The following is a 58,000-nucleotide window of genomic DNA, read 5'->3' as shown; positions in this document are numbered from 1 at the left end:
CGCACATGTGCGACAAGTAAATTTGACCTTTTTTTCTGTTGTGACACTGAATTTGAAACAGCACATTATACTTTCTGCATCTACCATATGTATTAGTAATACAGAGGAAATTTGTAGAAAGTGATTATTTGGTTAGCATGTTGATTTACATTGTGCTCCTAAATTTTGGTTGCGCCCCTAAAATTTTCAGTTGGGGGACACTGTGCTCCTTGTAAAAAAAGTTAGTCTGGAGCCCTGTAAAAGCAATAAAACAACACACATTACATGTTAGAATTGCTGTTTAACAGATTTGTTCGTACATAATCTTTTTAGACATGCACTTTAAGGTCTTAAAAGTGATTGAACCCAGATGATTGCTGCTTGCAGCTATATTTATTTCTGCAATTCCATTTGGTGCCGATAGAGGTGCAGAGATAACACACTTTCCCCTAACCAATTGGTGTCAAGAGGATTTTTACTAGATACAGTGGTGTGAAAAAGAGTTGTCCCCCTCCAAATTTCTTACTAAAGTTTGACAAATATTAAAAAAACATATTTCAGATAATCAAACAAATGATTATTATTCAAAGCTAAAACTCAACTGAACACAACATTCAGTTTTTAAATGGTTTTATGATTAAGGAAAAACAAAGTTCAAAACAATATGGCCCTGTGTGAAAAAGTGTTTACCTCAAGAGCACAGCGATTCATCCAAGAGGTCACAAAAGGCCCCACAACAACATCCAAATAACTGCAGGCCTCACTTGCCTCAGTTATGGTCAGAGTGCATGACTCCACCATAAGAAAGAGACTGGGCAAAAATGGCCTGCCTGGCAGAGTTCCAAGATGAAAACTGCTAAAAAAACATCTTGATGATCTCCCTGACTTTTGGGAAAATACTCTATGGACTGACGAGACGTGTGTGTCCCATTACTTCTGGCGTAAAAGTAACACCAGATTTCAGAAAAAGTGGAGTCATGAACACTGACCTGGGGCCTCATTAATTAAATGATGCGTAGAAGCCATCCTACATTAGCCTGGCTCCGCCCTCCTACGTGCTTCCGCTTAATTTTCATTTCACTTCAGTACTACGTCTGGGACTGCTGTGTATAGTTTCATTTTCTCCTGCAAAAATCTGCATGTCCAATCAGCGAACAGAGGGGTGTGGCTAAGAATGATGACATTGAGGTTGTGCATCAGTTTGAGTTGTAGTTCAGTAATGGCAGCAGAGAAAGATGTGAGAAAAGCTATTCGGTCCGTTGTTGCAAAACTGCAGAATATACAGAAGTTAAAGCTGGAGCAAGAACCAGGTTTGCTAAGTTTTGTTGGTCTGATTAGTGTTTCCGGACGGTTTCGGCGCATGATATACGTCACGACCACACGTAAGCGATCGCCTATGGCAGATCCTAAGTGACTCTGGGCAGATCCAATAGTTTTAAACTTCAAAAGAGGACCCTCCTTAACGGAAGTAACGCTTTGCAATGGAGCTTGGCCAGACTCTAAATAAATACACTTTATAAATGAGGCCCCAGATGTAGAAAATCCTTTCTGATATAACTCTCATTTAAGCATGAGCTCTGTCGCATTCCTTCTCCGCAGTTTGAGCTTTTACTGATTTAACAAGAGATGATTCCCCAGGTGTAAGGACATAATACATTTACATGATGTTCCCAGATGATTATTGTTTAAAACTTTACAATCAACCCCACCATCTAGATGACACTTTTAAACTCTAAGCAACTGATAAACAAGCTACAAACAGTTCCCCATCCGGAGCACAGATATGCAATGAAATGGCCGGGTTCTCTTCTTTCTTTTAACAGGCATAATCATGCAAAGACTGAATAATTTAAAAAAAAAAGTTTTTTTTTTAAATCAGCATAAGCTTACCATTATGGATCGGGTAAAATGGAATACGTTTTTTTTTCTTTATTAATGATTTTTGTTTATTTTTAATTGAAAAATAGTATGGACTGCAGCTTATTAAAAGTCTGTTGTTTTTTTTGTTAAAGAGGGCAACACTCACCAAGAGCACACACTAAGATTCATTTTTGTGTTTATTTGAAAATGATTACATTCTACAGTATGTTATGATCACTCATTTTACATTCTTCTTTGTTATGCTTGGTTTTTATGTTAACAATTAATAAAAATTGACATTATTAATTGCATTCAACTGTAATTTTCACTTTGAAAACAGATCAACAACACATTTGTAATTCATAAACATAACAGTATTAATATGCAGTAAAATTGTAACATTTTCTAAATAATGTATTTTTGATTAATAAAATCAAGGTAAAAAAGAGTTAAATAAATATAAACATTTCATATAATTTGCATGAAAACGTGCAGAACAGCAAGTAAATTCTACCCTGAAATCAGAATCCCGAAATTAAGGAGTATTCCTCCACCAGAGTTTGCAATATATTTTATATTATGTACCTTCCAATAATCACATGGTCTGTGGGGGACTATATACCCTGTTCGAATGGTGTTTGAACAACTAAGCCAGATCTGCTATTTACCTTAACTGGTAAATGAACATAACTTTATCAAGCTATATATATATATATATATATATATATATATATATATGTGTGTGTGTGTATATATATATATATATGTTTGTGAAATGTTTCTCTTGAACTTACAAACCTTTTGTATATGCTTAAATTGTTTGTGTATTTCATTGCAAAATAAAACTTTTATTTAATAAAACTGAAATAGATTACTTTAAGAGCCCAGCCAATAAGATCCTAGAATAGATGGGAACACCTCCAGTACTGAAAGCATTTCATGGTGAGACACAAGATACTGGCTGATAAAGTGTCATACATTTTTTTTAATTCAAATTTTAAACAAAGGATTATTACTTTGACAAAACAAAAATATAACAAGTTTTGATTTAGATTTTTTACAACATAATTCCTGTAGTTCCGTTTGTGTCATTCTATAGTTTTAATAAGTTTACTTGACCAGCCACTGTGGCTAGTGGTTTTCCAATATTACAAGCCATTCAGCATTTTTAATGACCACAATTTTGTTGCTAGGTAATTATGTTTAATATGATTAAAGCTGACGATGGTTAGCTAAAATTTACTTGAGCTAGAACGTTTTAAATGTAAATGAACATGGTTCACACCCGAATCAAGGCTACATTAAATTGCAAAACACTATAAGTCATCAACTATTTAGCTTTGCTGAGGTTGTGTGTTGAGCCTTATTTTCATGAAAACATATGGCTTATAAAAAAAATGGAGCAGCATGTAATACATGTAATAATTAAAAAATAACAGTCTGAAACATTTTCATTGTATTCATAAAATACAATATTGTAGAGAGCAAAACCAAAGTGCAAAAGAAATTAATATGTGGATCAGTGATATTAAAACAGACATGAAAAAACGCAATGGTTTGAGACCTCATACTTAACAGTTTTTAATGGATATCAAATTATTAAAATCTCTAAAACACATTTAATACATTTGGATCCTGACCTCCAGAAGAACAAAGGACTGTTTAAATGAATGTTGTTTCATGCTCATTTTGTTCACTTCTCCACAGAGGTATATTGGATACAGTGTTATGTGACGTTGGACACTAGCACGCAAGGGAATGGACTGATAATGCCACCGTTAGATTAGTTGTTTTTAGGTACAGTGACAATATATAATTATTTGCCAGCATCTTTATTACAATACGAAAAATACAGCAAACTTTGTATGTACTATTAAAAATAAAATAAGTGACAAGATACTGACTTTTGCCTCAAGAAGCCATTTTGTTCTGAATATTGTGGGGGTTTTGTACATATATATGTACTTTGTTGTTATATGTGTTTTTTTATTAGAGAAGATACAAACAGACTATACAGGAAATATGTAAATATACAGTATATGGTCATTTTAACTTCATTAAAACTGTGTTTACACATCACTGATAAAATCCACCAGGTTGGCTGGTGTTAATGTCAAGACCCTACTATTTTAAACTGTTAAAAAATATTGAGTGAATAGGTGACCTTGAACTTTTGAAAGATAATGTAGATTACATCTATTTAGACTACTAATATACTACAAACAATATGAATTTAGTCATACTGTTGTTGAACTTGTGAATTGGTAATCCTTTTGTTCATACTTGTGGATAGTAATCATACATTGTGTGGTCTACACTGTTATTTAAAACTGAGAGCAATTTTTTAATGCAGTGTATTTGTGTGTATGTTTTACTGGCAGTAGAAGGTCATGACGTTTTCTTGATTTCCTCGAATGAGCAGGACAGGACAGTGGATGCCATAGCTTAACGCTTCCATCCACGCCATATAGAGGGAACTAGGGCAATTAACTTCAGGGACCGGAAGAGAACTGTAACAAAAATGTATTATGAATACAAAATTAATATAAAAAATAAGATCAGTGTTTCCTAAATCCAAAGAGCCACATCAAAAGAAAAAAATAACATCACAGTTGTGACCAAACACATCAACTTTTTTCCTATTTAAGACGAGTAGTTATACGAGCAAATATGGTGGCACAAAATAAAACGTAGCACTTTTCTGAGCGGATTTAAAAGGGTAACTATATTGTATGGCGGAATAGCACTTTTGGGAGTACTTCGACTCGGTGCAGTAACACTCTCCCTCTCCCATTATGAGAGGGAGAAGGGGAGCGGATTTTTCAGGCGAGTCGAAGTACTCCCAAAAGTGCTATTCCGCCATACAATATAGTTACCCTTTTAAATCCGCTCAGAAAAGCGCTACATTTTATTTTGTACCACCATACTTGCTTGTATAACTACTCGTCTTAAATAGGAAAAACGTTGATGTGTTTGGTCACTTCTAACTTTATCTCTGTTTGGTACCATTAAATGAATGGGGCTAAGCTAAATGCTATCGAAGTGTCGCAGCGCGCCCCAGCGCTTACGTGCATGCACTAAGATGATAGAGGTATGTATCAACTCTTCTTAGTTAAGGTAATAACATAGTTTAATATTGAAAATGAGTAGACTATTCATTTAAGCATAGGCCTCATCAGTGTAAGACTGCATGTAAAGGCACTTAATGTCTCAAACTATGCTCAGCTTTTCTCAAATATCAAAGTTATCTCCCATCAACTAATTTCAATATGAACTTTTCCTTTCAAATCAAATTCTTCCACGACTACATTAGATGATCTGTTCTATCTGCATTTGTTTAAAAAACTTAACTGAGAACATTGTGATACAATGACCAGCTATGCTGTTTTTTTCAACAGGGTCTGTACTATTTGTATGCATCTATACTCACATTACAACCAGAGCGGCATGTATTGAGTTCCTCTTAATGATTTCATTTAGTCGCACAGATCTCTCCACCTAAAGATGTTAAATAGAAAAATATGTTTTTATACTGTAGCTCAGGTTGTACTTTACAACCTTGGAACAACAAAGTAATAGGTTCAAAACACATGCTGGTAAAGTGTGACCCTGTCTGTAAAATCCAGGCTGAAATCTTAAATTTAATTATTGGATCAGGAGCATCAAAGTTTGATTTCAATCAATGATTTCACTTAAATTCAATCTTTGACATGACATTACTCAATATTAGTCAATATTAGCTTTACCATGTGTCTGCCAAATGCCTACATTTAAATTTGAGCATAGTTACATTTATGCCTTTAAGAGAGCCAGAAACACACACACACCTTGGGTTTCATGAACTCAAGGTCTTTGTTTGAAACTTTCCATGGACTAAGTCTCTTGAGTTCCTGGATGTCCCCTGCTGCCTGTTCTTCATTCAGCCTGAACTGGGACATGTTCTCCTCATACCGCTGCACACTACATTAAAAGAGGAAAAAACATCTGTAGCCTCTATGTTCTTGCATGCATGTTTCCATGTCCAAGTATTAGCATGTTTGTGTCTTACTTTTTAGCAAGTGGCTCTTTGTCCACATCTGTTATCACAATGACGTCCTGAATTTCCAGACGGAATTTTTTCAAAAGCGTTTTCATGCTGTAACAAGAAAAAAGTACAGCAAAGATCAGTTCATTTCTGCATATCAAAACTATAACTAAAACTAGATATAACTTACTCTTTACGGTATTCCCCCATTGTCTCCTGATCTCCTATAAGGAACACTCTGATTTTGGTCTTTTTCCAGCGGTTTCTTCTGGTTATCAAATACGGTATTAAAAGAGTCAGACCTGAAGGAAAGAATTCGCAATCAGACTGATATGTACTGTATCCCATGAAATGTATTAGAAGGCCTAATTTAAAAGTTATTGCAACATGTGTGTGTGTAGTTTATGCATATCATATAGCCCACTATTTATCCAGCAACATACTGTTCTGATGTTTCCCTGATAATTGTTTGCATATGCTCAAGGTGTGTCTTTGTTGTGTCTATTTTGTTTTTCTCTCTCTCCCCGCTGTCTCTCCCCAGATCCAATCATTTCACTATATAAATGACGTCACCCCCCATTCCACCAACTGCCATTCACCGACAGTTTTAAAAGGACGCCAGTTCAAAACGCGCATCAGTCATATCGGCTCATGATACAGTTCTTCTGTTTAATATTAAGAGCCCTTTGTTATTATGGACTGTTTGTTTGCTTGTTATATTTTGTCCCGCCTGTGTATTTCAGTTTATTCTTATTCCAATTCCCGTTTTTGTCCCGAATGTTCTGCTGTTTTTTATTTTTTACTGAAGAACTTGATCATGAGCCGATATGACTGATGCGCATTTTGAACTGGCGTCCTTTTAAAACTGTGGGAGAATGGCGATTGGTGGAGTGGAGTGTGACGTCATTTATATAGTGGAATGATTGGATCTGGGGAGAGACAGCGGGGAGAGAGAGAAAAACAAAATAGACACAACAAAGACACACCTACACGGACGTAACACTCAATGAACAGTATGTGGTTGGTACTAGTACTATGCTGAAAAGAAAGCAGCAGACTACCATCTGGAATACTTTACTAGGATCACAAAATATTACTCCAACACATTATATGGCATAATCTGGCTTCTGCTCTGTACTATGTTTGTTATACACACATTGCCTGACGTTTTTGACAAAAAATACAAGATATAAAGTAAGGCTGTAGTTGATATAGCCTAAGCTTGTGCTTACATACTAATAAAAGTCTTGATGATTAAAAAAATAATACCTTTCTTATTACATTTCATTTAAAGCTCACGTAACACACGCTGTTTCTGCATTTCTGATATTAATCTGGAGTACCTATGGAGTAGTATGACATCCTTTATATCTCTGAAGAGTCTTTAGTTTAATCAGATTTATAAAAGAAAGATTAGCTTTACCGAATCTTTCCGATAACGTACGAAAAAATGAAGAAGGAGGAGTTATAACACGGGAGGAGCGAGTACGAGTCATGCAACACTATACAACACTGTTTTAACTTATGATTCACTACATGTTCGTGTCATTTATATAATATACACGCGCCTATTTCCAACATAATACAGAAGTCTTACTTACCGCGTGTAACTCGTCATGAAAATCCACCGCATCAAACACACACACGCAAAACTCCGCTGCTAATCCGGATAATAAACTATATCCATTGTTTCCAGAAGGCTGGATGTCTTCTCCTTACATCCAAAAACACACTTCTTGTTGTGCCATTGTTGACTTTTGAAATTAAACAAAGCTGAGTGGCGTGATAAGCTGTTAGCAAGCTCTAGCGTCTCCCGCTGACTGACGGCTGGGCGGGGTTTTCCAGGGGAAGTTTTCCGGCGGAAGCCCATATAAAGAAGTGATACGTATCGAAAACCCCTGAAACGTCAGTTAGAACCGTAATCGAAAAAAATTAGCCGAAACTTGTACGAACCCTGGCGAAGTGCATTCGGCACAGAAATACTCTGAAACACGCCCAACTGCATTTTTGACACTTTGCCTACATTTAGCATGAGGAAACAACTCTATAACTGTGTTAATAAGTCAGAATGCTTGAAATACCATTAAACCCCCCCTTTTAAATTAGTGGTTTTTAAACTGGGTGTGCGAGATTGCCCCAGTTGCTGCACAACTCCTGATCCTGGCCTTGGAAATATCTAGGTTGGACTACTGCAATGCTCTCCTTGTTGGTCTTCCTGCACGACCTATCATACCACTACAATTGGTTCAGAGTTCAACAGCTCCACTCATCTTCCAGGAGCCCAAAGGGCTCATGTAATGCCGCTCTTTCTCCACTGGCTACCGACTGAACCCTGTGTCAGGTATAAGTCACTACTGCTCACCTACAGAACTGACACTGGCATACTTTAAATTTCCTGCATTCCTACACCCCATCCAGAACTTTACGTTCAGCAAACGAGTGCCGCCTTGCCGTACCTTCACTAAATTACATTTTCGATCATTTTCCTTCACTTCTCTTCCGTTGTGGAATGATCTTCCTATAGAAGTCCAGTCTGCCACATCTCTTGCAACATTCAAAAAACAACTAAAAACTCATCTCTTCCAAAAATATGTGACAAATTGATATTTACTGCATTTCCACATCTTCTATCTTAAATAAAAAAAATATTACTAACTCTCTTAACAGTTATTGTTCTGGAATAATGAAAACTTGTATTATTGCCCCCTTATGACAAATCGCTTTATTGTTTCTTTTAAGTTGCTTTGGATAAAAGTGTCTGTTAAATGGCTAAATGAAAATTCTGTGTAATCAAACCTCAGAAAAATATACCCACCAAGCAACAGCACTACATTGTATTTAATAATTTAATATATTTTATTTAATATATTTAAATTCTAAGTTTGAGACTGTTTTATGTCATAGCTTTCTTTGGGAGCACTGCAAAGTTTGAGAACCACTGATTTAAATAAACTAAAAATGGAATATTCGCTTTTATAAGATCAACTATATATATATATTTTTAACCTGGGTTGTCAAAAGTCCTTGTTGCCAAAATGTTGGTGAGGACTAGAAGGATGTAACACTGTTCAGTCACAGTGTGGCACTAAAAAGTCATTATTGCACAATTGTACATCTAAGCTGCTTTGTGGTTGACTATGGAAATCGATTGATATTGGATTTCAGAAATAATATATTTGCATTTAATACACATACCTGAAATGTAAAACAAGGTAGGTATATAGCATAATATGTAAAAGGAATGTGATTCTACAGTTCAGGAGTTTTTCATCATCTTTGACAGAATTTCTTACATTTCCCTCAAATGGACTGTTTACACTGCATAAAGAGTTGCTGTAACTTTTTACACAGATTGTGATATGAGGTACTGTATGTCCATTCAGTTTCTGACCCCGCAAAAGTGATGCTAAAAAAAGTGGTGGTTTAGGTTAATTTCAGGGATCTTCTACATTACAAGTGTAAAACCCTCATCAACCAAGGGTTAAAAGCGGGTTTAGAACAAAATTACCCTGGGGGTTAAGCAGTGTATAAAAAGCCCTCAAGTGGAAAGGAAAGACAATTAAACCCTTATGAATGCAAATTGTTTTAAAGTCCAGTTGTGTAAATATTAACTGTAATATAGTAAAAGCTGCAATAACTGTACATCTGCGCTTATGCGCTTCCATGTGAGGACAGTGTAATTGTGTGTATACACTGCATTCAAAAAGTATTCACTAAGAACCGTCAGAGGGCCCTAAGAGAGGACCTGAACTTTGTTAAAATTAACATTTCAAAACTTATAACATTGTGTTTAATAAATGTCATCCAGTTTTCCCTATTACTATCGCATTGCAGACCAATCGGCGCATAACATCAAAGTACCACGAGAGCATTTTGACAGCATACAGATCAGTCTAAACTCACGTTTTTTGTGTTCAGATGCCAACACACTCTGTAATTTAATAGCTGATCTGCCAATCACAGAGGACAAGGCAATCGTAAATCAACAGAAGACTCATTTCCAGTGACAGAAAAACTGACATGTTAGAAAACATGTTGTTTTTCTAAATGGGTGAGCTCTGTTATCACTAACACTATGACCAGTTCTGCCTGCTCTGGGGATCCTTGGATCTCTGATTGGATTATAAAATTGCAGTTATTTGCGGAGTAATGTTCTGTGTGTGCATTGTACTTCGCCCTGCTATTCTACACAGATGAATCTGATGTCTGTGTTCACAGAATCAGAGCAGATCTGTCATTATACATTGACGTGACAAAAGTATATCCTAGTACATCTGCATCCGATCTAAATCCATATTAGTAATCTATTTTTACCCATCCACCTAGCGTATGTTCCACCAAGCCCGCAAGTTTTAAACACTGTTTTTTGCCTACGTATTAAATAACAAACTGATTTTTGTTAACTGAGAAAATGTTACGGATTGCCACTATTTAATTTGGCAGCTCCTCAGCTTGAATGAACTTATGCAACAGAATTGTGTAAATTTGATGGACACTGAGAAATAATGTTTTCATTCACGTTTTAAAGACATACACATATACTTTTTGGCTACTTTATAGTAAAGATATTTGATGTGATGCAGGGCTTTAAGTAGTTTAATTATTCAAGCATCCGTTTCTCACCTCCATCATCAGCAATCCAATAGACATCTATGGTCTTCCTTCCCTGTTTTGTCTGAAAAATTGTCCTAACTTGCACATCAGTAAGATCATCAGAACAATCTGCAGAATGAGACAAAAAATATGACATGAAATTCATTAAACCTGCAAAAATAACCATAAGCATGTGAACCAGGCACATGGTACCAAACTACTGTTATTTCCATGGGCTATTTCCATGTAAGATGTAAAAGCATGTCTAGTTTAATATGACATCTGTATTTTACCATATTAGTTTACTAAATGTCTCATTATCAAAAATATATATAAATGTCTCATATATACAATTTCAATAAATAATAGTTCATCATTGATGTCAATATTACAGTATGTTACTGTTAATAAACATGCTCATATATTATTGTACATTTAAATGTAAGGGCTTTTTTAGATATCTCAGAGCTAGGCCCGCAATGACCTTTAATCTGGGCCGTCATGCCATGTGAGATAAGGAAAAAAAGATAAACGTCATTGACGCAGATGTTCGTATTTCTAATTAAACATTTTCTAAAATGTAAAAAAATATATGTACATTCGAAAATGTAAATTGAAATAAAATGCAAGGCATTAAGATGAATAAATATTTTTATGAACATGTATATTTGAAGGTGTATAGGCGATTTCAGCAGTAACAACATAAACAAGCCGCTTTCGTGGTCAACACGTAGCTTCAGGTAAACTCTACTAAGAATTAGGGCTGGGCGATTAATCGAAATCGAACCCCAATCGCGATGTGCATTTGAGAAATATGCAGAGAGGCTTTGTGACAGTCTAACCAATTGAGCGAGCACAAGTATGGCTGTGCTTCCTCCGTGAGAGGCACGTCAACCAAAACAGCGCTTCTCCTAAACTGATGAGGGGTTTCAATTTAAAGCATGCGTCCTCTGTGCAGATAAAGTTGTGTTTTGTTTATAATTTAAAGCAGTATTATTTCCTTGATGCAGAGGGAATCCCAAAATCCAGTCATGAAAAGCGGCCATAAATCGGAAAAGGATGTGTGTTTAATTTTCGGCCGATTTGTTTTCAGACACAAAGCTGTTATATAAATGCACCTCTGAAGTGAACTGTCTTCAGAAAAGTCTTGATGGCATTTTCTTGTCGTTTAACTCTTTCACCGCCAGCGTTTTTAAAAAAAGTTGCCAGCCAGCGCCAGCGTTTTTCATGATTTTCACCAAAGTTTAATGCCTTCCAGAAAATGTTCTTCTTTAAATATATAAACATACAATATACCAAATGAAAGAACAGACCCTCTGCTTTCAAACAAAAAACGTTTCATCCTACCTTTAGTGGTTCTTTTGCAATCAGCTTTTGAATATGGGTAGGTTTTTGCAAAAACACCATATTTTGAGCAAAAAGCAGAGATAATTCCATTTTTGTGACGGAATTTTCATAGAGATCCCATTCAGAGCGATCTTTAAAACAGACACGGACATGCAGCAGCTTGCCATAGGGCAATACTTCCGGGTTTAAAAAGTTGCGGAAGGGCGCCACCTGGTGGATAATAGCGGTATTGCGGAAACACGGAAAATCTCGTCATTGGCGGGGAAGCGTTTTCTCTTAATTGACGAGATATCTCGTCAATGGCGGGGAAAGAGTTAATCTCAGTATAATGCCTGATAAAGCGTTGTTTATAAGCGCACATGTCTGTTTTGTTTACATGTGAACACTGGTAACCTCTCGCTCTCCGTCTCGTTCTCTTAAAACACTAACGCACATTTAAGTGATTTATATTACAAGTCAATTTTAAGTTGATTATACATAGGCGATATCTAAAGAGAAATAACTTATTTCTTATTTTGTTCAAATGAGTGATGCAGCTTTATTGTCGTCTTTTTTTTCAAAAGTTTTTTTTTTATATATCTATTTTCATTCATTTAAGGGTCATTATAGCGGATGATTATAGTACTAATAATAATTTTATAACATATACCGTGAAACTACGAACACCGTGATAGTTTCTGAGATGATTATCATACCGTGAAAATTTCATACCGTTACAACCCTACTAAGAATAAATAACAACAAAGTCCTTTTAAAGTATTTTATGTATATAAAAAGCAAAATAAACAACACGTAGATTACCTATGAAACCAAAACATTCGTTAATTTCGACAAGGTATTTGTTTAAAAGTTCAGTTTCAGCAACTAGTCAGACCATGAAAAAACAGAAACCTGAAGTTCGGACCCGAAGGTTCAGACAGGTAATTGTGTCACGATGAAACGGTCTATAGCAGGGGTCTTCAATTAAAATAGCTTGAGGTCCAGAAATGAACCCTCCTCCAAGCCAAGGTCCGGACAATTATGTAATGCATGTAAAAACATAAATTGACGGCTTTCTCCAGACTAAAGAAATTAGTGTAAATATTTGCTTTTATTGAACAAAATGTAATGTTATCATGTATTCTGAATAATCTCTCTTAATTCATATGGATTTTCTCTCTTAATTTGTACTGTTCCTTTAAGTCTATAAAAATGTAAATAAGCTCAAATGAAATAAATGAGGTTAAACTGAGTTTAACTTAAAGATGGAAGCATAATCTTCCTAGTTAAAAAAAATCACATTATATTTATGTTAACTTGCATACATTAATCTGACTGAGAACTTTAGTGGGAGAAATTGCTTTGTCATTTCCAGCTAACATTTTAAATATTATTTTCCTCACTTCATGTCTTTGTTTTCCATCTAAAAATGTTTCACGCAGCATCCATGCACTATTTCCCCATCTGTAACGGGCTTGTTATGCTTAAATCCACTGTATTTCCAGTGAACATTCATAGGCTCGTTTTTGTGTGGAAGTGAGTGAGGATCCGTGTGGGTCGCTCATATTGGGCTTTTAGTTCATTTATTTTTCGCACACTTCCCTCGTACTGCTGAGGGTAAGTTTCTTCAAAGTGTCTATGTCTAGTTTCGTAATAGCGTTTAATGTTACCACTTTCGACAACCGCAACAGACTCCGAGCAAATGAGAAAGAATAAATGCGTATTTTTCCACCCACCTCAAAAAAGAAGTTTTCAGCACCAACTTTCCTAATTTATGAGAATGCCATTGTTTTTCACTCTCTGCTCTCTTCACTGCACATCTGTCTGTGATTGTTTGTTTTTTTTCTGTCTGTGATTGTTCGTGTCGGCGCGCAGCACTCAAACCTGGGTCGGTGTAGGACCCAAATAGCGCTACTGAGCTGCCTTTAAGTGCCTGATATAAAAAGGATTTTATAATAACGTTAAAAAGTATTTGTTATTTCATTGCGTCAAAAGGATTTGCGGTCCGGATCGACGCATCTTGCGGTCCGGATTCGGACCGGGGTCCGCCATTTGGTGAACCCTGGTCTATACGTAGCATGCATCACGAAACTCAGCAAACTCGGGTACTATAGGCTAATAATGTAGAGGTTGAGACAGTGGCACACAGACAAATGGAAATAACAAAATGATTGGCCTTTTTCTTTTTCTTTTTTTAAACAGTTACAATTTGAAAATAAATGTTGTTGTTGTATTCCAATTTTTACTAGTTTTGTTTTAAATTTTAATCTCAATTTGCTATTGAGAACCCACTGATACATATAAAAAAAATTTATACAACTTGGATCTATGAAATGTAGTGAAATATGTTTATAAAGAGTAACAGAAGTAAAGTAAATTTACTTAATACCTAAATAAATGTTTTAAGTATCTGTACTTCTTCTGTCATCCTCTGCAAATAAATAATGTGCAAACAAAATGACCGTAGCAAAGCATGTGTCACCTGAATTTTGGTCATTGTCATCCTTTTCTGATTGCATAACTTCTTCTGGGTCAAATGCTGGATTTACATTCGAGCGAGGTCCACCTGCTACTCCACAATAGACACATATAAAACTTTAGCTTCATTTATCTTCAAATTTTATCAAAATTGCAGCATCAAAGGATTTTCTGGACACTGAATGAAACACATGTACAAACCTGCACTCTTCAAATCATCAGTCACATCTATTCCATCCATCATTCTTAGAATAGCAATGCCATAGCTGCTGTCAAATGCAGTGCTAAAAGAAAAAAAATAAATTTAAAAAACGTTCTTAAAAAATTAAGGGGGAAATTTGGGGGGAGAAAAACGACTATTGTACTTACTACACTGTGCTGACGTAGTCTTGTAATTTCTGAGGTTTACATTCCAGCCAGTTTGACTTAAATCCCAAAACAAGGGTATTTGGCTTCATTTTACCAAGACCTGATGCCTAGAAAGACAATTGACAAGATGAATAGGGAACACAATAGCCATGTTTCCTTTCCAGGACAAGTACAAATGTTGATGAATAACATTGCATAATTCATTCAAATACTCTTTTCCCATTAATTTTGCCTCTAAAAGGCAAATTCGTACAAATGCATATCCAAAAAGGCCAGCCTCACAAACAACTGTGTCCCTACTTTTCAGTGGTAATTATTCACATAAGCGGCAAATCGATATTATTGTCTTTTTGAGACCATTTTATGTCACTGATTATATATGACAATAGCATAATTAATCCAAGTACATCCCTTCTAAATACACAACTTAGGTTTTTAAGAATATTAAGATGAAAAATATGACCAATAATTATGAAACTGGAATGTAACAAAAATAAATTTCTAAATAATAATAATAAAAATAAATATTATAAAATATGCATTTCAATTTTAAACAGCTAATAGTTATTGTTTAGTGTAAATCCCAGCTTCACAGGGTTTTTTGCTTTCGACGGGTGTTGTGAGTGTGCGTCACTACACGCCAACTCGTTTACATTTTTCCTCTCCTCACGTCTCATTCACTTCAGAGATGCGGGTTGTAGCTTTGAAACCAATTCCAGTCCGATTTATTATTTCAAACTATATGTATTCACCAGAAAAAAACATGACATTTCACATGTGGACCCTGAGATGCGTGTGCCACTCTACCAAAACAGACAGTAGACAGAAATGAGAGGGGCAATCGTGATCGGCTAAAAAATACAGAGGTCGTGTTTACTTATTGTGTGATACGTCGATAAAGTCATTATCGCGACAAGCCTTGCGGGTGCAAGCTGTTAATAAATCTGTACACATATTCACTTTTTGAAAACAAAACATCACAAACATGACTAATGGGAAGAGGAAATGAACAAGATGCTGATATTAGGAACAGATAGCAATGAGGTAACCTGCATGAGATGATGTGCCCCTTCATTCAGTCTGTCAGCAGTAAAGGTTGTGTAGAAAGCACGAACTTTCCTTTGATTTAGCCAGTCAACCACCATTTCTGTACTGTGTTGGGGCAATGTAGACTTTTCATCTTCCTGAAAGCACAAGAGAGTGGAATAAACTTAAAAAAAAAACGCATATAGAGAAGTATGATATCGCGTTTACGTTGATTTCAAACAATGAATGGGTTGCGTAGAGCCACCATAGCTCAAAATTAAACACAGACGCAGAGGTAACAATAGGGGTGTAACGATTAACCATGCAAATGCGCGTTTTCTCAATGAATGAATTTGAATTAATTACGGTGACATCAGCACGCCAGGGGGTGCTCTCATGCAGAAACTCCCTTTGTGCCACAGAAGAAGTAGCATTAACAAGGCTATTCCAGGAAATGTCTATAGGAATATTTATACACTGTTCTTCAAATTGTTTCAGGTATTTTCATGATAATAAAGAATATTTTGAATGATTTTTTTTTAACGAGTGTTCCTTTTTTAAATGCACGTCATAAACGACTCTGACTCATAATAATTTTAGATTGATAAGGACTTCCTACTGACCAAATGCCGTAGTACACGCACAAGCTGTGCATGAAACTAAGAATAGCAGCCTTGCGAGTCAGAATCGATTTAAGACAGGCAATTTCAATGGGTACCGCAATTGAATCTTTACATCCCTAGGTAACAATTTACTTTGTGGGACATCAGCTTGCTACGTATGTCATAAACTGTACATAAAAGTTAACATCTGGTCTGAGAGAAGAGATAAAGAGCAGACATATGCATATCAGATTTGATTTTGTCAAGGAATCCTTTGTTAAACTTGTGATGCTACAATTAAAACAAAACTGAAGCGCGATTAACACGCAACTCAATTTAAAGTCAAGCACAAATGTTTTACTGATGCTACTTGATCAACTAACCTGAGCTGGTACATAACTTTATATACTTTATAAGCCAAAATTTACCAGTGATGTCCTGTACTGATTGCCTGAGTAAGATGGTACATTATAAGATTGATAGACATAAAGATAATAAGTGTACAATTTCATTGTCCTCACATTGAAGTATGCTACAGTATGTACTATAAAGAGGGATGAATGACTGAAAATATGTTGTGTACTTAATGTAAGATAGTGGTGTCACTATGTCACTACGTCTTTTTGAATGAGTCTTTTAAGTAAACGACATTGCGTTTTGAATATGCATCACCTCATATTTCTCGTTTACTGATTTCTTTCCCTCATTGTCCACAAGCCCAATGCACAAGCCGATAGGGACTAAAACTAAATTGCATTTTAGTAAAAAAAAAAACTATGACTAAAACGAAGCCAAAATCTTGACTTGGTAGAAGAGCACTTAGTTTGCAGCACTATGAGCTCAGGCGCAGTAACATCATCACTCCTGACAACTTCCCCTCTTGATGTTACTGCGCCCTCGCACTGAGGTCGAAGTGCTGCAAACCAAGTGCTCTTCCACCATACAATATAGTTCTCATGTTTTATCTGCTTAGAAAATCGTGACGTTTTATTTTGTGCCACCATAATTACTTGTGTAACTACTAATGTTACCGTCTTTAAATAGGTAAAACACGTAAGTATTTGGTGACTACTACATTCATCCATGTTTGGATCCTAATGAATGAATGGTGCTAGGCTAAATGCTAACATATTCACGATGCGCTGTACAACAAGTGAAGAGAAAAGAGAGTTATGTATTAATTTTTCTAAGTTGAGGGAAGAATATAGTAAAATATTGGAAAATCTGTGGTGTTTTCCTTTTACACTGGTAACAGGCAGGTTTATTTCTGTCATTTTTCATAAACAACAACATGATTGTTAAGTATGATGTTACATGCCACCACTTCCAGATCCAAATGCTCTATTAGATGTCCACAAGCAAACAACAAACAATACTAATACACACTCCCAATGTGCTTTAAAACTATGGTAAAATCATGATCCTTAACTTTATGTGAAATCCCAGATGACCAGACATCTTTTATGACTTGTTAAAATATTGGTGTCTGGGATGCCATGAGCCTGGAGAATGTAGTGTATAACGTGAGTTTATAAAACCTTAGCTTGAATACATTAATAATGCTCATAAATGGCTGTTGACATTGAAGTCTCACTTAAAATGAATGGAGAGATGTAGGATGAGACTTGATCTTTTCAGATCTTTATTGTGATTAAAGCTATGTAATTGTGATCTGACACATTCTTAGATTTGTAAGTAAAATCATAGGGCTTTTAAACTTTATTTTAACTGTAAATATGTGAATTTCTGCTATTCTCTACCACTTTACATGCAGTAAAGCTGGAAGAAATGTGTTTATAAGTTCATTCACGCTGTACTGTATATGGTTCTTACCAAGACAATGTTTCCACAGATCATCAGGCTGATGTTTTTGGTGAACGTGCCCACAAAGTCTACCAGAGCGGGGCGCACACTTGGAGGACCCGTCAGAACAAGACACTGAGGCCTAGGACAGCATTTCTCACATAAATATGATTTGTAGCAAGTATAGTCATGTTATTCGACTCCGTTTAAAACTTCCAAGCCTCACCTGAAATTTTTGACGTGATCTTCAACATTTGACAGGGACACAGAGAAGGACAAAGCCATGTTGTAGATACCTGACTGGTAAGAGGAACCCCAGTTCACATCTAGACACAAACATAGACAAGAACATGTATGATATGTATATATTTATTGTATATATAATTAGTGTATATCTATCACTTATTATCAAATGTAATATTATGCATAATATTTTGTAATTACCACAAAAAAAGAGCACTTACGGGGTTTTTTATACGACACATAGCCTATGAGGCAGAAGACAACAGTGGAAGTGACAAGAGCGGCCCACCACGTAAACAAAAACATGAGGACAAAAGACAATATAGAGCCAAACAGAGAAGTCCAAGCATTGTAGTGACGGTATAATGGCCTCCAGCCTGCAGGAATTCAGAGGGAAAATATTTTATTTTACTTGATTAGGAAACAAATCATACAAAAAGCTCTAAATACAGTATTTTGTTTACAATTGGAAATATTAAAGTACTTACCAGGCGATTGGGTGATGGTTGCATGGAAGCAGCTGAAGTTAATGAGACCGTAAGAGCAGAGAAAGAAGTTTGAGATCAGAGGAGCGATGGTGTTCAGATCACCTAAGAGGTCCAATATAATATTTAATGTTTATAAGGCACAAACACAAAAATATCTGAAATAAAGCTAAGAAAATATACAGGAACTCACCAATGTTGATGATACCTAAAGCAATACAAAACGCAAGCGTATAGGCACGCAGAGGCTCGTTGTTATTCCCATAACCTTTCGCAAAGAATCCAATGTAGGGGTAGATGTTGTCTTTACACAAACACTGTGCCATTAAAGTCAAAAAACACCAGTTACAATGTACCGCATGGTGAATAAATGGACCGTACTGAAAGAAACAAGCACTTTTACCTGAAATATTTTGGGGGCAGACACCAAAAACCCCAAAGCTGATGACAAAGTGGCAGCAAATATTCCAATTATGATTAAATATCCATTTGCTGAAACCATGGTAAGTATCTAGAAACACAACAGAAATAGATTAAGGCCTAAGTATAGTTCACATTTCATTTCTCATTGAAAGAAGAGGCAGCATGGTAGATCATGGTTCAAATCATTAAACAACATCATTAATGAATCTAAATTACTTTACCATGGGCTGGAAAGTGTGTATAGGCATTTTTTAATACTTGTCTTTTTTGTGGATTGAATAGTATTGACTTGTGAATATAATATTATGATATAATATAGATTGTCCTTACTTTTTCCAGTTTTGTTTTTGTACTGTTTTTACAATAAAGTTAATAAATGCCACTTTTTATAAATTAAAAAGTCATTTTATTCTTGAAATTAACATTTTGCCTGCATAGTGATTAAATTTACTGTGTTGGACTGCCACCTTAAAGGAATAGTCTACTCATTTTCAATATTAAAATATGTTATTACCTTAACTAAGAACTGTTGAATCATCCCTCTATCATCTGTGTGTGTGCACGTAAGCGCTGGAGCGCGCTGCGATGCTACGATAGCATTTAGCTTAGCCCCATTCATTCAATGGTACCATTTAGAGATAAAGTTAGAAGTGACCAAACACATCAACGTTTTTCCTATTTAAGACGAGTAGTTATACGAGCAAGTTTGGTGGTACAAAATAAAACATAGCGCTTTTCTAAGCGGATTTAAAAGAGTAACTATATTTTATGGCGTAATAGCACTTTTGGGAGTACTTCGACTTGGCGCAGTAACACCCTCCCTCTCCCATTATGAGAGTGAGAAGGGGAGCGGACTTTTCAGGCGAGTCAAAGTACTCCCAAAAGTGCTATTACGCCATAAAATATAGTTCCTCTTTTAAATCCGCTTAGAAAAGCGCTACGTTTTATTTTGTACCACCAAACTTGCTCGTATAACTACTCGTCTTAAATAGGAAAAACGTTGATGTGTTTGGTCACTTCTAACTTTATCTCTAAATGGCAGCATTGAATGAATGGGGCTAAGCTAAATGCTATCGTAGCGTCGCAGCGCGCTCCAGCGCTTACGTGCACACACACAGATGATAGAGGGATGATTCAACAGTTCTTAGTTAAGGTAATAACATATTTTAATATTGAAAATGAGTAGACTATTCCTTTAAACTTTAGAATGCTTAAATATAGTATAGCTTAGCTACTGTAGGTTCTGTCAGTGACCAACTGAAAGGTATCATAAACCATCCTGGTTTTAAAGTCCCCCTTTGGTGAAAATCAAGTTTGATTTGAAAGTTTTCGACGTCACAAACATGTGTAACAAATTACATCAACACAACTAAACATGTCTGAAACTGCTGAATGTTACATTTATTTACATATACATCTATGGTGAGGTGGTGCGAAAGAGTGGAGATGGAGACTAATTTGCATATTCAGAGATCCACTTATACTAAATGAGGCAAGGTTGTAGAGTTACATTCAAGCTGTTAAAAGTATGAAGAAATTTCTGTCACAGGAACATTTTACACATTACAAATTATCAACTACAAGGGGACCAGTTACAGATCAAAGATTGTGGGCGATACAAGCGAATGTAGCTGATCGTTATTGTTTACTTATTAAATGTAAAAGATTTTACTAAACACAACAAACAATACATCATTTGTTTACATGCTATTTTGATGAGTATTCATTTATAAAATAAAAAGACTATATGGTGACTTTAAGTAAAAATTAAGGTTCTAATACTGGCTTAATACAAGTATATATATGATTTCTTAATCAGTGTTTAAAAGCAAGTGGTGCAACACAACTCATATTAATATAAAACTGAGGTCAACAAATCCTAGATTAGCTCTAAACTTTGCTGAATAATTAATTCCATATCTAAGCATCATTGCATAACTAACATGCTTTGTTGCCTTAAAACCATAGGTAAGGAATTTGATGGCTAGTATTTAATGAAAAATTACACCTCTTCACATGCTTTTGTTCAAAAGTGAAGTATTCAAGTCTAGTGTGACCAAAACTAAGACAAGTTTGTTTGTTTGTTTTGGTTTTAGAATAACTAAAGCAATCACCTGAAAATTGTTTGCAAGTCCATAGGTACAGGTTTGGTTCTTTTCACAATTGTCAAAATTCCAGCCTAGTTTACAGCCCAGACCGCTGCATTGGACTGAAGAGTTGAGTGATAAACTATCATTTATAATGCCAGAAGCGTCCCTTACAACAGTTGCACCTGAAGAAGATAATAAGCCAATTTAGTCATAAAGACTACAAGTGTTTTTTCCCCAAAATAATTAGATACATATTTCATTACATTTAATCAAGTCAAAATCAAAAGATTTACAAAAAAGGAAAAAAAAGGAAAATGTTGTCTCACCACATGTCACTGAGATTAACAAATAGCTCAAAGTGGTACAGAGTATGGCCAGCAGTGTCCCTTTTGGAATTCCACCTGTTGGATCCTAAATAACATGTTTAACTGTTTTAAAATATACATTATCTCTGCCATTTTAAATAGTTTCCTTTTATCTGTTCACATAATACTATAAATACAAAAATACCTTGAGATCCCCACAGATGTTGACACCAGACAGAATTCCTGTGGCAGCAGGAAAGAAAATGGCAAATAACTTGAAGAAGTACCCATTCGGGCCTCGGTATGAAGGCAGTAGATTCGAGACAAAGACCTCAGCTGGAGAAACAAAATTTTGGTCATGTTTGGCTGTTTCATTACCAAGTGTTATGGCTCTTCTTTTCTCAATTAACCTACAATAAGGATTCAAATTGATGATGTAGCTTGGCAGTATTCCTTAAAGGTTTATTTATTAAAACAATGTACAATCATTGCTGTAAAAGAAACATAAGACAAGTCTCAAGGATCCATTTTCCATGTTTGGCCAGGTTTGTGCTGCCTTGTTATTTGTCATCTATGTATACTGGACCAGCAAAGCTATGATTGTCATCAGCAAAACTTGAAATTGTCTGTGTGGTGTAGCTTGTGGTTACAACTGAACAGCGGCTTACTAAGCTTTTAACAGTGGTGATTTTCAACAAGTATGATTGTGAAAGGTGGATGAACATAAAAGCCCATTGCATCTATACTTTATACATGTTCTAGATCCTCCTTCTTCAAATCTTACCCTGGAGGTCCGGAGCACTGCAGAGTTTAGCTCCAACCATGATCAAACACACCTGAGCAAGATAATCAAGGTCTTCATGATCACTTAAAAATCACAGGTGGGTAAGCTTAATTAGGGTTGGAGCTAAACTCTGCAGTGCTCCGGACCTCCAGGGTAAGATTTGAGGAACCCTGTTCTAGATAGTTAAGACATTGAACTTATTAATAAACAGATCAACCTTAATCTTGCTATACTGCCCGCATTAAAAAGTAGAATACAGAAATATACTTTAAGACTATGGAGGATGAAGAAAAGAGAAAAAGTCTTAGAGGTGAGTACAAATATGTAAGGCTGAGCGATATGATGATATTAAAGTGTTGCGATGTCAATTTTAAGGGTGTTTGTTTTCACACCTGAGTGTTTGCTCCCATTTCCTGGTTTACACAAAAGGAAATATGGCAGTCACACTTGGATCCGAACCAAAACAAGACCAGAGACCACCTGGACAAGTTAGTCCCACCCCGTGTGCCACCCCAAATTTAATGAGCTACTTTCACTTAATCGGTATGTTTATTTTCGACGTGCGGCAGTGCAGCAAACTCTTTATTTTTCAATCACTGCGCAAAGAGACTTGGATTACTCTGCTTATTTTGGACATACAGATATGATTTATACATCATTTTAAAACGTTAAAGTATTTAGTTTTTTTCTGTCCACTCCCAATAAAAACTTGAATGTTGTGCTTTTCGCCAAATTAAGAAAATAAACATGATGCGCCTTCAATTCTCTCTCACTCAGTGAAGTCCTTTAAGAAACGCGTCAGAAAAATAAACTGTAACTTAACGAATACTTGTCATACAAACAAAAGATAAATGTCTACATAATGCTTGGAATGTCTCCTTTTAAATTATGTAAGTGAAATCGTAAATTGCTACATGATTTCAGCGTATAAAGGCACGAAGTGTGTCATTGTCTTGTGGACTGAATAAAGTCTAAGATTGGAATTTCGTTTTACAACAAAACCCAACACCATGTTTTCATTCTTGACGTGATCTTTATAGGCTTTTGTATGATTGTTAATTCGACTGAATTGCCACATTGAACTTGAAAGCGCGACGCGCATATCCATATCCATAACTGTTCGCGTCTTTTAGGCTTTAACGGACAAATGCTCATATGTCAAAATAGCTGTCTTGGTGATTTTCATACTAAACATTTGGTTACTGTACGTCTTAAACGAATAAACATTTTATTGCATTTGGTCTTAACTTGTTGAAGTCTCTCTGTCATTAAAGTTAACTAAATATGAAAAGAAAAAAGAAAACTTTTGCATCTTCTGTATCTTCGTAAATAAAGATTAATCCAAACATCCTTTGTGTTTGGATTAAAGTAAGTTTGAAGTAAGTTTAAGGTTTATGCACACAGCTGTAACCATTGACTTCCATAGTAGGAATAAAAACAACATGATGGAATTCAATGGATATACCATTAATTGTGTGCTTACCATCATTTATCAAAATATCTTCTTTTGTGTTTATTAAAATAAAATACAGGTTTAGAACAACATAAGGGTGTGTAAATGATGACAGAATTTTCATTTTTGGGTGAATCCCTTTAACAGACATTAAATCAGATGTAAGAAATACAGTAGAAAGATTTTAAATTAACCCTTATTATGTTTACATCTAATGCGATCAAAAGATTCATTTATGCTTTCTTGATACATGGTTACACGTCATTTTCTTTTATGGACTATGGACCCCCTAAAGTAGCTTTGGCCACCCCCTGGCCACCCCATTAAAAAAATTCTAGTTCCGCCACTGGTCCCAGTCTGATTGTAAACCAACTCTGTAGCAGTTCTCTTATGGTGCAAAAGCAATCCGCCCAAACAAACCAACAAACCAGGCTGAATATGATTGGTAAGGAGCAGCGAAATATGGTTGTTTTGCAAATATGGTTGTACAAACATATTTTAAACCAACTGTCTATAAAGCATAAAAATCCTAACATTTACAAGGTGTTTCGCTTCATAAGCTCACTGGAAAAGACTTTATGTATGTGTAAAAACTACCTATTTTTGGTTAAGCAGGCCATTTGTGTAAGTTGCTTTGAATAAAAGCTTCTGCTGTATGCTTAATTAAAAAAATAGGTTAGCCTCTCTAATGGCATTTTTTAGTTTATGTTCTTCAGCTGTTTTATAATTATTCCATGATTAAAATCAGTTCAGCAGCCTTACTTCGCCAATATTTTATAAGCTAGATAGTCTGGTGTTAGTGTAAAATAGTGTTCCACAAGGTCAGAAATTTTTCAACTTCAAAATATTATCCCATATATGTACTTTAGGCTGAATTTCACAGGGACAGTACCTTTATACTATTTTTACAGGGTAACAAACACACACAAATAGATAAATTGTGTTCTATCTACCCCCTCTACCCTTAAATTTATACTATTTTTAACTTTTAGACCAAGCTTTCTCAAGCCAAGAAAGCTGTTTGTTCACAAACATTTACCTAATCTAGTTAAAAATTAATGTCTTAATTACATTCACAATTTTTTACATGAAATATGTTATTATAAATAGATAATAAGTAACAAACTATTATGAATAAATAAATTGTCTAATTAGTTTAAAAATTACTGCAACTAAGCCGCTAGTTCCTTAGTAAGCCAAGCTGTTTCTCAGCTGGTTGGAAAGCTGGTCTTCAAGCCTGATGAAAAATGCCTAAAATTTATCTTAAACCATTCAACCGATATGCTTGATCAATCCAAGAGACCAACTTAGCAGCCTGGTTCAATGCAGCTTTAGTTTATCATTACATGTTTGCTTAGGATACTTACAACGGTAGCCAAAGAATCCCAGAGACTCCTTTTCTGTGGAGGTTGGAAGAACTGTCCCCACGAAATAACTGGCCAAGGAGACTACTATCGCAATGAAGAACAGAATCTGAGCCTGTGGTTAAAAAAAAGAAGAAAAAGAACTTGTGATTAACAGTAATTTTTGCTAACAAGATGTGAAATTATTAGTGGAAGATAAAGTAGAAACAGAGGATGGAATACCTTAGCCTCCCAGGCCATGCCAGCAAATGTGATGCAGAGGAGAATAACAACAGTAATTGACCCTATAATTCGGACATCATTTATAGGGTCCACCATCTGTGCATTGTTTGACTTAGAGAAGAAAGCATTATTATTGTAAATTTCACATAAAAATAAAATTGTTATCATGTAACATGCCAATAAGGATGTGTATCTGTTGGCTGTTAATCAGAATGAACTTTGAAGCATGTCATTTTTCTGCCAGTGGCGGTTCTACACGGAGGCCAAGGGTGGCCGGTGCCTCTGTAGACATGTCCCTGGCCACCCCGTGCTGACCAAATAAAAAAGTATACATTTATTTCGATTTTACACGCGAGCGCCAAAAGCGGAACTAATGCGACACAATGTTCTACGCGGGCAAATTAGAGCGGCGCTCCCATTCACTGTAGCCGCCTGCGGTGCTGCTCGGCGAGTGACTCAATTCGTTCCCAATCTCCCGATGTTGAGGATGTGTATGCAGGTTTGGGCACTGGTAAGGACTCTAGCTTACTTGACATTGGGACGCTGTTCACTTGTTCTACTGTGACGTGGCTGCTTAAGCGTGTTCTGATCATTCATAGCTATTACTCATAAACAACTGGCAAAACCAACATCTCGCTAACTTTTTAAAGTTTACACATTGTAAAAAGCGCTGTAATTATGTTCTTACATATACGTGCATAAAATTGGAGGAATATACTTAAATGTTACATATAAAAATGTTTACAATTTATATATTATTTTAAATATTGATTAGATTGTGGTCCCTAACTGTCTAGCCATGTGTGTTTATATGTAAACTATAACATACGTTTGTCTTTATAAAAGTTTGCATTTCATAAAGTTTATTGAGTAGGCTCGCATGCTTTTCAGTTGGGGGGCTTTAGAAAAGAGCCCAGCTCCCCTTTTGCACCTGCACTCACTCTTGTATTAAATAAATATTTCTAAGATTGTAAAGTAAAATAAAGTTTACGGGGCGGTTTCCCGGAAAGGGATTAGACTAGTCCTAGACTAAAATAAATGTAAGAGCTGTCCAAACTGAAAACAACTTGCAATGCCATATTTTAAAATACTCCAGTGCCCTTTGCTTTGCTTCAAAATGCACACAAGTAATGTATTTAGTAAGGCATGTTTGTTAAAACTAGTTATATTTCCTAATTAAACTAAGTCTAATTCCTGTAACCACCCCTATAACCTTTAAAGGTGCCATTTGTCATAATTGAGGTAAAAGATTTAAAAAAATTAGCTACACGCATCAAAAGAATGAGAAGAAATAAGGGCAAAGATGTCATTAAAAAAATGACAACGTATAGTGCTGCAGAAATATCAATCTGAATTAGCATGCAAAATTACTAGCTACAGCCCGACTGGTGTTGTAATACCAGTTTCGACCATGGGAGGCGGTATGCGGGCCACGCACATAACCGCCAGCCAAACTGCAATACACGAATAAGTCCGCATGTGTGGGAGTACAGCCCTCTACTACTACCGCTGTATTCGAAAACTAAGGCAGCTGACTTGTTCGCTTAAGATTCATGAAGGCAGCTCAGAGAAATGCAATTCGGACATGCCTTGATGCCTTCCTGCCTTGCAATAGGGGTTTCGGACGTATTTCAGTTCAGGGAAGAGAGCGGAAGAATGGCTAAAGCAAGAGACATTTACCACTACCACAAACATTTGCTGCAGGGAACAACGCGCTCGGAATCACAAATAAAATATGATAAATAAAGTAACCGAACCAGAGAAAATACTGGCACTGCTTTTCATCGCTGGAGACAACTAATGGACATGAAAGAAATGAGGTTCGACTCCGAAATGACAACTTTTGTTTTCGATTGGTAAGTAAGATGCTGTTAGTATTTGCTAGAAGTTCATTTATAATAGGCATTGCGATTGCTTGTACATGAACTACGGCTTTGTGCAGTAAATGTGGCTCCATCTGAAAGCAGCTGATGGCGAATCAAGAAACCGGCTTCACTGACGAGAAGCGCAAGACTATCGCATGCAAATTATTGCGCATCCTTAGCTGTTAGCGTTTAATAGTTAGCTCTACCCACGGATCCGATCCGGTTTTCACCCGTTATCTACCAAGCTGATGCTAAAATGTAACATTAGCTAAGAAGCTTGAAATGTCTTCGATTATAATGAACACCAAGTGGACGCAAGGAAAACATTGCAATTTTAATGAGACCGAATGTTTTTGTTTTTGTGACTAATGATAACTTAGTTGCTAATGTAAATCAAACTTGATATATGCTGCTAAATTTGCAGCTGCTAAATTAAAATAGACCAACTCACTTTTCTGGAGGTATACTGCCCCCGTCTGTTTGGAGTGTGGAGTATGAATTGATTTTTTTTTGGGGCGGACATGTTAAATGGTCCCTTTAAATATAATTTCTTGCCATTTTTTTATGTGCCCCTCTGGTAAAACACTGGCCCCTCCTTGGCCCCCCTAGTGAAATTTGACTAGAACCGGCACTGTTTTCTGCGGTATTGATTCCTGGATGAAATTTATACTGCCTTTGTATTAAATTAAGACACAGTAATATGTGATTCAGACAGGATCCTATCTCACATTCTAACCACGAACTACTGTGCTTCTATTAATTTATTTTCTGAGCAAAGTGTGCAGCCATTCAACAATAAATTAAACACGGTACAACAATTTGTTTGTTAATGTGGATGTCTCACTTTCAGAACATCTCTGACAGTCTCTGAAAATCCCACTGTGTGAAGCGCGCAGGCGAGGGCATTGGCAAATGCGAAGAGCAAACCAATAGGTGCTCCCAGCTCAGGACCCAGACTTCGAGAGATCATAAAGTATGTGCCACCTAAATACATATGGAAGCATATGGGTTACACATTTTAGAATGTTTTAAGTAAAATGCCAATGCTGTATGTAAAACAGCAATGTATATGTTTTTTTTATTTTTCAAATTTACATTTCCATACCATGTGCAAAGTTTGGTTCAAAATAAAAATTGTGTTATAAACCTTTAGTAAGGCGAGACTAGTGAGCAAGGTGTACTGGGGAGCCTGCCAGTAATGTTATCTCAGTGTAATAGTTGGTTATCAGAAATAAACTACAATAAAGGACTGCTGATATCGAATCTATGTGGAAGTCTACCGGAAGTTGCATTTAGTCTATAAATCACTCAATTATTTCTTTAAACTAAAACTAGTGATTAAATCGGCAAATGTAAATTATATTATTGAATCTGAATTTTGCTTTAAAAATAGTGACAATTAATTTTTATATTTTTCTTAGTATTTTTCACTTTTCTTTTACATTTTACTCAATGATTTTTTTTCTTGCTTATAACAAGTAAAATGCATGCAATTTGCTTTTTTAATATTTTCAGGGGAAAATAATTGTGAAACACTTGAGGATAATTAACATACAGTGCAAACATATGAATCTCACCAACACACTTATTTATTCATTCATTGTTTTAAAAGAATAGTTCAGTGGTCACATGTATATATATATATATATATATATTATAAAGCATTAGTAGTGAATTATCCATTTAAGGATTATTATTGTTTTTGGTGAAAAACCAAACAAAATGCAGATTATTTAAAAATATATATATTTAGCTGAAGTTGATAACAAGATGCTGTAACTCACCAGAGTAAACCTTCCCATTGGTGGAGATTGCTGACACTGATGTTGCCGTGATTGTTGTGATGGTAACAGACATGAAGATTATGACATAGGTAAGAACTGTAAAGTAAAATATCTTATTTAAGGAATTCCTGTGTGTGATGTTTGGTTACTTTGAGACTTTTAAGTGTAAACAAAATAGTTTGAGAGACATCTGGACATATTTTTAATGGAAAGAAATAGATAATGATTTAACTCACTAATTCCAGCTTGAGATGTGATCCATGGAAGTCGAAGGAACATAATGACTCCCCAGATGTTCAACATACAGCGAATCTAAAACATTGTAGCAGCAAACTCAGTATTGCGATGTGTAAATCTGAGACATAGCTTTATCAAAGCTCATTTTAGAGGTTTTAAAATTACTCTTCAGATATGTCTGACATGATTAAAGACAAAGTAAACATAAGATAAATGTTGCCATACACGATTATAGAGTATTTCTGTTATTTTAAACCTGTCTAGGCTGGTCTGACTGATAGTTAGTCTAACAGCATTGAAAACTAATGAACCATGGTGGTTGTACCAGCTTTAGTTTTGAAGAACCAGCATCCATGGTCCAAATATGGTGGTCTTTCAGTTGGATATAAAATAAACGTGGACAGTAGAATTTAGGTAAATTGCTTTAGACTATTCTTGACTACTTTAAGACAGTGTTGATACATTCTGAAACTCTAGAGCAGTGGTCACCAACCTTTTTACCCTCATGATCCCTAACCTCTGCCTTGATGAAAGGAAAGATCAACCTATCAACGGCCAAGACAGAACCTCCAACTTAAGGCGTTTAATTTTGGAATATATTAATTATATTTGAATTACAAAAAATGCATGGTTCCAGTTTTCAAATGCCAAGAAACACATAATATTTTATATTTCCATGTGGCAAATTGAGGGGAAAACATTGTTCTTAATATTCTTAACAAACAGTCGGTATGTCATTGCAATGTGAAACTTTATCATAATAATGACTTTGTATTTCATATTTATAGGATACTTTCTCATAATAATGAAGTTTTCTCAAAATTAAAATGACCAGAACATTGCACGCTGGCGACATCCACTGGTAAAAGCGGTGCTGTAAATGCAATGAGAATGATGCAAAAACTGATTTAAAAAATATTAATGGAATTTTATATTGAGAAATGAGCTCCATTCATTTGAGCAGGGATTTGACTGTAACCTGTGAAATGATACTTAAAACTGTCCCATAATCCATCATCAATCACTGACAGAACCGTTTATCATTCGGCTACTAAGTGAAGTACTATGTTCTGTTTCCCGTTTCATGTTTTAATGTTGTTGAAGAAACATTAACGCGCAGTCCACAAAGCAAGGTTCTTATGTTTTTTTTGTACATTATGTGTATATAAAATACGGGAAAAGCATTGTGTCGTGCCAAAAAAATGAATCCTGTCAAATTATCACTCATCCATTCATCAATCCACACTTTACACGCTGCAGGGGGCGTTTAACTCTGCTCGCTCGGGCAGTGAAACTAATTTATGATTTTTCTATTGAATGTCAAATTCGGAAAATTTGACTTTGGTATATAGAAGCAATAAAGCGGCTGACTAACAGCAGGGCAAATTAGTCAGCAGGCTGCCGGGAATTGCTCCGGTGATCCCGATGGTCCGGACCTGGACCAACGCATTTTTTCTCATACTAGAAATTTTATCGCGTGATGAAAGTATATGCACAGAACTGTGTTTCAGTGCATAAAAATGTAAATTCGCAGATCTATTCCAGTGTGTGAAGAATGTTGACGAGCAGAACTGTTTTTATTTCAGTGGACATGCAAATATCTCTGTATTTCAGTATGTGCGCATTATCTGCGTGCTTTACATCTCAGTTTGCTGCAGCTGAACAACTGGTCCTGATGCAAATGCAATGATAGGAGGAGAATTTAAAAAAACAATTAAAACAACATCACAAATAAACTGGTGGTTTGATGGTCTCACGATGCGTCACGTTGCAGATTTAAATTTAGCGCATAAATTATACTTATTTTATACATTTAGCATTGTGACTTTGGTTAACATGTTTGACACGTAATATTTTATAATTTCTGAGAACCGGTAAGTATTTAAACTGAAATATTTTGACAGAGCAAAAGGTTGTGGGGCACGTAGTAAATTGGGGGGAGGGGGCGATAGTTGAGTATGCTGTACATCCATCTTTCCTTTTGATTTTGCCATTACGTTGACAAGCACGCAAGCAATATTGAAATAGGACTAATAATTTTACATAGAATATTTTGAGCATATATATATATATATATATATATATACTGTATGTTAAAACTTTTACAGATATTTTTATATGAAATTATTATGAGAATATTTTATGCATCTTTATTTCACCTCAAAGCTTATCAGATTCTGTAATTCAATGTGTACTCTAGAGTCTAGATAGCCTGACTACGTCAGACTTTGTACTTCCGCTAAATTTCATTACGCTTCTGTACTCAGTCTGAGATACCTCCCATTCAAACCGTTTTCCTCAGGTCTCAAAACAACCGGCGAATCAATGAACAGAGGGCGGGCTGAGAGCCGTGACGTAGACGCTAAGCGCTGAATGTACGGTTGTAGTTTGTAGTGGACATGGAGGCACAGAAAGCTATTTGCTCTGTTGTGGAGAACCGGCACTTGCCAACTTAATCCCGAACAAGAAAAGTGTTTGTTAAACATTTTGAATGGAGATTATGCTGTTGCCCTACTCCCGACAGGTTTTGGGAAAAGTTTAATTTATCAACTATTATCGATCGTCAGCGAGAAACTGTGTGCAGCACAGCTTGACGTGCACAACAATCGAGATATCATGGAAAGAAATTTCATTTTTCACAGTTAATGGTGGAGGACGCGTGGGCAAACATTCTTTGGTGACGTTCCTGATTAACCAGAAAAAAAGGTAGGAAGATTTAATTTACATATGGTTATGGCCGTCTGGTGGAAGAGTTTGAGAGGAGAGAGGGGCATTCCTCCACTTAGACGTGAGTGGAAAGACACCGTAAGGATAGTGTTCAACTAGCTCTGGCCCGATTTACTTTACATAATCTGCAGAAGTCATTCATAGCCATGTTAACTTCGGTATTTCGCTCGATGGGTTTGTTTTCACATCATGCGTGTGTTTTACAGCAGAAATTTGATGCGGCTGAGCTGGCGCATAACGCACATCATATCCAAACGTTATGTGATTGGCTTACGTTTAGACCAATGATTTTAAACTTCAGACAAGCCCCTCCCATGAGAAGGAAAACGATTGTCAATTATGCCCAGCCAGACTCTGTCTATGAAGCGAAGCAAAATAGCAGAGGATGGTTCTACCAGGCTAGAGTCTAGACACCACTACTCTAAAAGACACGTGAAATTGGGGGTGTTTTTAAGAAGAAAAACTGTGTATGTAAATGTTTATCTCTTACCCAAACTCCCAGAACCCATCCAAAGCGAACAAGCTTGACTTTAGGTCTCTCATCTTCTGGTGGAGGAGGAAGATCTTCTTCACCTTGCTTTGTTTACAAGAATATATGAAGTTTTAATTTTAACATAAAAAAGCAACAAGAACCACTATCATCAGTGTTATTAATACACTGAAAAAAACTACTTGTAAAATTTACTTTAAAAAATCCTCATAACAATTTGTATGAACTTTTTTTAAGTAAAATTTACTGCTTTTTAAGTAAAACTTACCTACTAAAATGAAATAAATTTACTTAATAATGCATGATAAAACATATGTTAAATAATTAAGTAAAAGTTACTGCATTATTTTTTAGAAGTTAGATTTATTTTAATCGTCTAGGTAAAGTCTATTAAATTATTTTTTTTTTTTTTGAAAATTGAAGTATTGCTGTCCTAAAAATATTAAAGCAACACTATGTAGTTTCCATGTAAAAATGACTTACAGCTCCCCCATGTGGTTGAAAAGCGCAACAGTGCCTGGTATCAGACACTCTTCTGCAGGCAGGGGGAGGGGCGGGGCTGTGTTTCCTACCCTCCACCGCCACTTTCAGAGTGTGCTTGTAGCAGCTAGGAGGCTGCTCAGGTTGCAGCAACAGTACAATTTGTCCAGTTAAAAGTTGTTCTATCACTAAATAATGTCTCTAAAATTATTTCAAAGGTAAAAAAAACTACATAGTGTTGCTTTAAATAAATCGTATTTACTGTTTGTAATTTTCTTTAACATATTTCTATGGACTCTTATATTTATATGGACATATTTTTTGTGTTATAAATAATTAAATAAACTTGATTAAAATAACTTGATTTAAGTACATTTTACTTGAATTTTTTAGTTTAATGGATTTAATATGTTTAAGTTAAATTTACTTAATTATTTAAGGACTATGTGCAGTGACTATAAAACAGTTAAATAATACAAGAAAATATCTAATACGACGTACTATCCCCACACAGTTCATTTTTACATTAATTAATTGTGTATTTATCATAATTTTACTTAGGAAAATCTAGTTCTCAATAAATGTTAATATTATTATGTAGAAATTATGAAAGTTGATCTAATAAATATTACTACACCAAAAAGTTTTTTCAGTGTAGATTAATACAACGATTGTACAATCAATCCTACTTAGATACCTTCAAACATTTTACCACTTAAGCAATCAATTTACAGATATTCTGTAAAATTTTAGTTAATAAGATTGCGTTATGCATTGTCAACAAAATTAATTAGATATGCATTTTTCATAAAATTAACCATAAAGAGGGGTTTTACTTACTGGTTTGCGCAAAACATCTAAAGATGGTCTGGCACTCTTCATACGTCCCGTCCATGTGTCTTTGGCATAGAATTCAAGCTTTGGCACAGGGTCTAGTGGATTGTAAAAAGACATTTTTCTCATTTGGTCTTTTCCATAATCGACCTCTTCTGTCTCTTGAGGTGGCTCAATGTCAGCTGAGTTGCGCTTGCGCATGATTACATTTTTCAGACGTGCAAAATAACTGGCCATTGTGTTTTTTCTAATCTGGCCTTTACTGAAATAAAAACTCAATTGTGAGCAGACTTAGATCCACAACATCCAGAATAACACATTTAGTGTAGCCAAACCAATGAGGGAGTAGACCTTTCCTTTTATACTTAAATTGAGCCTACTCAAACACACCCACACATACTCACAACTGTACATACACACATCTATGCACACAAACATACATTATGAGGTGTACACAAACATTGTTGCAGAACAATGACTAGCAATTCTTTGTATTGTGTTCTTAAGCTATCTTAGAAATCTTTTTTGTAAACATTGACTGACATATTGACTGAAGTCATATAGAGACAGATTCCATTAAAAAGAGACTGTCTCCGTTTCCCACTCAACCAAAAACAAAACTCCTACTCAATCATGTAAAAAATACAAACAAACTTTTTTCCAAAATAACCACCAAAAATCACATTATTGCAGATCGGAGTGTTTCTATGACAGACATTTATCTAAACCAAGATCAGTATGTTTGATTTAATGAAATTACATTTCAAGGTAGCAAGGTTAAATATTTCAACTGACATCAAAACAGCGTATACAAATTTAAACTGTACACATATCTCAAATCTTCTTAAATATTTCAAAGCCCAATATGAAAAGACAAACACAATTAGCTCAGTTGTTACTGACAGAGACAAGCCAAAACTCAACTATAGAATTAGGCAGATGTCCCCTAATAATACTCCAAAAACGCTCCCTTAAATTCTGGTCACACTTAAATTTAAGTTCCCCAACACATTTCAGTAAGCCCTTAAAACCCAAGATAACAAACCACAATAAATATTTGGATCATTGGGATAATGAAATTATTAACCAAAGTAAATTGGAATGCTTTTGGGCGCTAAACAGAAAATACAATCTGTCAGAATATTTTTACACTGTTAGCGATGTAAAGCAGAGACGAATCCTCAGTAAAAACAGACTCAGTGATCACAGTCTGGCAATAGAGAAAGGCAGACACAGTCAGACATGGCTCCCAAAAGAACAACAAATCTGTGAGATCGAGACAGGACACACTTCCTCTTTTACTGCAGGAAATATAAAGAGCTTAGAAAAAAACACTTTGACTAAATCTCAAAGCTCATAAGAGTTTCACAGCTCTTCAGAATCAGATCTAATGAAGATGTTCTGGGGGAAGACAGACACCCATCAGCTGCTGCTTAATTCATTTATCAGTTACACACCATCAGAAGTAATCTACAGCTCTGATCTTGTATAGTACTTTTATCTTTCATGTGCATCCGTACATGTAAAAGCCTCAGTGAACCTTTAATTAATCAGCAGTCAGGATTTTTTTATTATTTATGCAATTTTTTATTTGCAGCACTTCATAAGGTTTAACAGTTTATAAAAAGAACGGCAAGATATCAGATAGTTATTTTTTATTTTTATTCATTAGATGAGATGTCATATATATATATATATATATATATATATATATATATATATATATATATATATATATATATATATATATATATAGTATATAATATGTAAATATAACAAATTATGACCTAAATGAGGATGTTAAATAAGTGCTTCAACATTAAAAACATTAACAATAAAATTCGGCAAAGACACCCTTACAAAAATAACCTACAGGAATCCTGCAGGAATATTATGCAGATTTCCTACAGGATTTCCTACAGGATTTTCAGCTCATTTTCCTGAAGGAATACCTGCAGGAATTTTATGAAGGAATACCTGCAGGAATTTTATTAAGGAAAACCTGCAGGAAGTTTGTGAAGAAAACATGAAGGAATTACATTCCTGCAGGGTTTTAAAATATAATATTCAAAGTTCCTGCAGGACTGTTGTGGATATGCAATTATACAGGTCTTCTTATGTCTTCTGTAGGATTCATGCAGGAGGAATAACTTCACAACAAACCATGTATTTTCACAAATTATTTATTGTATTTATTGAAACTGTAAGAGCAGAGTCCAATTCACAGACAAATGTTGCTCTGATCCGTTAAATGAAGCCTTTACACTGTTTTTCTGAAAAACAAGAAAAAAGAGAAATTTTAAAAAGTGTGTGTGTGTGTGTGAGTGAGTGAGCGTGCGTGAGTGAGTGTGTTTGTGTGTGCGTGAGTGAGTGAGTGAGCGTGTGTGTTTGTGCATGAGTGAGTGGGTGAGCGTGTTTGTGCGTGAGTGGGCGAGTGAGCATGTTTGTGCGTGAGTAAGTGAGTGAGCGTGTGTGTTTGTGCGTGAGTGAGTGAGCGTGTTTGTGGGTGAGTGAGTAAGCGTGTTTGTGGGTGAGTGAGTGAGTGAGTGAGTGAGCGTGTGTGTTTGTGAGTGAATGAGCATGTGTGTTTGTGCGTGAGTGAGTGAGTGAGCGTGTTTGTGCGTGAGCGAGTGAGTGAGTGAGTGAGTGAGAGCATGAGCGTGTGTGTTTGTGTGTGTGTGTGTGTGTGTGTGAGAGAGAGAGATAGAGAGACAAAGAGAGATCTTTAACGTGTGTGTGTGTGTGTGTGTGTGTGTGTGTGTGTGTGTGTGTGTGTGTGTGTGTGTGTGTGTGTGTGTGTGTGTGTGTGTGTGTGTGTGTGTGTGTGGAGAGAGAGAGAGAGAGAGAGAGAGAGAGAGAGAGGGCATGAGCATGTGTGTTGTATGACAAATTATTACCTTACTCGTAACTTGTGCTCATCATTTAACTTCTCTCTTAGTGCTGCCCTGATGAACTTTTTTGGAACATCAGGGAACTTTTTTTGTACTGTGTCTGTAAATGCAATTCCACTTATCATATGTGATAATATTATTACAATTTTGCACTATAACTGCAACATCATGTTTGCGTATAGAAAAAAAGCAGGACATTTTTCTCACCTAGGATCAGCACAACTTTGTCCTTGTCAAGAGCTGGCTTTGCCATAGCGCCTTTGTTAGCATTGCCAGCCCTTCCAGACAGCCCATGTGTGGCCAGCGTCTCTCTACCAAACACTGCCACTGCCAGATCTTTCACCATGGCAGAACATGATGTGCCCCCCCGTCCACAACTTGTCAGGACAGCTGAACTAATTCCTAGCCCCTGTGTCTGTCAAGAAAAAAAGTTAGGGACACTGTATCTAAAAGCATATAACTTTGACTACATACTGTGCAAAAGTGTTAGGCTTGTTAGATTCTTCAACAAAAAAGTGATATATTTTGGTTTAGTGTGCCAAATGTTTATAGTCAAGGGAGTGATCATACTGTGGCGAGGGGGCCGTGGTTTTGCGGAGTCTGTAGCGGGAGAGAGAGGACGGAACAGAGCGGAGCGTAAGTAGATCAAGTGCAGATGATGAACACCTGTGTCTGATTTCAGTAATTGGTGTGGAGAGACCGGATATAAACCGGAGTGGGAGAGGCTGCGTCCGAAACCGCATACTTTATAGTAGGTACTGAATTAGATGAAGTACCTACTTACTTGGCGTTAAAACAGTAGGTACTGTATAGTATGAATCCTGGTAGTATGAATCAGAGTCGGACGTACTACATCCGCCATGTTGCTACATCACGTGACATACGTCGTCATCACATCATGTCATTTCAGCGCGAAAACAGCCGCATGCCTCTTCTTCTTCGTTGGATAACTCCTCTCCCGGGGAATCATGGGATAGTGAAGTGTCCATCGTATGCACACTGCAAAATCTAACCGGAAGTAGTAGGTCATCCGGGTACTTTTCACATACTGTTTTTCGAATACTATGTATTCGGACATACTACTCCAACACCTACTGCTTTTCGCGTACTATATAGTATGAAGTAGGCGGTTTCGGACGCAGCAAAAGAGACGAGCTGGGACCTCGTGTGTGTGCTGCTAAGAACCTGAAAGAGTCATTGAGAGAATATTCTAAGTAATTGTGTTTTGTGGCTGTGCTTATGCACGGTGAACGTGCTTTTGTTTTGTTTGTGAGAAACGTGAATAAAACGAGCGTCCCAGCTCAAGCCGACCCCTGTCTTATTCCTTCCTTATTATTTCTGAACTGAACCTCATCACACATACCAAATGTGTATTTTGTTACTAAAGTAAAATGAAACATGAAGAAGTTAACATGCCTTCTAAGACTTCTGCACAACACTTTACGTAAATATAGGCTATATAATATATTTGTATTCACCTTTTCAGGGGGATTCTTCTGGCTTGAATCTTGTGGTTGTTGAGCAACTTGTGGTTGTTGAGCAACAAGAGTGTCCTGGTTTATGCTGCACTTTAGCATTGGAAGAATTTCTTAAAAAATACAAAATAAATGATTACTAACAGACAACCACACTGACTGATAAATTAATATATAGATGGATAGACAGAAATACATGAAGAAAAAAAGAATACCTTGTTGCAGAGCTATATTAAGTGCTCTTAGATTCTCATTTTCTTTTTTTAATTTAAGAATTTCTCTCTCAAGTTGAGTTTCTCGGCTTGAATGCTCTCCAGCTTGACTCTCCATGCTGTTAATCTCTTGCATCAACATACTGTTCTTTCGGTGGATGACCTAAAGATGGACACAAAATATTAGTATCTCGGTGTCATTAATATTTGTGATTTAAATAAGCATAATGAAAAATAAGAGTAGCCATTTAAAAGTTGTAGGTATTACTTGATTTTTGACTGGAGGCTCTTGATCAGATGATGAGGACGTTTTGGAGTGAGATGGGGACTGAGTTGGAGTGTATGCTTTTTTTTTCTTTGCTACTCTTTTTGCATCATTTTGCAAACATGGCTGATTTTTTCTTTTCCCCTCTAGCCTAAACATCCTCCTCCTGAGGGTTTCTTTGCTCTCTGAAGGGACAAAAATGAAGAAGGAAATACATATCTTCTATATCATGATTAAGTCTTGTTGTTTGCTGAACTTTTACCATCAAAATCTATAATGGTGGCCGGGGAACTTTCCTCTTCATAAGCCACATCCACAACATCCCCAGGTTCAAACTTTTTTTTTAGTATGTCCTTTTTAGGGACAATATCATAGGTGGGAGGCTCCTCCCTCCATTCCACCAGAACCCATGTTTTGCTCATTTTCTAAATAAATAAAGAAATACATGCATACATATTTACATACATACAATTGAACAAACATGAATACATTTATTCATTAATAATAATTATTATTATTTGTATACCTTTGGGTTAAATATATATATATTAACCCAAAGGTGTACAAAACTCTAAAGTCTCATCATTCACATTTATCTGTTGCCTTCAGCTGATTGTATCCATGACAACAGTGTTACCTTTAACGCAAACAGCGACTCAGGCTCTCGTCCGGTGCAGATAATTTATTTCTAATCTAAGGTAACAAAACGGTACAATGATATCAATTATTAGCAAAAAAAGTAATGGTTTTTGTTAGCAATAGATAAAGCTTACTTTTTATAGTCATGTATTAAAAAAAGTTTTGATATAGGCGGTATTATAGGCTAATACATTGGCCTATCATCGACAACAAACAAAAAAAAGAAAGAAAATAAAAACATCTTCATATGTTTTAGTCTTACAAATACACATTAATTTAGAAATTTATAACAAAACAGTAATTTAAAGCATTATAACGATATAATTATATAATAAAAGGCGGATTTACCTTCACGATACTAAGTGACGGTTGATGAATGACGTGCAATGGTGTCACTTGAAACGGCTACGCGAAGCAAGTGGGCGTCGATAGGGACGTTCGACTTCATGCGGCGCTGCAAGAATCGACCGCCGGATGACGTCAAAGTACCGCGAGATCGATTCACCAAATAATACGGAGGAATTTGCTTTAACTTGCTCTCGCGGAACTTTGACGTCATCCGGCTGTCGGTTCTTGCGGCGCCACATGAAATCAAACAAGCTTAATGAAACACGTCACCTCAGTGAAAAGATTAATTTACCGGTTCTTTATGTAAGTTACACGTGCTTCTTTTTCAGGGTGAAAGATCTCTTATTAAAGCGTAACTAAACCGTCACGAGTTTTTTTTTTGGGCCCAACATCCAATAGGAAAATTCAACTGCAATAACCGTTCAACCTGAAGAGGGCAGCCCTACATATATTATAGTATCGAAGCACTTTATATCCAAATGTCAAAAAACTTACTAAAATCAATGAACAGCACTAATAAAGCATCATTCTTACAGACCATTAACTATAAAAAGTTGGTTTAGGGTTTAGTTACTCTTTAAAACACGGAGTTATTCACGACCAAACTTTTCTTTTTAAAATAAAAGATTAATTACCGGTTCTTTATGTAAATTACACAAGCGTCTTTTTCAGGGTTTTTTTCAAGAAATAGCCTTCTAAAATAAAATATGTCTTCCAATTAACTAAGTCAATTTTGTCAAATATTCAATTCAATTCAATTTTATTTTATTTATATAGCGCTTTTCACAAAAGTCAATTGTTTCAAAGCAGCTTTACATAAATAGAAGCAGTGAAAAGCACAGAAAAACGACAGATAGCACAACAAAATACATGATAGCATGAGCAGTTAAATTTGCTGCGGCTATGACTCAATATTATAAGAGCACGTAGTACTAAAGCAACGTATAGAAGAGGAAGCTAGGTAAAGCCCAAAAAGGCTGCCTCCCCGGGGTGAAAAACCCCCTAGGAGAAAAAAAAATACCCAGATTCATTATTGTAGGCATTTTTAGGAAATGTTCTCATTTGGATTAAGCTATTCGGGTAATGCAAAAATATATTCTTTAAGAAATAACACTATCATTTTTCTTTTTGAAGGATATGGAGTATAAAGTGTACTTAAATGAAGAGGCACCTGTTCCCGCAGCTACAAAAAGGCGATGGACACAGAATATAATAGGTTGCTGAATGCAAATAACTGTATTTTAGGCAATTTGTTTCTTATTGTACAATTACATATTGACTTACATTAATCAAATAAGCATGAAATCTGCTTTTTTCTTCGTCAGGAGCAAAAAAGAGAAGATCATACAAGACATGGCTTATTCCCGATATAGTTGAAGTAATTCAGGTTTTAATGTTGGCCTCAAAACATTTTCAGTGATAAATTCATGGCCATCAAGAAACTGTGTCTACATGCTCCTGTATGTTTACAATTTCATACTTATAGGAAAACATTTCCAATAATGACAGTGGTGACAATATCAGCAAATTTGACAGGAACTGCCCTGATGATGCTCATGTGAGAATATGCTTTTTTATTTTTTTTATTTTTCAAAGTTAATCTTCTTTAGAATTGTGCTTCCTTGTGGTCATAAGGTTGGCAATTCTTTGATCCTTTATCAGCCAGCCCAGAACATTTACAAAATTTAAGTACATGCGTAAAACTAGTGGTCCAAGTACCTGTACATGTCTCACAGGGAAACTTTTCTACTGGTGAAGAGAATGAGGTCATCAGCGATGCTGATGGAAACTTTTCAGATGCTGATGTGAGAATGAATTTCTGATATTTTTTTAATCCAATGTTTTTTACATACATTTGTAAATATCAGTGTTCATATGGATTTTGTTTTAATGTGCAATAAACGCACAATTTCTAACAGGAAGGCTTTTCTGCTGATGACGAGGGTGATGTTTTTAGCACAGCTGATGAGAACTTTCCACAGACTCATGTGAGAATAAATTTTAGAATATGTATCTAGTCTATAGCCTCATGCTTTTTTTAAAGCACACACTTCTTTATGTGTCAGCCTGTAATTAGTGCAATATTTACTTTCTAGATTGTCAGAAACCACAGTGCAGTTTGTGAGGGAAGCACAGAAGAAAGAGAGGAGTGTGCCAGTGAGGAAAAAATATATCCAAATGCCAAAATCACTAATGAAGAATCTCTGCTGTGTATACTTGCCTACAGCCTCAGGCATACAACATCCAAAGTGGCTTTGAGTGACTTGTTAGATCTTATAAATCTCCACTGTCCTGATTCAACCAATGGTGTTCCAGATAGCTTATACAAGTTCATGAAATCCTTTCACTGTGACACTTTTGAAGTCCAGTATATTTGCCCATCCTGCCAATTTTTCTTTGGTAATGAAATCCCCACCCACTGTGCTTCATGCAATTGTACCCCAGGGTACATGGAAAACCTAATCAAATCTGGCTCTGTCTTTATTAAGTTATCTATTTCAGATCAGTTAAGAGGTAAATTTCAAGATACAGATTTTTGTGAGTCTTTGAATTACAAATGGTCAAGGACAAAGCACAACTCACAAAATGTTGAAGACATATTTGATGGTACTATGTACAAATCGATTGATGCACTAAATGACCCAAAATTGGCGAATATTTCAGTGTCCTGGAATGTTGATGGTGTTCCAATTTTCAAATCTTCTCCTTTTCATATCTGGCCACTTCAAGTCACAATCAACGAGCTCCCCCCTAATCTGAGGGCAAAGCATGTCATTCTTGGCGGTTTGTGGTTTGGGCCAAAAAAGCCAGAAATGAACTCGTTTCTGCAATCATTTGTTAATGAATTGCAAAGTCTTGAAAACCAAGGGTTACCTTGTCAGTGGAAAGGTGAAAAATCAGTAGTCCATGTATACAGTTTGCTTTGCATTTGTGATTCAGTGGCTCGTTGTGCTGTACAGAATGTCAAGCAATTTAATGGAGAGCATGGTTGTAACTGGTGTTATCAAAAGGGTGAAGTTGTAGAAAAGGGAAACGGGTTTACAAGGGTTTACCCTTTGCAGTCAACAGAGCCAGAGCTGAGATCACACAAAAAACACACTAAAGATGCTCAGCAAGCTGTTGATTCTGGAACATGCATAAATGGTGTAAAAGGTCCATCTCCTCTAATGCTGCTGATGTTTTTTAATATGGTTTCTGGATTTGCATATGATTACATGCATGGCATATTACTTGGTGTTTGTCGCCAGCTGACTACCCTATGGTTTGACTCCAAATACCATACAGAGCCTTGGTACATTGGAAGAGAAATCGAGCAAATTGAAACAAGGTTACTTGCCATTAAACCACCTTCAAGTATAACAAGACCACCCCGTTCAATTTCTTTGCGCAAATATTGGAAAGCTTCGGAATACAGACACTTTCTCTTATTTTACAGCCTTCCCTGTTTGTTCGGCATTTTACCCAGACAATATCTTGACCATTTACTACTTCTAGTGCAGGCTACACACATTCTCCTTCAAGATTCAATTTCCTCCCATGACATTGACAAAGCTGATGGCCTTTTAAAAGCATTTGTGGACCGTTTTGAGTCTCAGTATGGAAAGTGTCATGTGTCTTATAATGTCCACATACTTGTACATGCAGCAGCATCTGTGAAAAATTGGGGTCCTTTATGGAGTCACAGTGCATTCTTATATGAGTCCCAGAATGGACACCTTCAGAAACTCTTTCATGGCACACAAGCTGTACCAGAACAAATTGTTAACATGTTTAACCTTTACCAACATGTTCCACGACTCATTGCTGCTGTATTCAATGATGAACAAACACAGCAAAGCAAAAGCTTTGTTGAAAAAATGTTGGGAGGCACCAATATTGTGAGAAAGTGTATTGGTAGTTCTAGTGTGATGTTTCTTGGATGCCCACATGTACGACAGCCAACCCCAAGAGAGTCTCATATCCTTCAAGAGTCAGGTTTTAGTGCAAATAAAGCGTTCAGTTTTTATTCTAGGGCTGTGGTTAATGGCAGGCGAATTCATTCAAAAGGAGCAAAATCTTTATCTAAAAGAATCAACCATGCAGTTCAAACCAAACATGGGTCTATAGCATTAGTACGATCATTTATAGACGTAGGCAATGCGCAAGGAGAGGGTCATGCCTTCATTGATGTTATGAAAACAACAAGTAATGACATCAGCAAAGACAGAGAATCAGGGATAACAGCAACAAGCATTTTAAAAGAAAGAGGGATTGACTCAGTTGAACTTATCAAATGCACAGACATACATTCAACCTGTGTCTACCTCAAGGACCTACCAGGTCTTGCAAATAATTTTTTTTGCATCCAACCAAATAGATGGGAGTTGGATTAAAAACAAAATAGCTGCATCTTCATGTTATAAAAGGTAAAAATGTACAGTATACAGACTCATATCTCTTGAATGTTGACATGTCGTGGATGTTTGCATAAATGTATCATTTTGAAATGATTTAGAATTTTTTTTATAATTGCCTATTTATTCTTACTCTTAATTTTTTTAATTTACTTGTTAAGACTCATTGTTTTGTCCCATTGCTGCCAACAGCCAGAGCATAATATATCAAAAAATAGTTCCATGAAATGTACTTGAATCTAATTAAATAAAAATTGTATTAAACTACAGTAACTATCGAGTTTTATTCTCTAGTCTAAACAAAACCTGTAGGTTTTTTATATTTATTTTTTGACTTATTTATTTTTCATTTACAGGGAAAACTCCTGTAAGCAAACATTTTGTTTCTGGGTGAGGTGCACGGCAGTCCTGCAGGACTTTATAATTCCTGCAGGACAGCTGTGCAGTACAAGTGAAAAATCCTGCAGGACTTTATAATTCCTGCAGCTTTAAAAAAAAAAATCCAGCAGGATTTTATAATTCCTACAGGACTGCTGTGCAGTACAAGTGAAAAATCCTGCAGGACTTTATAATTCTTGCAGATTTAAAAAAAAATCCAGCAGGATTTTATAATTCCTGCAGGACTGATGTGCAGTACAAGTGAAAAATCCTGCAGGACTTTATAATTCCTACAGGACTGCTGTGCAGTACAAGTGAAAAATCCTGCAGGACTTTATAATTCCTGCAGATTTAAAAAAAAAATCCAGCAGGATTTTATAATTCCTGCAGGACTGATGTGCAGTACAAGTGAAAAATCCTGCAGGATTTTATAATTCCTGCAGGATGCCTGCAGAAAAAATGAAAATCCTGCAGGATTCCTGTAGGTTATTTTTGTAAGGGCAATCATTGTAAATGGATATCAATGACATAAAATCATTAAAATTATGACATGCCACATCGAAACATATGCAAATGAAAATAAATAATGAATATTAACACACTACTTACAGGGTAAATATATGACATTAAATTCAAATTGATTTCTATTGTGCCTTTCACAATTTAGCATTTTTGCTGTTCAGCTTTAGTATTTATTTTCAAATACTTTAGTATTTATTTTCAAATACACCGCACTTTCACAGCATAAATTGCAGATTTCTGTGCACAAAATATTTGGGGCTTGCATGATTTCATAATCCCCGCATTTTCGTAGCAAAAAAATCACATATATCTTAGCAGAAAATGAAAAATGTTGTATATACACACAAGCGCAGCCATGTCCCCTGTTGCCATGGGAATGTTACAAAGTGACGTGTTTATGTGACATGAACATCATTGAAAAGCTGCAAAATCTGAAAACAGTTTTTGCGAGTTCCCACAGTTTTTGAAAGTTCCAGCAATTTTTGCAAGTTCCCGCAATTTTTGCAAGTTCCCACAATTTCAGTGCAATTGCATAAATATCCCGCATATTTCATCGCATTTTTCACGAAAACGTTCCGCAAGTTCAGGGATTTTTGCCTGCAACAATCACAATAAAACTCCCCATTTCTGGAAGGACAGATATTATATTGTTTGCTGGATAATTGTGCATACTCCATCCATTGTTTTTTTACTGTGTGGTAATGATGTTGAGCAATTGGTCAGATAAAAGCAGGGTCTGCTGAAATGTTGATCTTGAGATACAGGCTTTGATTAACACAGATTTCCATCACCTGGATGTGCTCATCATGTGGTGTACTGTACAAGGTTAAGTACAGTATCAGGCTAAAACAGAGTTGGGTAAAAGAACAAAACAAGTTAAAATTAGCCTAGAGTTTGTTTACATATATAAAACATGATCGGACAGAAGTTTCAGTAGGATTCTGGTCGGCTAACCTGTTTTGTCAGTTAAGTGAATGCTTGGTGAATGATTTATTTATACATTTCCATGACGTCTCTATCACACTTGAATGTGTCACTGCATTCACATAAATCACTGTTATCAAACCAATAGCTGACCTCCAGCTATCCAACCTTTTCAGAAAAATAGTAAGCAATTTTGTTTTTACATGTTTTTACCTGTACCCCATTCTCCACCCTGCTGAAAAAACAGCATAGACCAGAATAGTGATGCTCAACCCGGATCTTTTTAAGGATTCGGGTTATTCTGAGTCACTCACTAAAATCAAAGAGTATAGACGCACAAGAGGGGAAACTCTTTTTTGGCAACAGTCACTAGGTGGCCCTTCGGTAGCGTGGCCGCCATTTTGGAATGTTTGTATGTAAAATTAGCCGATATAAAAGTGGAAGACTTGTCTAAATATCTGAAAATAAGTTGTAAAAAAGGATTAATGATCACTGGTCTGATTGTATGTTATTCTGTGTTATCATCATTCAGTTTGAATTTGATCTTTTAATGTACAAAGTAGCTGATATTTCCAACACTTCTAGTTGACTCCCGGATGGCTTTCATTCCAAAATGGCGGATTTGTAGGGCTGCTGCTGGACGCTGGTGTTGCAATGGAACGTTCTATTGACTTTCCCTTCTTTTCAATATAAGTTCTTTGCTAATATGACCCGGGTTGTGCTGCTCGCAAAAAAGGGCTCCTGTGACCTGAGAAACTGAAAAAAACATGCATGTCCGTGGTAACATTATCAATAACATAATTTTAAAAGTTCGGTGTGCTTAGTTTAATTTCATAACGACAAATATATCAACACCATGTTTAGAATATGTCAGGCTTCGTTGACTTGGAAGTGAGAGGAACTTGTCCTGTTTCAGACTGACTTAAAAGATCCACGATGTAGGCTTCGGTTAATGCAGCCACACAGTCACTCATCTGCGCAAGAACATCATCTTGTGAGTGAGTCCCAGACAGAGCTTCCCGCCCGCTCCTGCATGGTCCTGTGAGTGAACCACTCACGTCACTCTAGGGCTTTTCACACCTGAAATTGTTAGCCCTGGGTTATTCTAAACCAGGGTTAACGGAATCCTGTTTTTTTTTTCATGTTTCACACTGTTCAAACTTAACCAGGGCTTAAGAGATAACCCTGGGTATTCATAATTTGACGTTTCACACTGTGCATTCCTAAACCATGGGTCAGGAGTCTCCAACCTAGCTCCAACACACCTGCCTGTAATCATCAAGCAACCCTGAACACCTTGATTAGCTACTTCAGCTGTGTTTAATTAGGGTCATAACATTCTAACCCTGCTTCGTTTCACACTGCATGCGTTTGGCACCACAATGCGGGGTTAACCCCACAAAAGCGGTGCTAAACCTGCTTTTTTTATTTCAGGGATAACCCTGCTTCTAAATTACAAGTGTAAAACGATCCTTTACCCAGGGTTAAAAGCAGGGTTTACAACGAAGATAACCCAGGGTTAAGCGCAGAGCAGAGGTGGAAGTAACGAATTACAACTACTCACGTTACTGTAATTAAGTAGTTTTTTCGTGTACTTGTACTTTTATGAGTAAATTTTTAAGTCTGTAATTTTCCTTGTACTTAAGTACAAATTAAGGTAAGTAATGTACTTCGCTACTTTGAAAATCACATTCGTTACTAAGTACTTGTAGAATTTGAATTAAATAAATATTCAAATCTTTGACAGCATATGGATATCCAATAGAAATAATTGATTGTGGGCGGGCCAATAAAAACCCTTGTATTTGGACCGGAAAAAAGCCCGGTCTCTGGAGAGCTATTCAATCGATCCTCGCGCGTCTTTCACTGTGACGTTGTATTAAATGTTTTTTTTATGTCAAAGAACTGTGGCGTTATGGACGCTGAATTAATTTAAAATTCCAAAGACATACCGCATGATGAGTGCTCATTGCCGCACCTGGGAGTTGTTCACAAACAAAGGAAGGAAAGGAGACAGCTTGCAAATGTAATGCCAACTTTGTTTGCCATCTGCAGTGATTTCGGCTTACAATACTTCAGCCTCTAATCTCAAAAAGCACATTATGGTAAGAAGACTTATAACCATATTTATGTGATCGTTTTCGTTTTTAATGTTGGGTAGACCTCACGATAATGTGACTGAAAACCTCACTTGAAACATGAGCTTCAGTTACCTAGGTGACGAGCACATAGACCATAAAAAAAGGTTTAGCATTGTAAAATGGCGCTCAATGTTGAATTTCATGTCATTGTTAACTAGGGGTGTCCTCGACTAAGGATTTACATATTCGAATCAGAATTTTGGAATCTTTCCATAGTCGACCGATAGTCGAATCATCTATGTTTGTGTGCATGGGTTGGGAGGGGGCCAGACCAGGTACAAATTGGTAACTTTTATTTTCTTTCACAAGCAGCACACATAAACAACTGTCTGATAAAGTGACCAAAACTGTCTTTCAAGTAATAAACGAAGACAAAACTGAGGATGCATTTATATATATATTTTTTAAGGTAAAATGTAAGGCAACATTTGTTTAATTATTCCTCATAACATTTTAAAGCCACGATCTACAGAACATCACACAAAAATACATTTGATAACTAAACCTAAAAAAATAACAAAGGTGATCCTGCCTTGGAAACTCCGGCTACAATTAAGTGTTTTTATTTAATTTGGAGGTAGCGCGTCAAAGCAGTCATGACCAAAAAAACCCGACAAATGAGAAATGACAAATAATTTGTGATTGTGACTGTAAATGATAAAAACTAATCTTTATATACAATTCATTAAACTTTAATTTATAACAAGAAAAACACTGACATTAATGATTTTATAGACACTACGCGTTATTATTTAGCACAGAAATACCTGCTTGCTTGCTTTGACTTTGATCATCTCTGTATTCACTTTAGATACAGAAAGACCGGATGATATTATTTATTTCAGGAATCTCTTTTCTGTCATTTGAAAGTGAACACACCGACTGACCATAATATTAAATCACAAGAAAGACATTCGTGTCAGGCAGAAATAGGTTCGGTGCAGATACTAATTTCCGTTTCATCACCGAAATAAAAAAACGGCTTACCTGTTTTGTAGTTTAACTTTAAGATAGACAATATAACCACTCTGTTTTAAATACATTTTAAAAACTTATACTCGTCGAAAAACATCAGTTTTTTAATGTTTAGTTTGATGAACTCCTAAATATGAGACGCATGCAGAGCACCTAGCGCGATCGGCTAAATTACATGCGCAAGCATGGCCAGCACACAATAGCGCAACATCGATACAACGAAAAGCTATCCAAAATTTACATACTTAAATTAGATCGGAATTTACGTTTATAATAAATACAATTTTTTAATAAAATAAGGTCAGAAGTAACAAAGTGAAGAACAAATATGCAAAATGCCTCAAGTGCACGGAAACAAAACACAAGCCAAATAGTTAAATCAGATAACCCAAAGTGATTTATAAATAAAATAAAATATAGAAATTATTAAAAGAACGAAAGTCATAGTTTAATTTGCCAGCTTTGTCTTTTAAATGTCGAAACAAAGAGGCAAGGCTTTATTAACATAGAGACCTCTTATGGACGTGAAGCCCGGTCACAGGGGTTGTTGGATTTATTAACACATTTTAAAAATATTTATTGAAAGCTGCTACTTCACATATTATTTGCAGCATTATCATAATATGCAGTATATTAATATTGTGAGAAAGCTGTTATATGTGAAATCACTGATCAGATAATGTGTGCACCCATACGGCCAAAATTGAATGATCCTCATTTCATAACACATCTGCGACGATTCGACTATGAGATTAGTAGTCGAATCAGGCTTCTCCTATCGATGCATCGAATCTTCGACTATTCGGGGTCACCCCTATTGTTAACATTGTATTATTCATATTGAATCAGTGTTTTAAGCTTATAATAATAAAAACAGTCTAAAAAGGACTCTTTTATCAAATTCGTCGGTTGCCGCGTCCCACTGGCGTAGCAGTGTAACTGCACTGACAGCCTGTCTAAATTACACATATGTCAGTGCTAAATGCTGATAACTTTTGAAATATTAGTAGGGTACTTTTTCAAAGCTTTCTTGTCCAATAATATTTTTTAACTCTTTTACCCGCCATTGACGAGTTATCTTGTCAATTAAGAAAAAAACATTTGCATAAAAAACGTGTTTCTGAAGAATTTATGTTAATGTGCAATACCGCGATTGTCCACTAGATAGCGAACTTACCCAATTTATGGATAAACTGAAGTCAAAACTTTTTTAATAATTTTATGTTTGATATTCGTTCTGAATCTGATCTAGAACTAAATTCCTTCACAAAAATGCAATTGTTTCAGCTTTTTGCTAAAAAAGAAAGTGTATTTGTAAAGAAAAATACCAATATTTAAGAGTTTATAAGCAGGGGAAAAAATAGGATGAAGCGCTTTTTCACTTTTTTTATTGTTTGTTTTAAAGTAGAGGGTCTGTTCTTTCATTTGATATATTTGTATGTTTATATATTTTTAGAAGAAAATTTTCCTGGAAGGCATTTTGTAAAACTTTTGTGAAAATCATAAAAATGCTGGCGGGCAACTTTTCGAAAAAATGGCTGGCAGGGAATGAGTTAATGTAAAAAAATCTGTTTTTAAATAAAATAACCCAACAAGCTTATTTATGTTGCATCATAATTCATTAATAATAATAACATTAGACCATTTTTATAACTTGATAAAAATTATATGAAAAAATAATAATAATAATAATAATAGCTGTTGTTAAAATCATTTAACATTCTTTAAACAGACAAAATTCCTGTACTAGGTGTTTATTTGTATAAAACACAAATTGCCTGTTTTTAATCCATTCATATTTCTGATTTCATTCAATGGATTTAATGTTTATTCAATAAATATCACCGGCTAAAAAGTAATTTGTACTTGAGTAGTTTTTAAGAGGGGTACTTTGTACTTTTACTTAAGTACATTTTTAACACCAGTACTTTTACTTGTAATTGAGTATTATTTTAGCAACTACTTGTACTTGTACTTGAGTACAAATTTTCAGCATTCTTTTCACCTCTGGCGCAGTGTGAAAAGCCCTTCTGAGTGACTCAGTCAACAAGAAGAGCCGTCAGCCGTGTGTGTCCGTCGGTGGCGATCTTTCCAGCAGCACTGCTGCAGCAGTCCTTGTATTTTAAACATTTGCAGCTTCTACCCAAAACATTGTGCCAGTCAAATTTGCAATAGATCAGCCTAAATGAGTCAGTGGGTTAATAACACGAGCAAGGCTTGTTTCTCCTAGTCCAGGGTTAAAGCTCTATGAGTTGAGTCACTCTCTGTGTGAATCACAGAGTCGCTGACTAACTCAGCATCGCGCGCACGCATCCCTTTGTACTCGGACTCGGAGCTGCAGGATATTACGATCCGGAATAGCAGCTTGTGGCTCACTCAGTCCCCCCAGTCGACATTTGGTGATGTAAATTAACTCGTTGTTGCAAGTTATAGAACCTATGGCAGCCTATTTAGAGTTATTTGTTGTAATTCTGTTGTAAACTTTGAAAAGCTTTGTGTTTGATAAAATTTCTCATTTTAAATGAAAATCTGGGAGGACTCAACTGACTCGGGTTAATGGTCACTAAGGACCCATGGTTCCCGAGTCATTTTAGGGATTAGGTTAAATGATCCGAGTTTCGAGTGGCTTTCTCATCACTAGACCAGCATAATTCCCATGCTGGTCTTGCTGGTATGTAGGCCTATACATTATGTGTATGCTTTTTAACATTTTAACAAATCATGTCATTGTTAAAGCAGATTTGGTATTTACCGAGGAGCAAAGGTTAGTAGGCTTTAAAGGCTCTCTGAGCGAATCTGCGAGACGTTAGTTTTTGTAGACGTTTGAACTGTTTTCAAACAGACGGAGCCTAGCTAACTCCACCCCCTCCCTTCCGTGCTTTCATGAACACGCCCAACCCCCACCCCCAAATCCTTGTTGTTGTTTATTGTCTGGAATACTTTGTTTTGTTTTGTGGTGCTAGGTTTGGCCACTTTGTTGATATTGCCGTATGTGAAGCCTGGGCTGTCTACAGAGATCGCGTTTTTTTACAATTTGATCAGCGGACAGGCAGCAAGCAGATAGTGAGGAGATGTTTCCGGTATGTAACAAAAAATGTTTTATGGTCTAAAACGCGTCAATTCGCTTAGAGCGCCTTTAACATATAACCTAATAATTTATGTATTATGTTTCCTGTGTATTTTAAACATAAATTTTATAATTCTTTCAGATTTATACTATAATGCTTGTATAATGCTCGTTTCATTTATCGGTACTTCAATTTGAATTTAAGAAACATTTATTTTTGTATTTGCATAAACAATCCAAGTGCACCCTGTGGTCAAAAGTGAGTCATGCATGACATCAGACTGTGACAGAGCTGGTCTGGTTTGCTGTGTAATTGATTTTGTGTGATGTTTTTCAGCAAAGTCACTGGAACACAACTTAAACATAACATCATCGGATATTTTACAGAAGAGAATATTTTATCTTCACCGCAACAAACAACTGAAATTACCGCAATAAATGTTTTAGGCCGTATCGCCCATCCCTACTACACAGTCCCTTAATCAGACCGGCCAATCCGATGGGACTCCAAAACCATCTGAATGGATGTCAAGTTGTCCCTTGGGTTTTCTCCTAAAGCCAAGGAAGTAGGGTTTTGCTTCCCTACTATTCATCTCCTAAGTCCAGGAACAGAGATGATCTTGCCAGTTCTCTAACTTCTTTATCATCAGTGTTCAACATATTCACAAGGTGGGAAATCCGTATGCTAGTGTAGATCCAAATCACAATTGTGACCGTTCATGGAAAGTAGGGACACAAGTCGGATCTTGGGCATTTTAAGAAAGTGAGATTTGTGGCAGATTCTGAAAGTGTAGTTTCTAAGCTTTCCAAAGATGTTTAACACATGGAAACATAATATTTGTGAATATTGTGGCCATTTGAAGGTAGGCACTCAAAAAATCTTAAAGGGGAGAAAACAGACTCAAAATATTTTGCAGCTCTTACCTCTGTCTGCTGCTGGGAGTGACAATAGGACTCACCGACATATAATTTAGATAAACCATATCTCCTTTAAAGCTCCCCACTGTAAAGCCCTAAAGCTTCACAGGGTGTATGGTTTAGGTCAAAAAGGTCAGGAAAATGTGCCATTAAAAAAAAGTTTGCAAACATTTAATATATAAATAAATGTCTCTTAGCATCTAAAACTGTATAGGCAACTCTTAAAAATAAGAAAAACTTTCTTATACTGTAAATATGTTTGTGGTTATTTTTTCTAATGAAAGAGTGCATAATCCTATCATTGTAATTCTAAAATAAGGAAACAACACACAGATAGCTATTAATGTTTTTTTTTTTTATTAAATATTTCAAACAAGCATACAATGCTTGAAATAAAAATTTCTTATAAAAAATTGTTTTAATGTAAAAAGAAAGTTTCCTAAAAATGTAGAAAATAAAGAACTTTTTAATAATAGTTCGAAACTGCGCATGAAACTGAAGTCACGTGACTGCAGTGGCTCGGCTGACGTACAACGCGGTTGGCGTGTTATCTGGTACGTCCCAGCTTTTTTGTGCGCCCGAGCTTTGTTTACAGTCTAAAGAAGATGCACGCTGTAATGGCGCTTTTCCATTGCATAGTACCCCACGGTTTAGTTTAGTTTGGGTCGGGTCAGCTCACCTCACTTTGGCGTGGTTAGCTTTTCCATCGAGTTTAGTATCACTTCGGAGTGGGAGAAATTATAGGCGTGTCGTTATATTTACGCTGCCTACTGCTGTGACATCATACAAGTGAGAGCGTTGTTGTACATTCCCATACATTCATTTATTTCTCAGTCTGCCACAAAATTAAAGTTGGCCACCACAAATAGATGTTTGCACATTGCGTTTATAACTACCTCTGTCTCACATGACAGTTTCTGTTCAAACACCCGACCCGTGGCGTCAGTCGACGGCGCTCCGCTGAGCCTCATTCAAATTGCAATTAAGCATATATAATGGATGTTTTTCATCGCTAAAAGGGTGACCAATCAGTGACCTACAGTGTTTGGTATCAGCTTGGGTCGCTTAGAACCCCAACCGAGGTGGTACGAAAAAAAGTATCGGGTACTACGTACTGCACCCAATGGAAAAGCTCCCAAAAGTAAGCTGACCCGACCCAAACTAAACCAAACCATGGGGTACTATGCAATGGAAAAGCGCCATAAGTTTGAAAAAAAACCTTCGCAAACATAGGGGGATAAAACTGAGGATAACACGTCAGTTGCGTCACTGCAGTCACATGACATGCTGGTTCACGACCGGAAGAGAAGACAATGCTGAATAAAGCCGAAATTTTTGTTATTTTTGAACCAACATGTATTTTCGATGCTTCAACACATTCTAACTGACCCACTGATGTCACATGGACTACTTTGATGATGTTATTACTTTCTTGACATGGACAGTAAACCGTAACTTATATAGATTTTCAATGGAGGGTCAGAAGGCTCTCTGACTAAATCTAAAACATCTTAAACTGTGTTATAAAGATATCCGGAGCTCTTCCGAGTTTGGAATGACATGCGGGTGAGTCATTAATGAAATTATTTTTGGGTGAACTATCCCTATTAAGTAGCCACGCTGTTCCTTTGGAGGGCGGGGCAATAACAAAACAAACAAAAGCCACTTATCCAGTATGTAAATACACACAGACAATCACACCCCCCACTGCATGCTAGAATCTCTGGAAAAACAAGCCGATTTCAACCTCAAAATTTACGATTTTAAATATACAAATACTGCTGTCTCAAACATGGAGAGGCTTCTTCTTGATCTCTACTAAGAAAAAACCTGCTTCTTTCTTATTTTGCTTGAAGTTGTGCCTCCGACTTGTGTTACTTGGTTCCCGCTTATACGTAGTGATGTTACGTCTGATACTGAAGCTTCGATGCTTGCTTCGGACTCGAAAAGTCTTCGCAATGAACCACTGTTTCGGAGCTTGTATCGTTACGTCACTAGTCACGTGAAATACGACGTCTGAAGCAAACACACTGGTTCATTTCTCTAGTGAACCACACGACATGCTTTGACAGCCCAATCCGGCGTTGACAGGTTTGAAACTTGGCGGCTTTATTTTTCACGCAAGTGAAGCCAAACCATAGAAAAGCTTTCTAAACAATTTTGTGTACTCCAGCATCATCTGTTTCATGCGAGAGAATATTCTCCAAAGCTGGTGAATTTGTAAAAAAAAAATCGCCCACATCACCAAATGTATAGCCTAACGTTAGGCTATATCATAAATTATAAAAAATATAAACATGTATTATAATTAATATAAAATTATATTTCTGAATAAAAACCACAACATTTAATGACTTTATAAATACATTTTTAAATGCATAAATGCCCAGTTGTAGAGTGCTGTATCCTACAGCTAAATATTCACACACAAACACATCTCAGGCTCAATGTTTTATTGAGGGTTTGAAACATGAACACAATGTCAAAGCTCTGACAGCCAAAATGGGGCGGGTAAATTAGCCTACTCGCATTGTCAGCTTTGTTGCATTACATTTACTTCACCAGCAGATGGTGGTGTGCATTTTCTGTTTGAATGAAGCTTCGAGTAATGAACCATTTTCGGCACAATTGTATCGGAAAGCAATAATGCTTCGAAACGCTTCATTTGGCCATCACTACTTATACTACTACTTATATCACTGATCCATGTTCTCCACTCTCACAGCTGATGCTCATCTCTTCATTAAAACCTCTATATGAGTGTTACATAAAAACCGGTCCGGGCGGAACTATTTACACCATTTTTGTTCCGCCCGGACCGGTTTTTATGTAACACTCATATAGAGGTTTTAATGAAGAGATGAGCATCAGCTGTGAGAGTGGAGAACATGGATCAGTGATTAGGTCACACAGGTGGAGGATGGATTATAAAAGCCATCATCTGAGGAGAGGGAAAAGGGCAGTGACACAAACAGAGCAGCGGGGCGACCTTGAGGAGAGAGTCGGAATTGGCTGGCATGGGGGAAAGAGAGAGAAGAGAAGTTACTTCCGGATATTGGGCTGAAATCGAACACAGAGATAAGTGATAGACCACTCATTTTGGCAGTGCTGTCGTGATTTCATTATGTGTTTTGAAGGAACTGGAGATGTTGAAAGGATACAGAAAGTGGATCTAAGGAGAGGAAGCGGAAACTGAGGAGAGTGAAGCGATTTGTTGGACAAAAGCTTCGGATAACTGGGACGTCTGTACGAAGAGTGAGCATTAAGTGTTTGTGGGAGTTAGCGAAGGAGACTCTTTCACATGCTGCCCTCCTGCCTCCGTCATAAGCCTATTCAGGACTCTGTACCCGGGCCGAAGCCGTGACACTGACCTTAATTCACTGTGAGTGTGAGGATTGCGGTGATTTTATTGAAGTGAGTGCACTTGGAGAATTGTAGTGATGTGCGGTCATCAGTGTCTGTCAGTGGTCATATTCTAGGCCGAGGGAAGAGCCCTGCGTATGAAGAGCAAGTGGTGGCGTTGGACAGCCGTTTCATACATGTACACGACCGAAGGACAAGAACAACCTTCCTCCCCGTCCGGTGGTGGCGCTGTGGCCGTATAAAGTAAGGACTGATTCGGTTATTGTGCCTGGTGTTAAACAGAGAGAGCTTGTGTTACCTGTTGTGCTGGAAAATCTTTTGGCTGTCGTTGTGCATAACTATTCACCTGTTGAGTGTTTCCATATGCCTGTCGTTGTGCATAACCATTCACCTGTGGAGTGCTTCCAGAGGCCAGCGTGTGCTTAAATGCCTCAAGAGCCCAGTGTACTCATCTGTACGCCCGTAGCTAAAAGCCCCGTATACTTACCTGTATGCCTTCTGTACGCTCAAAGCTAAAAGCCCTGTATACTTACCTGTATGCCTCCTGTCTGCCCAAAGCGAGAAAACCCAGTTTACTCACCTGTACGACCAGAGTTAAAGGCCCTGTGCACTTACCTGTCTGCTCCATGTTAAAGGCCCAGTGCATTTACCTGTCTGCCTAAAGTTAAAGGTATTCACCTGCACGCCCATAGCTAAAAGCCCCTTGTACCTACCTGAATGCCCCCTGGGTGAGTCTGCTAGATGAAGGCCCGAAGACTTGCCTGCTGGTCCATGTGCGGGGCAAGGAGATGCCTCCAGAAACTCTTTTTAATATTTTAAACCTCCCTTTTCCTTGTTTTTAATATTTAATAAAACTTGTTAAATTTTATACCTCTCATCTGTCTGGTCATTGGGGTGTTTTGGGACCTCCTTGGGGTGGAAACAGAGGGAGGAGCGCGACTCACGATAGGGGTGGTCCGCGCTGACCTGTGACATGATGTTTACTTGGTCTTTTCATTTGCTTGCAATATTGATTTTATGTCCAAGATAAGTGTATGTCTTATGAAAAGAATATACACATATAGGTTTTGTTGTTATTGTAAATACTGAGCTTTTATCAGTTTTTGCATGGTACCACCTATTCCCTCCACTCCTCCTCTAATACAGGACAGCACATTTTGTGTCAAATGCGTGTACACACACAGGAAAAGTATGTAAATAGAAACCTTTCTGCTTGTAACCAAGGTACAAACATTAAATATGCATACATGTTGTTTTTTTATTTATGGGTACACAGCAAAATCCACAGTGTTAAGTTAACACTTTTGGGGCAGTTTCCCGGACAGGGTTTAGATTAGTCCCTTAGTAGCTCTTAGTAATATAAAGACAATTAAAGAGTCTTTACAAATATACCTTACATCTTGAGAAAAAACAATGGCACAAATAACAAAATATGTTAAGATTTGTCAGTGCAAAATGTTTTTCAATTATTGCAAGTTAAACAGGCATTTTAGCCTAGGACTAGGGTAAGCACTGTCTGTGCCTCCTTCATTCAAGTCCCCAAGGAAAGAGCCTTTGACTTGCTATATTAATAATTCCTAGTAGGTAGTAATACAAGTTGTTCTCTTTGTAATGTAGGTTTTGGCATCCCTACAGCTCCAGT

General features: G+C 36.4%; 2 protein-coding genes across 2 annotated transcripts; both read right to left on the bottom strand.

Moving 5' to 3' along the window:
* Nucleotides 1-2,015: 2,015 nt before the first annotated feature.
* Nucleotides 2,016-34,158, bottom strand: LOC135783568 (solute carrier family 12 member 3-like). Its single transcript, XM_065294326.2, has 26 exons — nt 33,853-34,158; nt 32,533-32,619; nt 29,315-29,390; nt 29,079-29,174; nt 28,139-28,278; nt 25,430-25,540; nt 25,211-25,322; nt 21,812-21,942; nt 21,628-21,712; nt 21,326-21,483; nt 19,192-19,299; nt 18,982-19,105; nt 18,792-18,893; nt 18,525-18,680; nt 18,287-18,386; nt 18,091-18,202; nt 15,679-15,813; nt 14,630-14,736; nt 14,462-14,544; nt 14,265-14,351; nt 10,487-10,585; nt 6,054-6,165; nt 5,888-5,974; nt 5,667-5,799; nt 5,270-5,337; nt 2,016-4,349 (listed from the first exon to the last, which is right to left on the bottom strand). The coding sequence occupies exons 1-26, from the start codon at nt 34,081-34,083 to the stop codon at nt 4,211-4,213; spliced, it is 2,979 nt and encodes a 992-aa protein (XP_065150398.1). The 5' UTR covers nt 34,084-34,158; the 3' UTR covers nt 2,016-4,210.
* A 1,799-nt stretch (nt 34,159-35,957) lies between these two features.
* On the bottom strand, nt 35,958-39,357 carry LOC135783569 (uncharacterized). Its single transcript, XM_065294327.2, has 7 exons — nt 38,952-39,357; nt 38,693-38,874; nt 38,428-38,587; nt 38,216-38,325; nt 36,945-37,152; nt 36,744-36,837; nt 35,958-36,119 (listed from the first exon to the last, which is right to left on the bottom strand). Exons 1-7 carry the CDS (start codon nt 39,109-39,111, stop codon nt 36,107-36,109), a joined length of 927 nt encoding a protein of 308 aa, XP_065150399.1. The 5' UTR covers nt 39,112-39,357; the 3' UTR covers nt 35,958-36,106.
* Between the last annotated feature and the right edge of the window lie 18,643 nt (nt 39,358-58,000).

Source organism: Paramisgurnus dabryanus, chromosome 2 (genome assembly GCF_030506205.2).
Source record: "Paramisgurnus dabryanus chromosome 2, PD_genome_1.1, whole genome shotgun sequence".
In the NCBI taxonomy this organism is placed as follows: domain Eukaryota; kingdom Metazoa; phylum Chordata; class Actinopteri; order Cypriniformes; family Cobitidae; genus Paramisgurnus; species Paramisgurnus dabryanus.
Note: the sequence above shows the minus strand (reverse complement) of the source record. Positions and strands in the feature narration are given on the sequence as shown.

Bases quoted from the DNA above. Each gene is read 5' to 3' on its own strand.
- LOC135783569 (XM_065294327.2), bottom strand. From the start codon at position 39,111: ATGAGCAAAACATGGGTTCTGGTGGAATGGAGGGAGGAGCCTCCCACC. The intron at 38,875-38,951 runs GTAAAAGTTCAG...TTGTCCCTTCAG, and splicing joins CACCATTATAGATTTTGATG to AGAGCAAAGAAACCCTCAGG. The intron at 36,838-36,944 runs GTGAGAAAAATG...TTGCATTTACAG, and splicing joins CAAAGTTGTGCTGATCCTAG to ACACAGTACAAAAAAAGTTC.
- LOC135783568 (XM_065294326.2), bottom strand. From the start codon at position 34,083: ATGGCCAGTTATTTTGCACGTCTGAAAAATGTAATCATGCGCAAGCGC. The intron at 25,323-25,429 runs GTATTCCATCCT...TTTTAACCACAG, and splicing joins GCATGGCCTGGGAGGCTAAG to GCTCAGATTCTGTTCTTCAT. The intron at 6,166-10,486 runs GTGAGAAACGGA...TCTTTCCTTCAG, and splicing joins TTGGATTGCTGATGATGGAG to GTCTGACTCTTTTAATACCG.